The sequence below is a fragment of the Lactuca saligna genome, chromosome 8, assembly GCF_052625555.1.
Source record: "Lactuca saligna cultivar CGN05327 chromosome 8, ASM5262555v1, whole genome shotgun sequence".
In the NCBI taxonomy this organism is placed as follows: domain Eukaryota; kingdom Viridiplantae; phylum Streptophyta; class Magnoliopsida; order Asterales; family Asteraceae; genus Lactuca; species Lactuca saligna.
The window spans coordinates 27,637,599-27,698,546 of record NC_136424.1 but is presented as its reverse complement, the minus strand read 5'-3'; the positions used below and the strand labels follow the sequence as shown (position 1 = coordinate 27,698,546).

The following is a 60,948-nucleotide window of genomic DNA, read 5'->3' as shown; positions in this document are numbered from 1 at the left end:
TTGAAGGATCTGAGGAACAAGAGGGTGGAACTCGTAAAGGTGCAATGGCATCACCGGAAAGGATCGGAGTGGACTTGGGAGTCGGTGGAAGAAATGATGAAGCACTACACCGAGCTATTTCAGGATCGAGCAGCAGACTTCGAGGACGAAGTCTAAACTAAGTGGGGGAGATTTGTAGCACCTGGTTCCCGGTACGTATTTCTTGTAATTAATAATTCTAAATTCATGCATTTTTGCCTTGGACTCGGCGAGTTGAAGGACCGACTCGCCGAGTAGGAGCGGGATGAGACGCGAAGTCTGAGCCTTGGACTCGGCGAGTCAGTTCCCCGACTCAGCGAGTAAGCCCTATTCGGGCAAAAACCCTAACCCGAGTGTTGGCACCCTATTTCAGCACACTAACTCGGCCTCCCTTATCCCTAACACTTCCAGAGAGCTGTAGTGAGAGACCCTAGCCCCCATATTGTTCTTGTGAGTGATTTTTACTTGGTGAAGGAAGTTTGGATCTTAGAAGAAGAAGGAGGAGATTGAAGAGTGCAAGGAAGGGAGTAGATCCGAAATCTACACTGTGAGAAGCTTCCATTCAGGTAGAAAAGTTCATACCTTGATCACTAGTTCATTAGATACCATTTTTGTCCCAAATTGGTGGTTTTCAAGCCCTAAAACACCAAACTCCATGTGTTTGTGCTTAATGATCCGAAAGGACTTTAGATCTAGACCTTGTGGACGTATTAGAAGCATAAAGTTCCTATGGATGAAGTGATTAAGGTCCCCATTGAGTGTATGACCTCATAAAGAGCTTGGATTTGCCTTTTGAAGCTTGTAGGGCCATGCATTCACGTAAAGTTTGCAACTTTACGTGATAAGCATGCCCTAGGAACATAGATATATGGTTTTAAAGCGTTGCATGTCTCAAATTTGGTCTATATGGGAAATGGGTCAAGGGACTCGGTAAGTCCCAAAGTGGAACTCGGCAAGTTCTTTGAAGACGGCCTTAGACTCGGCGAGTTGGATGAATAACTCGGCGAGTCCTATGAAGATTGCCTGGTACTCGACGAGTTGTTCTTCAAACTCGGCGAGTCAGATGAACAGTTACTGAGTATGAGGGGTTTAGATGTTGAAGGCCTAACCCTTCGTAATTACACACAGAATTAGCAATCTAACGTGTTGCAATAGTCCCAGAAACCTAAATCCTCATAAGGGATGCTGTGGTGAGGATTTGGAAGCGAATGGGAGGTCTGCTCGTGTGGACTCGGCGAGTTGTTCTTGGACTCGGTGAGTCGGATCGCGAGCCGGTTCTATCGTCCCAAGTAGTGAGTTAAGGGTGATTCAGTGAGTGGGAAGAGGGGCTTGTAGAGTAGGACCGGGTTAGTGGGAGAAGGACTCGACGAGTCGGTGCCATGACTCGGCGAGTCCAGTCAACTGGAAGTTGACTTTGACCAAGTAGTTAACCTTGGACCAGGGTTGGGTCAGTCATCTGGCCTAAGGGTGTGAATGAGTGGCCAATCTATGTTTATGATTTATAGCCGAAGGATTACCGATTCAGTAGTCGGGCGCTTAGCAAGCAGGCTTTCAACAGCTACTTTTCGAGGTGAGTTACCTTCTAGTAGCGGTGGGTCTAAGGCCACAATGTCGGCCCACCAATAGGAGACGTATGATAGATGATTGTCTTTGTGATATCATCTAGGTTGATTACTACCTGATATGTTATATGCTAGCATGATTTGTTGTATGTGATAGTAGTAGAGTTCGGTTGTTAGGACCGAAGGGTAGTTCAGGCACCCCAGATATGTCTGATAATATGCTTATGTTATGTTATATGTGATAGTAGTAGTAGGGGTGAAATAGTCCCCGAGTTCGGTTGTTAGGACCGGAGGGTAGTCAGCACCCCAGAATGGCTTGACATGGGTAGGTCGGCACCCCAGAATGGCCGTACGGGTAGGTCGGCACCCTAGAATGGTTGTACCGGGAGATTGGGCACCCCAAAAATGCCTGGCAGTTTGTATGTGATATGATTGTATGGTATGTGGTACGATGGAGGGGGGGGGGGCTCACTAAGCTTCGTGCTTACAGTTTTCAGTTTTGGTTTCAGGTAGCTCTTCAACGAAGGGGAAGGAACGGGCGTGGTAGTGGCACATTATACACATACACTTTGGATTTTCGTATTATGAGATGTTCTGGGATTGTACTCTGACATTATTATTATTTTCTTGTTTTGGGTTTTCAGACACGTAATATCTTTTATGAAATGATATGATCGGATGATGTTTTGCTACAAATATTTTACATACCACTTATTTTAAATGAAATTTTTGGGCGTGAAAATTGGGTTGTTACAATATATATATATATATATATATATATATATATATATATATATATATATATATATATATATATATATATATATATATATATATATATATCAAGGTTCTAAAAAGTTCGCTATGGCTCCGCCATGGCGCTACGACTCCAAGGCTTACACTTGTCGCTAAGCTTTGCCATAACGTCGTCTTAACTTATATATGTGTATAAAAATGAATAATAGTTGAAAATACATATAAAAATATTAATTATATAGAAGATTGTCGCCTTAAGTCACGTCTTACAAACGTCATGACTCGCCAAGGTTCGAAAAGCTTGAGGTCTGACATTGCCGCCAAGTCACGTCTTACGATATTTAGAACCTTAATATATATATATATATATATATATATATATATATATATATATATATATACACACACACGCACACACACACACTACTACGACATAGAGCATACCGACGGCCAAAACCATCGGTAATTCGTCGCTAATAAGCTTACCGACGGAATTGCAGCAGACCAAAATCCGTCGGTATATTTTTGTCGTTAATTGTTTGTAACGGATTTCCAACGGCTACAACAAATTTTTAGCAATTGATTTTTCCGTCGGTAATTAGTAACCGATCACCGACGGAAATATTTTTGCAACGGATTTCCAATGGAATGCATTTGCAACAGACTACCGACGGAATAACTCATTAACAGATTACCGATGGAATCTCAAAATAACTCACTTACAGATTACCGACAGATTTTCTTTGATAGATTAACGACGGATTTTGGCATTATAAAAAAAATTATACATTCATTAAACAATTAAAAATAACTACATATTCAACACATAAATCTTAAAACAAACATCTAATCTATACTTTAAAACTTAACAAATATAAAAGTAAAATAATTACAATATTCAACATACATTAAACCCATAAATTTAAAATACATACAAAAAAGGACTAAATAATTAATTAACTAATTCGTATGTTTGTATTTTAATAATAGAAACTAAAAAATTTAAAATTATTATACATTGGTTTTAAAACTGCTAGTAGTTTGAGTGAGGGACTCAATAGAAGGCTTGATAAGAGATAAATCCTTCCATCGAGCCTTCTTAAAACAATAATGCCTCAAGAGGAGGCATGTTTTTGTTGATTGAAAGTGTGTCTCACATTGGATTAAAATGTGTTCAGCTATATAAAATAAAACATAAATTAACCGAGTGTTTAGAGTTTTGATGTACCAATAACATTTCTTCATTTGGGATAACATTTAAATCAAGTGTGCCATTATCAACATCTTCAAAAGTGGAACGACATGAGAATTTATTCTTTATATCTTGCTTCTTGTTTGATTCCCTAAATAGACAAAAAGATGTAGAACAAACTTTACACTAAATAAAACTAATAGATAAAATTAAAAAGGTATATGATATACCTGTAATATTTCTTTTTTGCTTAATAGAAGTTTCTCCAAGTTGTAAATTTGGTCAGTCAAGGATTTTCCTTCATTAATGTACTTGCCTCTCTGAAGAACAATAAAAGACATTTCTTAATGTAATTAAAAAAATAACTAGAATATGTAATATCCAAAATAAAAATGGCAACAAATAGAGAAGGTGTAGGACCTCAAGCAATGTAAGTCTTCATAAGTTGATATTTGATAGCTTGTTTTTTGGATATTTGAAATTCTGTAATATAGATCATAATAATAATTTCACATCATGAACTTAAAAGAGCAAGTAATACTTTGACCATGTCACTTCACTGTATAGACAATAAAACAATAATGAGGCTTACTTTTCCTAAGATGAGTTGATGCCATTGAGTTACTTGTAGTTTTTCACATCAATTACATCATCGAGCCCAATTAAGATATATACATATACTTACAAGTTACAATTACATACACTTCTTAGTGTATGTAACTCAGGACCAAAATCTTAAGGTAAACAAATGTTGGGTAGAGATTTTATGCATATATACATATACTTACAAGTTACAATTATATACATACCTCAACACTATGTATTGATTTCCGTCTCTAGCTATCTTGTGCAAAAGCTTAAACCTTGCACGTCTTTCAATCACCGAGCATCTAAAATCAAAGAAATCATGTAGGATAAAAGATTAAGTAAATATATTTAAAAGTTCGTGTTTTGTAGCCATTCAAAACCTAACATGTAGGTCTACATAAATAGAAAGAGTGACTATAGGTCATATATAAATATAGGAAGAGAGCATGTATGTTCATGAGTTGCCTTAAGCAATTCTATTAAGCCCATTTGTTTAGGTTGACCATAAACAATACTACCAGATGAGTAAAACATGATAAGTTCTAATTTAGTCAAACCATGTTTATTTTTGAAGTCATAATTAGGACAAAAGTGACCAACTAATAACCACTCACCTAATCATGTTGCAACTAAAACTTGAGTGTAGAGCAGTGGAGCGATATAGATTATTCATAATAATTGTTGGATCAAAACCCTCTTAAGCTGAAAAGTTTGAATGAAAAAAGTTTAAGTCTGTAAAATTCATAAAATACTTTACAAAAGAACTTCATATAACTACCTCAATAACTATTCATGTTCCTGATTGATCACTCTCATCACAGTATCACTTATGCCTTCTAAAGTCTTGGAAAAATGAAAAAATATTAGAAGGTTCAACAAAATCAACCTGTCAAAGTTTGGAACAAAATCAACCTGCCAAAAAAGTTGACCTTAGGGTAGAATAATAAATATTTAATAATATTGTAAAATTAGAAGGTTGAACAATACATATTGTACTCAAGAAGAAGTTCGGATTTTAGCATTTGTGGTGACTAATGATGTATAAATTATAAGATTGACATAAGAAGTTTCCAACAACTAAACCTGTAATAATTAAAATACAAATGCATTTCAATTAACATTCTTTCAAAAAGTATCTTGTGGGGTAAATGTAAAGTTGTTCATTTGACTGATCGATTCACATCCACTAGGCCTTCAACTCTCATCAGGGGTATTTTAGGTAAGACAAGTGACTCTTCTACAATTGCATACACTTCAGCATCAGAACAATCATTTCCTTCAAGGTAATAAAAGAAGGCATCCTAATATCAAGTATCAATAAGAAAACCGACATCAATGAACAATTCTTCAAACTTGTTTATGTTTTTGAGAGGATCAAGTATTGTACTACGTTTAGTAAAACTGAATTCAAGCTTTAACTCCCATGTAGGAAATAAACTTTCTCGAACAGAAGCAATCTCTTCCTTTTACAATTTGAGAAAATTGATAGTTTCTCACAGTAAGTAAAAAAAATAACATATTACATATACATTTCAATTTGCAAGGTATCATTACATCAGGTACCATGAATTAGAAATTAATTAACTTCTCTAGTTCTCCAATATATGCACCAAAACATGTTTGTATACACATAGAAGCTCACATTGACCCATTTTTATTCATTGGGGAATTTTATCGAGCATTTGATAGTCATGGAAATTGAGAGATGAGAACATGATTATATACATAAGGTAATACATACAGAAGCAAACATAGATGCACAAAAACTTAAATAGCCTTCAATTCACTGTGGTGCTCGAAATTTACACAAGAAATTAGACGGTGAAATGTAGAATCTTAGAAAAAAGAGGGGTGAAGGGTACAATACCAAAAACCTAGATGTTAGGGAAGATTGATTGATGTCGGAGGTGAATGTCGGTGAAACGGAAGCAATCGTCGGCGACAGACGGTGGCTTTGGTGTAGGGGAACTTCAAATAGGAGACAGACATGAATTGAAGCAAACAATCGATTGATGGCGGAGTATTGACGGACGCTAGTGAGCGGCGACGACGGGGGTCTTGGTTCCGACGAAGGTGAAACACAAACTGCGACAACAACTAAGGTTATATCGTTCTTCAATGGTGGTGCTGTGAGATCGTCGTTTAAAGAAAAAAGGGAGCCCTGCTTTGAACTAGCTTAAGTTAAGTAGATGTGCAACACACACCTTCTATTTATTAAAATGCCCTCACGGTTTAAAAAAAATTACAAAATAATATTAATTTTACCGACGGAATACTAAGAGAATCACAAAGTTGTTGATTTCCGTTGGTAAATCGACAGTATTTTGTAAGGGATTACAGACAAAGTTTATTTTGTCGCCAAGCCGTCACAGTATTGTCACTACTTTCCTAACTCTTCATCCGTCGAAAATCTGTTGGTATTCTGTTGCAGTTTCCGACGGATTTTTTCCGTCGCTAAAAATATGTCGGTAATACTCACGTTTCTAGTAGTTATGTGTGTATATATATATATATATATATATATATATATATATATATATATATATATATATATATAGAGAGAGAGAGAGAGAGAGAGAGAGAGAAACGACGAATATGTATACCCTCGACTAGCAAGAAACTAGCCAATGACAGAATCAGAGTTTACATTGCAGATTACAATAAAATAAATAAGAGCAACACCAATCAGACCATTTACAAAGATTGAGCTTTCCTCTATATTTATGCCTTAAAAATCCCAAAGAAATTACCTCATCAACCACCATGGTAGGAGATTATATCACTTTGTTATAGAGTTCATTGTTTCTCGCATTCCATATTTATCAAATTAGATGATAAAATATGGCAAGTAGAGTATTACGTTTTTTTGGACAATTCCCCCAACTGATGCTAAAGTTGAAAAGCTCAAATACACTAGCAAATTGTTTTCAGGGGATCCCACACCACACAAGTATATCACTCAATATGAGTTATCCCCCATCCACTTATCATTTAGTTCCAATAAGATATTATAATTGTAGTAAAATATAACATTCGTTGACAGGGTATTGCCCTTGACTCATATATGTTGACACCCTCTGAAGCTGGGGGTACAGAAGAAAACTTAGCTTGGAGACTGCTTGTTGATGTTGAGGACCATAGAGAGATTTAGTAAAAACAACAACCAATTGTTGCTTAGAATTGACATGAAATAAAGTAATAAGACCGGCCTATAACTTTTCTCTTACAAAATGGCAATCCAATTCGATATGTATCGTCCTCTCATGAAATATTGGATTGGTTGCAATGTCGATAACAACTTGATTATTACATTTCAAAGGAATTGGGTTTATGTATGTAACATTCAACTCTGTTAACAAGTGACTTATCCATGCTAATTCAGCACATAGAACAATATTCAGCCTCAGCTGAAGATGAAGAAACAGAAAAGGTTGAACTTGCTATCGGGGATAAATACTTCCTATACTTTGAACATATTATTATTAAAAATTTTAAATTTCCTAAAGATTGGAAAAATGATTTCTAAGCAAATGAATCAGATAAAAGATTGACAACACTTTGGATCCACTTTTTAACACTACTTCAGATGATGACAACAACGACACTAATGTTTTGATTGCATCTATGAGAACCATTCTTAAGCCTGAAAGTGAGTTTTGGAATAAACTAGAAGGCAAACACCTTTCTGTAGAAAAGTCCACCCAATTAAAGCACTTTTAATGAATGTCCATTCCTATTGCTCTATCTTGCATTTATCCTATGTATTAATTGATTGATATTTGAGTATTATGGCTGTCTAATTTTATTTCACAACATTTTATTAATTTCAATTTACTTTATCTTATTTAGGTATTGTACTTTGTAAGCAAATTGGGCAAATAGAGGTTGGATGTTGATTTTAGAAACAATGTGGTATGGGACATGTCATTATACATTATTAGCCGGAGAATGCAAAATCCTAAATGATATTACTTCTAATTAACTGTCTTTGCAAGTTAATTTATATTTGAAGTCTAATGTTTTTGCTTCTATAAATTTTGTTATGGGAACCTTTTTAAATCTTTAAAAAAACTACATAAATTGTTTGGTCAACATGATGATTATTATTTCTTTCCTTTTTTAATTTATAAAATTTATTGGTTTTTAATTAAACTTTAATGTTTATATCACAAAGAATAGTGTGTCATTCTGTCGTTCCAATTTTTTTTTTCATTCTATATCTTTCTATATTAGATTTTTTAATGAGAAATGGTAGGATATTTTCATCATTGTATACTATGATTTTGATGTTCAAATTTTATTTTTTAAGTTGAACCATAGAAGATAAATTAGTAAAGTGTGACGTGATGGTTGAATATATTTGTTTTGGTTTTACTTTTATTAATTATTTATTTTTATGGTTCACATTTTAAGAAAAAATATATTTAAATCCATGTATAAACTGATTAACAAAAACACTATGAAATAATAAGTGCAGCAAAATGAAACCACACAAAATGTTAGTAAAAAGAAATACCAATTCTAAAATATTAGATTTTCAAATCATATAGTAATATTTCATGTCCGTTTATTGATTATTGTTCAGATATAGTAAACTATTTGTATAAAATAATTAATCGTCTCTAGAAACTTATTTCTGAAAAAACTATTTGCACCATGCGTCGTGTATTTGTATAAAATAACTGAACGTGTCTAGAAACTTAATTCTGAAAAAACTATTCGCACCACCCGTTGTTTGACGCGGGTAAACAGCTAGTGTGTGTGTGTGTGCGTGTGTGTGTGTGTGTGTATATATATATAGTATATTCTCCAAACATGATGATAGATTTAATGTAATATAACAAGTTTTGTATATTATTCAAGTTATTGTATATTTTTTATTTAATGTTATAAAAATGGTTGTTTTATGTTATAAGTATGGTTCTTTTTTTTTTTTAATATATATCTTTAATTATATTTTAATACATTATTATTAAAGAATTATATGCTATTGTCTAATATATAACATGTATTCTTTAAGATTATTACGTAAAATATCATATTCTTTAAGAACGAAAGAATAAAAAAAATATTGAATGAAATCGTATTCTTTAAGAATATTAGAAGGAAAATATGTGTTAATATGTGTTTGAATGAAATTGTATTCTTTAAGAATAAACTTGTATTCTTTAAGAATGAACTCACATTCGTCTTCCTAATATTCATTCTTTTGGATTTCTCTATTTGTTGGATGAATTCTTCGATTTTTCAGTATGATTTGTATACTACCAATTCTTAGATATCCAGAGAGTTAGAGTGATTTTGATAACCAGATATTCTTTTTGAATTATGATAATTGTGTTCTCCTTAATTATCTCAACTTCTTTATCGAGAATTAATTAATATGTCAGTTATACATTTACAATTATTATTTGAGTTTTCTTTTATTAAAATGAAATGTTTATGTGTATTGTGTTCAATTGTAATTGTAACTATGGTGCACCATATAATCTTAACTATCTATAAATCTAATATGATGGTCCATGTCATACAGTCATACAATATATACAATTCACAATTATATATATATATATATATATATATATATATATATATATATATATATATATATATATATATATATATATGAAACTTGCAAAAACATAATAATATATATTTATGTGTTTAAAAACATATTTATACCTATTAAATACAAATAAATATTTTTTTACTTTACAAATATATATTTTCCATGTAAAAATATGGTTTTTTGAAGGTATACAAACACTTTTAAATGTATAATATTTTTTTAAATATGTAAATACTTTTTTAAATGTATAATTACTTTTTCAAAGGTAAAAATACATTTTTAAATATTTATAAAATACATTTAAAACATATTTATACCTTTAAAATCATATTTTTACATTTAAAAATATATGTATACATCTAAAAACATATTTAAAAGTATTTTTCTAAATTCTTAATAATAATAATAATAATAATAATAATAATAATAATAATAATAATAATAATAATCAACATTGTATTTAATGTTCCGAGGTTAACAAACATTCTATATTGAAGTTCTAACATAAAAAAATGCATAAAAGTACTTCCAGCTTACTGATAACCGATAAGGGGCCTCGTTTGTGTGTGAGAGGTATGGGGTTTGAATCCTAGCTATCCTGTTTTTCTTTTATCGAAGGCTTGATTTTTTAAGTAATTAGATGTGTGTTATGTTATATAAATTAGTTCACAGGTCTTGTACAAAGTTGTGATTGAGCCCAATGAAACGATGATTTCCTTTGATCCTTGAGGTTACAGGTTGAACCCAAATATCTTATTTCCTTTTCGATTTTCCAGCTAAAGTCAAAACATTACGTCAAATGTGACTTCAGAATAACTTCCATGTAAGCTTTTCATATGGAAACTAGAAAATATGTGTTTGACATGCTAAAAGCTAACAAAAGTTTGTAAAATATTAAGGATTAATGAACATAAATTTGGATTTTGAGTAAAACCGTTAAAATTGACAAACTTAGGGGATTTTGTAGCAATATCCCTTCTAAATAAGCAAGTAGTAGGACTTTAAGAAACACGTTTTCCAACATATGCATAATTTTTTATTTCTTTAACAATCTTCTTTATCAATAAAAAATGAGATTGTTATTTTTTCTTCTCTTCGATCAACTCACTCAAAAATCATTTTTAGGACTTAATCTAACATATTTATAAGGTCTAAACCGCAACATCAAAGAAAGTATTTGTGATTGCTTTTCAAAATAGTTTATTAACTTGTTGTTTTTTCAAAAAACCAATAAAAAAATGTTTAACTATTATATAAGTGCTTTTCAAAATGATTTTTTGACATGTTTTAAAATGAGGTTTCCAAAAATAAGGAAATCCTGACTTTTTAAACCGGAAATTATTATACTACCCTTAATGAACTCTCTCCTTCTCATTTCCGCTCCTCATTTCTTTGCATGTCATTTTCAGTCATTTTACAAGTGTACAATTTTTTTTCTACCATAAAAGCTAATACAAACACTTTTTTTTTTAAAACTCTTTTTACTATCATAATAAGTCAAACACTCTTGAAGTTAAACAAACAATCCCAACCACCTCTTAAATCCAACAAAGAATAAACGAGATTGGGTATTAGATTTCAAATCGTTTAAGGGTGTGTTCGGTAGCACGATTTTAAGAGCTTTTAAAAGATTTTAACTTTTACTTTATAAAAACTCAAATTAAAAAAAAAAATTAACAAAAAAACTAATATTCTAAAACTTATTTTAAGTAGTTTCGGAGCTTTTAACTTTAACTTTTTATGATTTTACAATTTTAAAAACTTCCAACTAAGTTGCCGACATAAAAACCTATGACTTGCAACTTCAGTTATCCGTTAGTTTTGCCAAACACACAATAAGAAAACGAGTTGCACTACACAACATAAAAAATAAAAGGATAATATTAATGATCAACTTATAACATGAAACTAATTCGATACGACACGACAAATAACTAAACCCTTAAAAAATATCTCTTCATTAAAAGTTAAAACTCAGTCAAGAAGATTCACCTATTACTTTTGCCTAACATTAAAAAGCAAGAATAATGAACAATCAAAACACAAATCATTCAAATATGCAACGAACAATTAAGTAATTAAAATCCCAACCAAACAAACCAAGATGTATTATGAGATTACTTTATTGTCCATACTAGTGTTGGTTGTTAACCTAAATAAAAAAGAACCTCAAAAGTGTTTCAATTTTATCATTGAGCCACTACTTTAGTCCATAACGTGTAACATCTAAGTTGCTAACGTCAAAATCATTCTCGTAAACGTGTCCATATGAGGGGTACTCCCTACCCCAAATCACTTTGAGCTTTTATGGGACTTTATACATCGTGTTTGAATTCTAAAAGAAGTTCTAAAGCCAATTTATAACAAGTAGAAAGAATTTACTAGACTTTCAACAAACCATTAACAACAATGTTAATGATTTCTTCTATTTTTATATTAATTTAAATAAAAACTAATGTTACTATCACATAATAATTTATTTATCCCGATACTATTAAGCTTTCGTGGCCATTGAGATTGGCCCGCAGTTTAGGGTATGAGACATAATTCCATATTTAGGATGAATATTAGTTGGTATGTGAAAAATGGCCCAATAAGGAGTTTATTTATTTATTTTTAAAATTTTTAAGTTTTAATTTTTTATTATTTTTTTACAAATAATAATAAAAAATGAAAAAAATACTTATATATATATATATATATATATATATATATATATATATATATATATATATATATATATATATATATATATATATATAAAAGAGAAACCTTATGACATCATCTAAAACAATCTGGATCGTTGATTGTGTTTTCTTTATAGGTTTTACACCCTTAGATCAATTTGCTTACGTCATCTTGATCAAACAAGAAGCCAATCCGTTATATTAGGAAATTAAATGTAGGAATTGAATTAAAATGATATTTGAATTCTTTCCAAACTTACAACTACAAAATTGGTTCCTTATTAATGTAAACCTTAAATTTAGGCTCTATTTTCATTCAAAATTACTTTCCAAATACATTATATGTTGAAATCTCGGAAACTATTAATTTCAAATTTCAAAAGTTTCGGATATTTTTATGAATCAATACAGTTTTCAAGCATGATATCTTCTTTTTTAAGTTTAAATGAGATTTCAATTGATTACCTGCTAATTTTCATCATATTGACTTGTATATATATTTCAAACCTTTTTAATAATCGATTTATACAAACATTATGTCAAAATTCCCACGTAGAAAACAAATGCAAAAAAACTTCAACCTTCCCATCAGTCTGATTAGTCGAATAAATGTATATATTTCTTCCTTAAATCCTTTTAATCTATAAGTTTGATATTGTTTTCGAAATTATATGTTCTTACTTATTCATATGGTTCTTTGTTGAATACTTATCATTTGGATGTATAATGTTGTTGTTGTTGTTGTTGTTGTTTTTTTTTTTTTTTTTTTTTTTTTTTTTTTGATGTTGTGTTCGGTTCTTGGTTCCATCTTTTTAATGGGTAACTATGATCCTATTTTCGAAAAAAGTAAACTCAATGTTAAAATTAGATGTTATATATAATGAAATTATGATGTTACATGTGTGTGTATACCTTTGTAAAAAATCAATAGACAAAAGAAGAGATGACATGACATAATATAACAGATGGGTTGTACAAAAGACATGAACGCCCTCATTAGAAAGTTTTTTTATGTCTTCGGTAGTAACAAAATAAGAATAAGAAATATACCTTCTCAACAATTGATGTGAGCTTTAAAGTTAAATATAAGCATGTTGTGAAAGATGAAAATAGGCTCCTGTATTATTTTTTCAAACAGAATCGGTACCATACATGGGTAGGTAAGAATGCACGGTATAATAGAAGTGTGCACTCAACTAGAGTCACCATTTGACCCTGAAATACCAAAAACCCCCCTCAGAACATTCTGAAAAAAAAATCAGGTATACTCAAGGACCAAAAATGTAATCTACTCTAAACTTAAGTAAAAAAAAAAAGAAAAAAAAATATATAAATTTTGTTGTTATGTTATATGTTTTTTAGTTTTGATTCAAAGGCAAAATGGTGATTAAAAAAAAAAACTAATAGCTAGGCTATTAACTTAGGCAATTATAAAAGTTTTATGAAACAGTGAAACAAGGTCCAAAAACTACAACCTGATTCTTTTAGGGACCAAAACCAAAAAAATCAACTAAACACATGGACCAAATATGTAAATCACTAAAAATAAATGAAAAAACTTTTGTTTATACTGATCACCCCCTGGTTTTGAGGTCATGGTAGTAGATTGAGCTTCATCACTTCTGCCCCTAATTTGCTTTTTCCTTTATAGTAAGGAATGTTCTTTACTACCACTGGATCATTTCTTGCACGTTCAGGATCCATTGATATAATCCCTGTTGTATTTCAAAATTAATAACAAAATTGTAATTAATTAATTTCTCATTGAAGTTAATAAATTATAAATTTATCTCACTTCCTGCTCATCCAAGTTTTCCCATTGCTATAGCATCACGAAGTTGATCATATCACATATTTTTCTAAATAAGAAACACTAATATCAACAAAAGAAGCTATTTAATTTCGTAATAAAGTTGAATTAAAAAATAAGTAAATAAATAAATAAGAAATAGAAGAACCTTGTATCACCACCATATTTTATGTTTGACCTCATCACCATATTTAAATCCTCCCATAATTTGAGGCATTGCGATTAACCAAAATGCAACAATGCTTGGATCTTTCATGATATCAATAATATGCTGAAACACAAAAGTAGATGTTTTGAAGTGAGATAATTGTTACAAGAGGAAAAGGGGTAGAATCGTAATTGACATTTACCTCATAAGGGTTTTTTGTTTTTTTCATTATGTTGTAAGCTTTGCATGGAGACTCGATAATTTTCAAAGTAAATAAAACTAAATGGGTGTTTCTTTTTTCCTTCATTAAACTCTATAGTGAATGACTATATGGATAAAGTGTTCTATACATACAGATTGTAGATAAAGATGGAAAATAAAACACAATGGATTATGAGAAGTCACAAAAAATAAGAACCAAACCTAGGAACCAACATCGAACAAAAACCCTACTTTCTTTACTTCAAAAAAAATCAACATACCTGCACATACTCAAAACCGTAGAAAGAATTTCACAAAAAAAATGTTATTTCATAAAAAAAAAATGAGCCTGAAAAAAAGATGGTTGTAAACCGAAGAAGGCATATCAAAATCAACAAAAAAAAAAAAACCCGAAGATATAAACATAAATGATGGACTTGATAAATGATTTCTGTCATATTATCCCTAAAGTAAAAAAGAAGCCATCAATGAATCTTAACATTGTTGATGATAGTGACAATAATTTAGATTAAGGAAAAAAAATATCTGATATTAGAGATGAAGTGGAGGGAGATGATTAGCTTCGTTGCAGATTTATTGGTTATAGTTTCATTATATTTAATATTGTGAGGGGGGGGGGGGGGGGTGTTACATGGTTTATTTTGAAGGAACATAAATAAGTTGTTATTTTTTGAAATAAAAAGTTATATTTCGCAATATAGCCATAAAATAACAATGTATTTTGAAAGTACATTGTTAAATGTTTGATTATACTTGTGTAGATCCATTTTCACTTATGGTTGATTATATATAGTTGTTTTCCGTGTCACAAGTAAAAAATGTTCGAATGTACTTATATCTGACAAACAAGGTCATTGAACTAATAAAACAAAAAATGTTGTCTATAAAGAGGTCCTTTAACACTATATATATTTACCTATTTTAGTGTAATTTCTACACATTTCAATAATAGCAATAACCCTATTTTTTTATAATTATTTTGTAATATCTATATAAATTTGCATTTTAGTTATGTGTTCCCGCGTTTAATGCGGATCATAATCTAATATATATATATATATATATATATATATATATATATATATATATATATATATATATATATATATATATATATATATATATATATATATATATTAACTACTACATCAATTGACACGACTTCCTATTTAAGACTTCACACATATCTTCTCTATTGACATCGGAACATGCACCTATAAAATGGTCCATTGCTATAAAAAAAACATAATTTAAAGCGTGGTTTGGGAATTTGACGCATTTACAATTGATCGGTACCAAACACTAAAAATTAATTACCACTATCGATTTGAAAGGTGTATTGCCACATAACTCCTTATTGAATTAACTTGTATTTGACGATTGCCTATTCTAATAAGCGCTAACAACTAAACATATTACGTTGCTAACAAATATTAATAACTTCATAATATCATTTTAGCATAGTTTTGGTCTATAAGTTCCTTCATATGCAATAAAAGTATGATTCTACCCTATTTTCCCATAATCATTTACTTGTCACATTATGCTTAATATATATATATATATATATATATATATATATATATATATATATATATATATATATATATATATATATATACAGTTAAGTTTAAATGAGAACACAATTTAATGTGAGAACGTGAGAACAGTACTTTATGTTACTATTCTACTATGAATTTTATATATACAACGATATAACATTATTCATCAACAACTATACAAACAATCACAGAGAGATATGTAAATGTTGTCTTTTAAATCACATTGAATGTTGAATTAATGGTTCCAACCTCTTAATGGTTAAGATACTATATAATGTTTCTTAATTGCTTGCAACCTTCACCCTACTCTAGAGTTGTATCAAAGAAGAGAAAAGAAAGGAAAAAAAATATGTCTTTTGTGTTCTCAAGTTTGAGAGAAATGGAAGGAAAGTTTAACATTTTATTATTTTTTTTTTCAAATCCTTCCAAATCAGAAGCAAAGTTAGGAGGGAAAGTGATCATTTTATTTTATTCCAGTTCATCATTTAATGAAATTCGAGAACACCAATTTCTCTTACTTTCCTCTCACTTTCACGCATTTCCTTTATTTTCTCTTCTTAAGTTGAACTCGGGAGCAGGGTGTTAAATATTGTAATGTTTCTGATTCGTTCAGAGATCATTCACAAATTGTACCAAACGTCCTGAAACACTGACTAATTTCATTAATCGCATGTTATAAAGAGTAAGGGGCTGTTTGATATATCTCTTATTTGATTTGGTAATATGTTGAGTTCGACTCAATTAATTCAGACCGAGTAATACCATGATTAGAATAATTTGATTCCGTTCTACAACATTTGATACACATTTTACTAGGTATGGCAAGAAGCTGAGTAAGGCTTTGAATCAATCATATATATGATCAATAACTATCAAACAAAATAATCTGTTACTTATTATTATTATTATTATTATTATTATTATTATTATTATTATTATTATTTTGTCAATAGTGCCACATAAACTATTTGTGGATGTTAACGAATTATCCATAACTATAGGGGTCTAACTGTAATTAATATTGTCATAAATATGTACACTCCTCTTCCCTTTCCTTTTTGATTTCTGTTTCTGGACAGTGCTTTCTAGGGTTTCTTAAATTGGGTGACAATAGAGATAAATAGGCGAACAAAAGCATCACACCTGCTTCTCATCTGCGAGCAATTCTGTTTATATCCGCCATGCTGTCTAATTATAGTGAAATATTCGATCGTGATTTCTGAAATTCATACTTTGAGTAGGATCCGAGGTTCTTTTTCCATAGATTCCATTGTTCGTACACGATTTGTTTTTTTTGCTTCGCTATTTAGCTTCAATCGACCGAGATTTTGTTGAAAATTGCGATTTTTGTTGCTGGCACTGAGTTATATCTAGTTCGTTGTTTCGTTGATTAAGAAGTGATCATCAGTGTATCAAAAAATCCGATCGTCGAAGTTACATGATCAGAGGCTTTATGTAGATTACTTGACTTGCGATGAAGTTTTATTTCCCAAAATAGAGTATGGCTGCCGGCACCGGTTACTCGCCGTCATATGTAATGGTAGAAGATGGTTTCACTAACGATATTATCTCCGGCGAAGAGAAATCACAGAATTCAGAGCAATTAAATGAACTGGATATCGGAAAACCTCCAAGGCATCTTTCATTAGTCCGTCATAGCATGAGCACGGCGACACTCCTGACACCTACAGATCCGGTATTTAAATCATTTCTTCCCTTCAATACTTACTAGCTCATATTTCACATCTTAAATTCGTCATTCAGTTGCTTGATTAAACCCAATTTTAAACAAATTACAAGTGTTAGAATGACTAATATTGCCCAAATCGTACTTCCCTAGGACTTTAACTTTGGGATTGTTGATGGGAAATCGGAATATATGCCTATGATTCGATCAGGAAGCTGTGCAGAGAAGGGGCCAAAGGAATACATGGAAGATGAACATATATGTATAGACAACCTTCTTCAACATTTAGACAGAACAGAAGGTTTTCCTTCCCTCGGAGCTTTCTACGGGGTATCCATCTTTCCAAAATCCATCTCTCTTCTTTTTTCTTCATCTAAATCTTCACCAATTCCTCCAATCAACAGGTTTTCGATGGACATGGTGGCACAGATGCTGCATCTTATGTTAGAAAAAACATATTAAAATTCATAGTCGAAGATCCCCAGTTCCCAAGTTGTTTAAAAAAAGCAATAAGAAACGCATACATGAAAGCCGATCAAGCATTTGCAGCAAACAGCAGTGTCGACATTTCTTCCGGAACCACTGCATTAACCACCTTCATATTCGGAAGGTAAGCTGGTTGGTTCTGAATTCTGATTCCCTTCTCCTTTTCATTCTCTTCTTCATCTGGTAAAAAGAGTAATCCGAATTCTCAAACATGATGATGATTATAGGAAGATGGTGGTTGCAAACGCGGGCGATTGTCGGGCAGTTTTAGGAAAAAGGGGCAGGGCAATTGAGCTCTCAAACGACCACAAACCAAACAGTGTGACCGAAAGACACAGAATTGAAAAACTGGGTGGTGTAATATACGACGGGTATCTAAACGGGCAGCTATCGGTTGCCCGGGCACTTGGGGATTGGCATATGAAGTTCCCGAAAGGGTCAGGGTCAGGCTGCCCGTTGAGTTCAGAACCAGAGTTACAAGAAGTTTTGTTAATGGAAGAAGATGAGTTTGTGATCATGGGGTGTGATGGTTTATGGGATGTGATGAGTAGTCAATGCGCTGTAACAATTGCTAGAAAAGAATTGATGATTCATAATGATCCTGAGAGGTGTTCTAAAGAGCTTGTGAGGGAAGCGCTTAAGAGAAACACGTGTGATAATTTAACGGTTATTGTGGTCTGTTTCTCACCGGATCCGCCCCCCTGGATTGAGGTGCAACCGCAAGTGGGGCATAGGAGGAGTATATCTTCTGAAGGGATTAATTTTCTTAAGGGCGTTTTGGATGGTAATTCGTGAGAGAGAGGATGTGTAATTTGTGTTTATAACCCTTTTTTTTTTTTTTTTTTAAATGTTAATTTGTGTACTAGTTTTGGGAAATAAGACTTGAGATTATTGGTGTTTTTTTATTTTTATTTTTTTTTGTTTTGAGATTTTGTACATTTTGGTAAGTCGAGTACTCTTGATGGTTAATTAGTTTCCCCATTGTACACTATTTCTTTGAGTAAATTACAGTCTCTGCAGAAGTTTTATGAATGTACAATAAGTAAGGGTGTACTCCTAGTTTGTAGATATGAATATTTTAAAAATAAAAATAATTTTTTTCATATTTTTAGAACCTTATATTCATGAAAATAAATACGTATGTAAAAAGCTGAAAGAAAACTAATTTTGAAAAGGAAAAAATCTTTATAAAACATGTAACAAAATGAATTTATAAATAAATTGAATAATTTTTTTTTTTGTAAAAAGTATTTCGTAAGTCTGTACCATGCCGATGCTTAGGAATTTTTTTTGATATACAGTGGGTTAACTTAAGACATTTTTAATCGATTAAGTTTAGCAATACATAAAAGTGCCCTTATTGTTTGTAAAAAATATATGTAAAGAAAACGAACTTTTAAATGTTTTTTCACTCCAAAAAATTAATAAACTAGTTTATATATATGAAAAAAAATCTTGAACATACTAGAAAACAAATATGTAAAAAAAAGGTAAAAAGGAATTCATAAAAAACTAAATTGTAAAATAAGATATAAATTTTTCATAATAAAATAATTACCAAAAATAATAAAAATGAAAGATTTCTTAAGCATGAACATTAGAACCATGTTATTATGATTTCAAAGTAGCAATGATTATATCTTTCATGATTATTATGAATTCGAAGTAGCAATGATTATAACTTTCATACTTAATAAATCTTAAGATTAATACAAGACGGAATTCGATTTTGATTTTGAATTATTTTTTATAATTAAACTTTGATTTTGAACATACATTTTTAAATTTTATATTCGACTTAACAGATCCAATGCAATGAAGAATACATTAAGGATCACTTGTCCAACATGTTTCTTTGTCCTCTTTTACAGGCCAAATTGAAGATAAGCATTAATTCCAACAAAAATTTTAAGATACAAAAATAAAACAAAGTTCATCTCAACTAATATCCGTATTAGTATGCTTCCATCCCCCATCCTTGTTTGGGTTTATTCAATCAAAGTTCTTCATTAGCTTCATCATCTTCATCATCATGGGTTGACTCATGTTGACCACTACACAAAAATATCAACATCAAACACAACACAATACAACATATTCTGTTATATCATGTCATGCGTAACAGATGAGAAATGGGATGAAATATTCAAAATTACCTTGTTTTCTTGCAATGTTTGCTAAGATCTTGACACAAAACTTTGCTCACTTCTCCTACTTTGACTGATCCTTTCTTTATCAATTCCGCTAGCTGTATTTTTTTATTTATTAGTTTTAACACTATTCTATATATTACTTAAGATAATCCTATAATTTATTATTTAAAAAACTGAAAAAGATTATATAGAAGTGTAGCTCATTAAACCGAGTTCAAGAAAGCTTTGGCTAACCTCATCTTCGGTTTCCTCAAGTAACCTGGAAAATAAGTATACACAAATAAATAAAAATACCAATAGAAAATATTAAATATTTTTATGGTGTAAATTAGTTTTCTCATCTCACCTTCCACAATAAGATGATATCTCTTTCGAATGAGCACGTGATTCTTGCTTATCTGTAAAATATAAATAACAAGATTTGTCACATAAAACCTCAAACTTACTTGAAATCAGTCAACATTTTTTTACTTAACTCTTTTTAATTTTAATTAACAAATAAACCATATAAAACAAGCTTACTGAAGGAAGTTATTCACCAATACATACTACTAGTCATGTCATCCCAATCATCCACTTTAATCCATGTTTTTTTGTTTGAATCTATCTGCATAATTTCCAAAAAAATAATGAACAAAATGAAAGAATAAAGTTTTTACTTCATTATTCAGATATAAGAATAATAATACCTTCTGAAGAGTATAGTCTTGCATTTTATCACAAAGTCCATCTAAGAGGTCAACAACTCTCAGCTCACTGACTCTGTATAACAGAAATTGATTATTGTATTATGTTGTCATATAAAAAATTTTGTGTGGGAAAAGTTTATTTTAATAAATAATAAAGAAAGGTGAAAAGTTATTTAAAATTTTACCTGTAATCTATTACCTTTCCTCTGCGTTGACCTGTGGAATCCAAACGATGCCTCATATCTAGATGATTTTTTGGTTTTTCCTGGAATAATATAAAAGTAAAACATGATTGTAAAAATAATTTACAGAATAGATAATTGAATAAGTTTTAAGTCATGATACAGGAATGAAATAATGCATTGGAGAAAAAGGAGAAAAAAAAAGTGTACCTTCATCATTTCAAGTTCCAGTTCCTCCTGCAAAATGTGAAAGCACTAATCAGTTTCAAATCCATGGTAGTGATCAATTTATGTTTAGTTAGTTTATAGTTTATTGTTATTCTAAAAGAGTTCTATAAACAGTTAGCTTCCTAAATAAGAAAATTTAGTAAATGGGTTGTGTAAATGTTCATTTCATATATGATGTTTTTATAAATCAAGAAAGAAATTACAAATTACTAACATAATTTGCATTGCAATTCCTTTCAGGCTTTCACCTATTTACATATAATACTGAAAAAACTTGAATTCCTTTTGATCTCCTACAAACAGAAATCTCTTCCTTCCAAAAAGATTCTACCAACATAAAACAAAATGTTAGAAATCTAAGGGAAGATAATAAGGCGTTTGCGATAATCATATTCCTAGATATCTTTAAGATCATGTTTCTTCACATTCCTTAAAACTGTATTTCCACCCTTTCCAGGGGTTTCACGAAATCAGGTGCTTGATAATCCAAAGATTAGCACTTCCAGTCTTAGGCACAAAACTTGAAGTAAAGTACTAGAAACCGGAATCATAGTACTTGTTTACTAGAACAAATCACAAAGGCTAATTAACATAAATCTTCATAACTCTAAATTTAACAGAAAATAGCTAAACACATTTAGGTTTTCAAGCTAGGATAGAATTTCCAATTACCCCAAAACCAGCACAGATTTCAATACATCACATATAAAATCACAAATTGGATGCACCATAGCAAACTACAGATCGAACAATTTCAAGATCAAATGATGGAAAGGTTGATTACTCACAGCTACGGCATTGCAAGCTGCGCATTTGTCATGAATGGAATGAGCTATAGATAAAGTGATAAATATAGCCGCAACGAAGATCAACCGTCGCAACGCCGCCCTCATCGTCATCTTCTGTTCTTCTCTACGGCGTACACCTACTCTACACTCATTTGATAAGCAGCGATCTAAACTAAAATATTAACCGCTGACCGGAGAGTTTGGTTACGTGGAAGAAGAGTGTTGTGACCAATCGGGAAGAGCCGCCTGGCGCAGGCTGGAAGGGATCCGCCACATCAGATTGATTGTATTATCCATTTGCCCCCTTTGAGATTTAGAAATTGCATATGTGCCCTTTTAAGTGTTGACTTTTGTAGAGCTTTATAATTTTTGTCTTCATAGATTGTTTACCAAATCACATGTTTAAATGTCATTCAATAGCAACCAAAGCAATCTATTTCCCAATATTTCTCCATTCAACCAAAGAGTAGCTATTGATTCATAATTCTAACTAAGGATAATTCGTTATAAATATATATATACCTTTAAGTAGTGATCACTATACAATTATTGATCACAATAACAACCGAGTTCTATAAATATTTTAGTTTGAACGGTGAACCACAAACTTCATAGTACTAGCAACACAGTATGCAATTTTTTGCTCAACATAAACAATTTTTTGAAAAACAATAAAACATCCTTTAGATAGAACATATCTAAATGTTAAACTAATCATACTTAATATAAATACCATATCTAAATGTTAAACTAATCATACTTAATATAAATACCATTAAGTATTAACTTATATAACTAAACAATTTTTACCAACATATCTAAATGTTAAACTAATCATACTTAATATAAATTCCATTAAGTATTAACTTATATATTTTCATCATAGATAAGAATAAACATCTAGATAAAAATATGTATAAATGTATGCAAAAAGTGAAAAATTAATAAATAAATAAATAACATATAAACCATGCTAAGAGCATCCATAATGTATAGTTCAATGAAAAAATTGAATGAGATAACATATCTAATTGATATTCAATGGATTAAACTCTATCATTGTGGGATGTCATGTTGACATTCAATGGAGACGGAGTTCAATAACCACTGGACTCTTCAATGGGAAAAAAAATCTTTTAACTATTAAATATATATTTTATTGAACTTTATTGGGCTCAATACATTGTAGGAAAATTAATATAGAGTTGTATAGTAAGTAAATGATGTTGTGTTACTCCAATAAACTCAAATAAGTTTAATGCATTATGGATGCCTAAAGGTCATGTCAAATGTAGTTTAAATAAGAGAAATCTTCATAAAAATCTATATTTTAAACTAATTAGTGATAAAACAAAATTTTCATTTCCATAATTGTTAATGGAAAAGGATAAGAAATCGAACAATCCTTTATATGTTTGAGATTTTAGTCGGTAACCTTTAGAAAATAATTATATTCAGGGTTTTCTAATGATAAAGTAATAGTTTTTTTTAACATAACAAAGTATTATAGACTATATTCTTATTGTATTTTCTTCTAATAGAGAATATTATATTACAGTTGTTGGTATCTTGTAACTTTTAATAAACAATTGTTGATTTTTTTCATTTTCTTTTACATAAAAAAAGTCATGACTTTATAACCTGAATATAATAATACATAAACTTTTATAAATACTTCATTTTTAATAATGTACTAAATAAACTAGTTTTTTAGGAATAGTTTTATATTTATAACACATTTATAACTAAAATCAACTAGTCGTTTTCTTTGCAAGTCAACCTAACCTAATTGAATCAAATTAAAAAGTTTTAAGGCAACCATGTTTGACTTGTTACATAAAATAAAGTTGAAGATTTTGAAAATACATAAGTAAGTTTGAATGATATATTTCCCTATATAATTATTTTAAAAACTATCATACACTTGCAATCAAGTCGGATATCATATACTTTTGGGCAAATTTTTAGAAAAAAACATATTTTCATTCAATTTTCATACATATGTAAAATACATAATCTCAAAAACTTTTTTTTTTATTTTTAGAAAACATATTCTCAAACTCAACTTTTAGATAATGTTTTTTTATGCAAGATAACACATGACTAAGTTTGTTGGAAAAAAGTTACAACTTTTAGTACCACAAAAAATATAGAAGATAAAAATTTATTCTCTGGTTCTTGCTATGCAAAAGGCATAATTAATGTTTGTTTTTTGTCTTTTGTTTCTGCAAAGACGCATAAACAAAAGAAACAAATACCCCCTCGTTTCATCATCGAATAGAGCACAAAAAAGCTTGTCCAATCCCTCCATTCTAAAACCAAACACAACCTTATGAACCACTATAATCAAATAATAGACAAGGTAACTACAATAGAAGTAACCTTTTGGTAACCAAATCCCATATATTATATCATAATTCGTTCATTGTTGTCTTGTTGAGTTTGGAAACACATTCACTAAAATAAAATCAACTTAAATTACATTTTTTTTATGTTACAATTCAACAACTCAAACGACATACACCCTTCAACTTCCTCAACAAATTCTTTTAAGTAAAGACAACAAAACAACTGCACAATTTTACACCCAACATATCCTCGATTCAACAACAAAGCAAAAAATCAATTATACACATCTAATGAAAAAAAAACATCATATCTGTTTTCTATATACACTATCCAACGTAAAAGAAATCACAAAAACGGCTAAAAGCCATTAATGTCAAAATCCCTTCACACCAACAGTGTATAACGAAAACAATATGAAGAAACAAAAAAATAAAATAAAACATAACACAAAACCACATATCATACAACAACATCGACAATTGTTTCTAGAATCTTCCATTATGTGTTGGGAAAGATCCCCGAGAAGTTTGGAATCTTGTCAACATGTTTCAACGCCCGCTCAGCAATCTGACGTGTCCGATAATCGCCATGCTGGAACGCCTGGACAAGAGCTGTACTAACATTCGGATCACCCGAAACTTCATACGCGATATCTTCAGTCCTTAAAAGCCTTTCAACAACCCAAACAGCTCGCCTCCATAAATTATCAGTCTTTTTTTCAACTAAAACATCCAAAATCGGCTTAATCCCTTCACACTCACATAAAGCAGCAACCCCTTGTTCTATATTCACTCCATCATCCAACAAAGTTGATAAAGCAGCCAATGCAGCTTCAATCACTAACTCATTCGTATGATCCAAAAGCGCCACAAGTCTAGCTAATCCGGGACCTTCTAGAAGACAAAAAGTATCCCTTCTAGAACACGCCCCACGGTGGACCCTACATAGCCCCGTCATCACCGGTTGTTTGCTAAAACAAGGAAACATCACCCCACAATAGCCAGGTGGCGGAATCTCAGGGAGTTGAGTCAAATTCTTCGATTCTTGAGATAAATTCTCTAAAGAAAAAGCTGAAACCATTTGCACGTTATCAAGCCCGTTGACTTGAAGTAAGTCAACAAACAACCCCGCGAGATCATGTTCACGACATAACGAAACAGCCTTCGGTTCCTCGGTCAACACAAAAGTCAACCTCGAAAGGACCCTCACAAGTCCTTCTAAATACGGTGTTACAAAACGGGATCTTCTGGGTTCCCCTTGTCTTATCATTTTGATTCTAGAAACTACCATTTCAAACGCGCCTTCATCCAACATTTGTCTTGTAAGTCCCATATCACGTTCCGGAAGGTCCGCCAACAACCCGACAGCCGCCGCTTGTTCCTCGGTGCTCGCAATGTTTTCTGAAATCACTTTGATTAACCCACCGAGTTGACCGGCAGCCCCACGTAACGAACTCGCCAACTCTTGTCCCATGTTCGGGGACAAATTATGTAAAAGTTTAATCGAAGCTAAACGAAGATCTTGTTGTGGGGCCTCAATGAATTGCACTAAACTATTAATAGCACCCGAGCTTTTGATTGCTGACACAACACTTATCAAAGTAACGGGTGAGTTTGTGAGGCCCACGAGGACGTGTAAAAGTTTGCATTCGATAGCGGGGCCCGTGTTGCTGATGAGGTGGAGGAGGTTATGGATTATGTCTTCGGAGACTAAAGTTTGGTGGTTGGGGCCCACGGGAATGGAATCGAAGTCGGAATCGGAGGCTACGATGTTGGCAAGAATTGTGGCGGAGATTTCTTTGAGGCGCATCGGGAGTTGACTTTGACTTGTGAAAAGGTGTTGGACTAATGGCGAAAGGATGCCTTGGTCAACTAAGATTTTGGCACTTGGTTCGCATGAGGAGACTTGGTTTAAGGCTTTTAAGGCGGCTTCTCGTGATTGGATGTTGGTGGTTTTCATTAGGTTGATTAATGCGGGCCCCACGGATGTTGCCACGTAGACTTTTACATCGTTGCTTAATGCCAGCTCACCGAGGTATGACGCCATGGAGAGTTTGAGTTCTGGTGAACCTTCTAGAAGAAGTGTCAAAAGAGGTTGCAATCTACCATTTTCCGCCATTTGTCTCACATTATTCTCGTTATTCTCCAAATTTTCAAGAATTTTATCCGCTTTCTCAACTGTTGACACATTTTCAGAGTTACTACTTGTCATTCCAACTAATATCAAGATTGCTCCATTAACAGATCCGATCTTTTCAACCATAGCTTCAGATTTTGAAAGCTCAAAGAGCAAAGATACAGCTTCTTCTCTCTCTTTAGATTGTTCATGAGACAAAAACTTCACTATTGTCCTCACGTTGTCTCCTTCCGCCATTATTTCCTGCAAATTAACAAAAAGAATCACATACATGATACAACTTTCGTTCAAATTAACGAATTAAAAATCAAAGATTAATTAAATTAGTCACCTTATTATCATCATCATCCTCCACCACAACATGAAGAGTCTTCAAAGTTGTACACCTCACTCTTCGACTACTACTCTTCAACATATCAACAATCATTGGAATCAAATCAGCATTACGAATTATATGCTTATTTGAAAGATTCCTTTTGCAAAGATCTTGAACAAATCTCAAAGCACGCAAAATATCAGTCTCGGGACAACCGATGTTTAAAGATTTGCGGGCCATGTCCAGCTGGACAGCTTCGTTTCTAGCATTCCATTCTTCAATTGTGTTCCTCAAAGCAATACTTGGATTCATATCGGTTGTTTTTAGTTCTTTTAATGTTAAGGGGCAGATGAGTTTTCTGTTGTTTTCTTTACATTCGTTGAACCAATTTTCAATGGCTTCACGTTCGAATGTTTGTCCATTTTCTAGGGTTACAGGGTCTCTCATAATTTGTTTTGTAAGAGGGCATATGAATGCATCATAAATTGGCTCTATGTGTTGTCTTTCGTATTGGAAGCTATCATCTGATTGGCTACCAAGTTCATGACTTTCATCCCAGCTCCCTGCCATTTGACTGAATGCAGCCTGTGAAAGTTTTAAAAAATCAACAATCATATTCGATAAATTGCAAACCAAAATTATAGATATAGATAATTAGCTACAAACATGTTATATTTAGAAAGGATGTTCACCTTCAAATGTTGCTAGCTTTTTGGAAATTCTGGAAGTGTGACACTTCTAGCCTTGGTATTGAGACATTGATGCAAGGAGGTCTTCTACAGTAATAAGAGAATAAAGATCAACTATTAGTCAATTACATAAATGACCCTCCTCAAGAACCATAAAAGAGATAATCTTTTGGATTAAAATCAATGTCATTGATACTTTGTAAGGGCAAGGAGACAACTCTTATAGAAATGTTGTCAATAATGGAACTTGTTACATTCATATCAGAACATCCGAATAGGAGTATAGGACATAGTCCATGTTACTAATAAAGGGTAATTTAGTCCATAGATTAATAATCAAACCTTCGTGTTGCAACTTTCATTACAAGCAGAAGTAATTTGTGTGAATTTCAGCAAAATTTCAAAGACCACCAATTCACTTCATAATTTGACACATCTTAGAGATTTCATCTTATAACATCAAGATTTCTACTACAATTTCCATTGGCAAAAATCAATGCAAAACCCCAAAATATGAAAAGCATAAAAGCAATCTCAAAGTCAAATTGAAAATGAAGAATCGCATATTTGGTTCAGTAGTATCCACTCTGGATCAGAAGCTCACAGCAAAACTCAATAACTAATTGCAAATCATAATCACAATAACACCTACGCATAATTTTTAGAAAAACAAGCAAAATTACCTTGTATTCTGCAACTCAATTGAACTTCTGCAAAGGTGAATTCATCCTTCGACCTGTTGTACCAATTATTGACGCAAAAAGGGTGTTTTTATCAATAATACAAATAACATATGAGAATGAAGAGAGGATTTCTTAATTTGCTAGTATCGGATGAAATTTGGGGGGTTTTTTTCTGACAATTTCTCCGTCGAATCGAAAGAAAAGAGAAGGAAGGTGCCCAGGTGATCAAATTGAAAGATGACAGAAATTCAAAAGTCAAAAACGAAACTTCTGTAAAAATTTTAATACTCATACAAAGGTTTTAGAGAGAGAAAGATGAGGGAGGTTTTGAAGTCAATGATAATAGTCGTCGTATTAGACCGTAGAACATAGTGACACAATTGTGGAGTGTATGGCATACCGTTTGACTCGATAACATGGAAGGATTTTCAATATCCAAATTAAAGCGTGTCTTTTTGATGATTGATCAACCTTTTCAACTATTGTTTTTAATTTTTTTTTTTATGTTCATAAAGATTCTTTTTATAATATGATTAAATAATATTTGACAAATATTAAATATACGATGCTTTATCATATATTTTTGAATGCATGTTATATGAAATAATATATCTATAAATATGTTACAATGTTGTTTTTAAGGATATTAGCTTTGAGTTTTGATTTGTATGTTGACTCTCTAAGGTTTATTCGGACACAATTTTACAGTACCTGTAGCATTGATTGTGTAACATCATCAATTCTATACTAAATGAGTATATTGTATTCTGTAACCGAGTGCGTTATAAACATTATTTAATTGTAATAAAAATTCGATTGTACAAGTATGATGATATTGGTGTATTAATTTTCATCTAATTTTACTCGTAAAATTGTGAAGAGTATAAATGATAATGCATGAGTTAACAATGAAAACGTTACAAGTGCACCTCAGTGTTTTTGTGCGTATTAGCTAAGAACAATCGACACAACAAAGGGCATGATGTCTAAGTCACATAGGTGAAGCAAACATACTGACACGACATTCAAGTCATGTGGCAAGTCGTGTGACGCCTATGATCACTTGTTGAGATGCATCGACTTTCATTGACCACTAGGTTTAAATTTCACATACTTTGTTCAGTCTCATTTCTTCTCTTGAAAAGCTGAGGCGCAAACTTGGGGGCGTGTAAGACGATCTATTGAAGCTTGAAGTTTAAAATCTTTTCATCCTAATTAAAGGTATAAAAATGTAAGAATGTTGCTAAATAGACACACTATGGACATCCTTTATCAAAAGATTGACTACTTGTAACTAGTTTTTTTTTCCCGAAAAATAATGCAATTTCAATAAATAAAAATAATTTAATAAATTAGCAGTGTCTATATGGTAAAATAGAGTGTTTTTTTAGCGAACCCCATATGTAATCCCCATGATTAATTCACTTTATGATCCAAGTCATTAAAATAGGGTGTATATGATAAAACTGGGAAGATGATTATATGAGATTGATGAACTTCATGTTTGTACTTGGTTAAGATATTATACATATTGATTGCATATTAGTGGTTACTTAAGTTATAATACGTATTAAAGTAATTATCATATACTATGCAAGAATTGGAGATTATACTCACCCTTTTATACCAAAATGTCAAAGGATTAGAGTTAATATCCGGTGTTATTAGCTCCCTCATGTTAGTTTTTTTAGAATGATGGAATTTTATTAATCAGAAAACCTAGTAAGAAACAAACAAACACATAAGGTAACAACTAGTTTAGGTTTTGAAGCCACCCAACCCAATTAAAATTAAAAAAAAAAAAAAAAAAGTCTATTTTAGTATTTTGACACTAGATAAGCTAATAAACTTTTTATTAAAATCATAAGTTGTTTTAAATAAGCAATCCCAAATATCCTCTAAAAACATGACACTGAAGTGGAGATGGATACCGAAAAGAGAAATAAAGAGCATCATCGAGTTAGAGAGCTCGAGAGGCATCAAGGGTACAATTAACGGTACAACTGGGAAGAGGGAGTCTATGTTTCTCTGGCTGTAATTTCATTCTCAAGTTGTTCTATAACATACAAATCCTTCTGTATGAATTTTATTTAATTATAAGAAAATCTAGGTTGCCAGATATAGTGATGGCATCACCACGACGTGACAATTTAATTTGTAGCCGTGTGTTTTAAGGTTGTGAGATCATCTTGGCAAGCTTGGAACTTCTGTTTGAGTATTTTCTGGATTCTTGTGCGTAATGTTCAAATCTTCATGCATTAGGGCCTTGGATCTATGCTTCTTATCCATTTTCTCATATTTTGGGAATGTTTTGATAGTAGGATGTCATAAAGTTGGCAACTTTATGAATCCTTGTGGTGCATTAAAGGTTTTATTCAATGGATTTGAAGAGTTAGTGAGTTTTGGGCATCATACATGGGATTTGATCTCATTTTCCCTTCATTTTGACATAGCTTATGTTAAGACATGCATTGGACATACATGTCTAAAAAGCAATGATTTTTATGGTATTCTGAGATAAGGAATACCTCCTAGAAAGTTTGGTTGTTTGGCTTGAAGGATTAAGAGATTAATGCATTAAGTTGCCTTTTTTTGGACTCTAGAACCTAAATCTAGACTTATACGAATGTCTTAAGGGATAAAGTTAGAAACTTTATCAATTAAGACCTTGGAAAGGACCAAATCTGAGCTTTGGAGCTCTTGAAATCAGAAGAAAATGAATTAAGCTTGTTTGAGTTGTTTAGACCAGTCCCCACGACGTGGCCTTAGGCTGTCACGATGTGGAGACTGGGGGATCATCAACTGTTTTGGCATTTAGTGCCCATGACATGCAGGGCTGCTGATTGGCAATTTTGACTTTGATTTGACTGTTGACTTTGAGGATTGACTTTTGACTCGTTGACTTTTAGTCAAAGTTCTAGTTTAGAAAGATGGCCTAAAACTTTATCTTGTGTGGTAATCTAGGTGGCGTTTAGTACCTATTTCCTGATTGTGTGGGTTGTTGACATTTGATTGCATTAGCGAGGTGAGTCTCTTCACTATAGTCGTGGGTCAAAAGCACCAATGCCGGCCCACTGAATTGTGTTATGTAGGATGCTAGTTGTCTTTGTGACTCTTGCATGTATGTTTGGGTTGAAATATACCCCAGGGTTGGGCCCACTATTGTATGTTTGGATTGAAATATACCCCAGGGCGATGACCACTATTGTATGTTTGGGTTGAAATATACCCCAATACTAGACCCACTATTGTATGTTTGGGTTGAAATATACGATCGGGCTGGGCCCACTGATTTGTATGGTATGTGGTATTTTGGGGAACTCATTAAGCTTTGTGCTTATGGTTTCGTGGTTTAATATTTTCAGGTACTTCCAGTTCGAAAAGGAAGGATCTAACATGATTGCACAACATCCCTTTATGATTTTTGTATTGATGATTATTCTACTATGATGTTTTTGATACATTGTTTTATGACTATTTAAGACACATGATGTATGTCTTGATTTTTTAAAAATGAAAATTTTTTGTGACAATTTTTGGGTCGTCACATGTCCTCTATTCTTTATTTTGTACAACGTTTTGTTTACATATTTTAACTTTTGTTGCTTTCATTTTAGTTTATATAGCTTAATTTTTCCTTTGTAATCCAGTTGAGAAGCTAAACTGTTTTCGATCATTTAAGCAAATCTGTTGTTCAAATTTTTTTGTTAAAATTTCGAAAGGCATATACCCTTGCATAGATCCAAAGTTTCATACTTTCATCAAGTTTGTTACATTCAATTTCATCCCGTGTTGTTGGGTTAGATGTGTCATCAATGTGATCAAACACTCCAAACATGTAGAATGTGATTTCGAAAGTTGGCGTCAAACATTATTGTTCAACTCATCAAGTTTAAGGATAACATGAATGATAGCTTTGATGTTTGTAATGTGGTAGTATTTTTCAGCAGATGATTGGGGGTTAAGGACAACACTTGCCTTTTTTTTTTTTTTTTTTTTTTTTGTAGGAAATAGAAGGGTAAATATGTCCTAAGATTTAGGCCGTTGAGACAACACAATAAAAGAAGGGAAGGGGTGATATTGTAGGGAGATGAGAGATTTGCTTGGAGGACTTTAGGCTCATGATTGACAAGTTCTTACCGGAAAACAAATATATAAAATACAAAAGGATATGAGCCTACACTACACATAAGATGACCTAGGCCTGTCAAATCGGGCCGTCGTGTCGTGTTTTTGTCTGACACGACAATTTTTTTTGTAACACGAACACGACACGACACGATGTCGTGTTTTTTCTCACTAACACGAAAACGAACCAATTAAAAAAACGACAACACGACACGACACGACAAAGATAATATTACATAACTATTATTTTATTTAATTCATATTTAATCATATATAACACGATAAAAACGACAAACACGAAAACACGACAAATACATGCTCAATCGTGTCAATTTCGTGTGGATTTGTAAACACGAACACGACACGACACGACATCGTGTTTTTTAAACTTGACACGAACACGACACGAAAACGAATTCGAATTTTGATTTCGTCCCGATTTCGTTTCGTGTCGTGTATTTTTGTCGTGCCGTGTCATAAATTGACACCCCTAAGATGACCTAACTATGATGTTACAAATGCAATAAAAATACATCTAGAATGTGCATGCATCTACAAGATACACACTAATAAACATAAATTGTAAAACCTTGATGATAATGCCATCGATATTATTCAGATGGGTAATTGATCGATCCACTCCATGATTACCAAACCTTTTGTTCATGGTTGGGATCATCGAATACTGTGTGTTAGCTTCTTGACTTCCTTGGTTATAATTTGATTGTGTTGATCTCTTGTAAACGTGCCACCACTTTCTCCATTGAAGGCCGGCGAATTGGATCTGGCTCAAGACAGTTTAGGATGAGTTTTGCTACTTTCATTGCACCTTTTGATGAATAAACTTGTTCCAACCGTGGATCCATGATTTTTCCTAGTTTTTGTATATTTCTTAAAAAAAATCTAGCCCACTCCACCAAATTCTGTTGTGAGGAGGGCCGACTACGATCAAGTACACGTAATCCTGTAATCATCTCTAGCATCACCACCCCAAAACCATAAACATCACTCTTCACATATAGATGTCCTGTAGTTGAATCACATCCTTTGTTATTGATGTCTTAAAAAACCCTTGTTAGCCTAAGCAAAAATCACCATCATTGATCAATTTAGATAAGCCATTTTACTTTCAAGTCCACTAACAATTTAACTAATATCATTTAAAATTAGTTTTCCAATGCATGTTTAGTAATAAGACTAAATAGGACTATTATTTCTGTTTACTTTCTGTGGGGGATAATAAGGCATGATTTGATTTTCAACCACTATACTAGAGCAATACTATCCTAGTGGAGCTAAGCAACTAAGCAAGCATTGTTCCACCAAACAAAAACGCTAGATAAGAAATCCCAATAAAAAGTGAAGAAACCATAGCCAATGTGACCCCCAAGACTGAGAAACCTTGTGATTTAATTAATCCGTAAAACCAGCAAGCTGATTGTGCCAGCTTGAACAAGGAGATTAGAGAACTAACCAGTGGTTATGTACTCAGGAGCTGCATAACCGTAGGTGCCCATAACGCGTGTTGACACATGATATTCTCCATTGACTGGACCTAACTTTGCCAGTCCAAAATCCGAGAGCTTCACATTAAACTCCTGTAATAACATATATAACTCACTATAACAAATTGCTATGATACATACATACATATATATATATATATATATATATATATATATATATATATATATATATATATATATATATATATATATATATATTCTCTTTATTATATAATATGTAATAGAACCCCCCAAAACATTGCTTAAAGGTTGCAATTATAATCATGGGTCGTATGTTCAGAGTAAAACCTATCAGTTTTTAACTTGCCTCATCTAACAAAATGTTTGCCATTTTCACGTCTCTGAAGATGATGCTCTTTTCTCTAGTGTGCAAGAAAGCAAGGCCTTGTGCTACTCCTATTGCTATTTTAATCCTCATGTCCCACGGAAGTGGTTTGAAAGTTTCTAAAATCCAATTTAAAACGGAAACACATCATTTACAAATTTCACAGATACCATTCAACTTTCCATATTTGTTGATATATATTTACACACTTACTTCTAAAGAGATGGCGATCTAAGCTTCCTCTTTGCATATATTCATAAACAAGAAGAAACTCCTTATTTTCCCAGCAATAGCCAAGGAGTTTAACAATGTTTGGGTGGCTAAATGTTCCCAAGAAGTTCACTTCTGCCTGTCATGAAAACACACAAAATTAACAATTTGATTTTTACTTCCTTTTTACCGTCCGTCAGCTAGCTACTAGATAATCTTGCCACTTTATAATATACTTCTAAAAATCTATTTATTTAGCAAGAATGGTTACACTCCAATAGTAGTCTAATGGGGAGTTTAATCCCATTAAATTCAAAATCCCCATTGTTGGTTAATGATATGACACTCAATAGAATAGGTCCTTATTGAACTCCACACTCTCTCTCCTCACACACATATAATGATGTGTCAATCCATTAAATTGTATTGGGTTTAATGGAATGTAGAGTTTAATAGATAAAGTTATATTGTAAGTGGAATGTACATGTGACAATCCATTGAACTCATTTGAGTTCAATGCATTGTAGATGGCCTAAGAGGAAAAATAGGACACAAAAGGTTACAATATTCCGATCTCTTTACCATAGTTTCACTTTTACCATATTTCGATCTTTTAGTGCTGTTTTACATCAGACAACACTTTTCAGTCAATTATTGAGCGGTTCTGTTAGATATAGGGTATTCACATCACTCTATCTACTTGTTATTTTGGTTAGATTCAAATGATGGCAGTCTACTTTAGTTCGATTCCCCACTTCAGTCAATGTGCTATTTTCCCATCCATTAATTTTAGGCAATGTAATTTTTTCATCCAAAAAAAAAAAATTCTCAAGTTCTCACGAATCATTGAGTTCTCAAAAGAACTTGAACGTACGTGTATACATTGCCAGGATCAACATAGATTAAGAAGATCAAGGGACGAGATTGATTCTAAGAAGATTAGGTATGTACGTTCCATAATTAAAGGAATAATTTAAGTGCGAAAATAAATAAATAAATAAATACATTGCTTAAAATGGGATAGGGACCTACAATAGGTTGCTAATCCATATTGAGGGTCACAAATTGTGCATATATGTAATGTAAAGAAGGTACGAGAATAATAAGCCAAGTACGTACGCAACTCATGCACACCAAAATAAATATTTCAGTGCAAGAGAATGGAGGTAACAAAAAAACAAACAAACCTGCCACTCGGAGAAACCATGAATACTTTCGGGGTTGAGTCTCTTGATGGCCACAGCTAACCCAACACCAGCCTTCCGTGGGACAAAAGTCACACTGTCCAACCACCCTTTATACACCCTCCCAAAACCACCCTCCCCAATCACCATGTCAGGCCGAAAATTCCTAGTGGCACTCCGAAGCTCAGAAAACGTGAACATCTTCAAGACTGGTATCTTTGTCTCTTTACCGGGTAGCACCACCTGCTGAGAAGCAGTTGCAACGCCACCCTCAACAAACGTGGTGGCATGCTTTTCCGTCATCATGCCTTTCTTATTGTTGTTGATGCTTTGCCCAAGTTTCTTTCTAGCACTCACACCACCTTCTGAAACAATAATTAATTAACATTTAGAAAGAGAATTAACATGAGATTATTTATGGGCTTTTTAAATAGAAGACAACGACATGTACATGTACGTGTACATGATCATAGCCATCTTCCTATAGGTCATTGTATCAGTGATATATAATGATCAAATTTTTTGGTGAGTACTGGCCTTCAAGATGGAATATATATCAACCTAAACATAATTAAGCTTATAAAAATCCTAAACAGTAAATAAAAGAGTTTTAACTTACTTATTGGAGCTTTAATCAAGAACAATGACCATGCCTTCTCAATAAATACAGATTTTCCAATGTCTTTTTGATCACGAGAACTCATCTCACTTTGCAATGTCCACGATAACACAAGCTCAAGCTTAGCTAACACCTTAGTCATTGTGGGTCGATCCTTTGAACATGCAAGGAGACATTCATATGCAATTCTTCCAAATTCCTTCAAACATTTAGCCCTCGTTTTCCCCCTCAAATAGGGATCAATGATTCGATCAATCTTACCTTTTCTGATGCACTTTTTGGCCCATACAGATAGGCTGTGTTGCTCCTCATCCAATGTAAAATCCAGAGCAGGTCTACCACACAACACTTCCAATAACACCACACCAAATGCATACACGTCAGACTTTCGTGTCAGTCTCTGAGTTGTGAAATACTCGGCATCCATGTACCCAAATGTGCCTTTGATCTGATCGGTATAAACATTAGTGGTCCCCACCAGCTTAGCTGGACCAATCCTGGACAACCCGAAGTCAGAAATTTTCGCTACCAAATTCTCATCCAGCAAGATGTTTGAGCTCTTGATGTCACGGTGTATGACTCTAGATTCAACACCTGTACCTGTATGGAGGTAGTCCAAACCACGAGCAGCATCTATGCAAATATTGAGTCTCTGGATCCATGTCAGCTGAGATGAATTACTTACATTACCTTTTCTTTTGTGCAAATGATCCCCAAGACTCCCATTCCGCATGTATTCGTAAACAAGGATCATCTCTTTTTCAGTAGATCCTTCATAATATCCTAGTAGAGACACGATGTGACTATGGCGAAACTTGGAAAGCATCTCAATCTCTGCCCGAAACTCGGTTGCCCCTTGACTTGAATATTCAAGATTCAACCTCTTAATGGCAACATCAATTCTTTTCCCAAAGTCAACTCTACCTTTGTATACATTCCCAAACCCGCCCTTTCCGATTACAAATGCATCATCAAAATCATTGGTGGCCAACCTAATTTCAGCAAGTGAAAAACGTCGACACTGTTTATCCAGCAAGGGTGATGAGAATGAATCGTTCCTCTGAACACGTTCTTCTTTGTGTAGGGATTGCTGACCCGATGGTGCTGACATGGATAAATTCTTCTGCTCACCATCATCTCCATCCTGTTGTTTCTTTAGAAAGTAAAACACAATACCCAATACAGTAAGGAGAAATATAAGGACCGAGAAAAAGTGCATCTTTTTCGGAGTTATGGATTACAGTTTGGAATGGAAGAAGCGATCCTTTAATCAGAAAGCTGGAGATGGGTTGCCTTGAATGCTTGAGTTCACTTTGATCGTCTAAATTGACCATCCAAATAGATACACATGTTGGCTAATAATTGTTTAACCCTTATCAGTAAAGTATCCGAATAGAAACAATTGTTGGCTAATAATTGTTTACCCCTTATAATTGAAGTATGTAGGACCGGACAAAAAAAAGTTATTTAAAGGGTGCAACTAAAATTCAAAGAGATATTAAATAGGGTGACCATGAGTCCGTTTGTGTTGGTTTAAAATTCAAAGAGATATTAAATAGGGTGACCATGAGTCCGTTTGTGTTGGTTTTAACGAGGCGGTAAAAATTGACACCACATGAAATACGATATGAACCTGACACAAAATAAATGAGTTTGGGTAAGATATTTCAATCCGTTTAAATAAACGGGTTGACACGACACAATATGAAAATTAAACGGATAATATCAGGGTTGAGAAATTCAACTCAAATATGACTAAAAAATGACCCGTTTATTGATATGCAAATATTTTGAATTCTTTAAATAAACTAGAAAGATACCAACCCAAAACCATAAGTAAAAGAAAACCTTTTGATTGAGTTGTTTTATAATGTTTAAATGACTTAACCGTCTAGATCAAGACTTCATTTTTAGTTTTTCCGTTCTCTTCCAGACTACAGAGCCCCTTTGACCACTCTCTCATCCTCATGATATTGTCTTCCACCTCCCCATCTCATACACTTTTAATTTTGTTATCTGAACTTGGCATGACTTCATATATTCCACCTCCAAACTATTAGTTTTTCAATTCCGCCTACCAAACTCCTACTCTTTCAACATGCTTAATCTTTTAGCCTCACATGACACGATATATTTCAAGGTATACCCCTAACACGAAACCCGACACGAACTGGACATAAAAATAACAAAGTGTACAGAATCAAATAATACAACAATACAATAAACAAGATAAAGAAATAACAAAATTTCCAAAACTATAGGCTTTACATAATCGAAACAAATAAATTTATGCTATTAACCCCCCCCCCCCCCCCCCCCCGCGCGTACCGATACGAAGCTTGGTGCGAAAATCCTCAAACAAAGGTCTTGGAGGGATTTTTGTGAAGATATCGACTAACTGTAGATGTGAAGGGACAAACTTGGTAGAAAGTTTGCCAGATAAAACAAGCTCGCGAACAAAGTGATAACCAATGTCAATATGCTTAGCACGTTTGTGAGCAATAGGGTTTTGACTTAAAAACAAAGCACTTTTATTATCACACAAAATGGTCGGTCGTGAGGGAGGTAAGATGTGAAGTTATTTGAGAAGATGTGTGATCCAGATAATCTTAGCAGCAATGTTGGTCAAAGCTCTATATTCTGATTCATAACTAGAACAAGAGACCGTTGGTTGTTTCTTAGCACTCCAAGATACTAAATTTCCACCTAGAAAAACCGAATAACAATAAGTAGAATGTCGTGTCTTCATACAGCGTGCCCAATCAGTACTCAAGAATGGTGGGTGAAGATGCATGAAGAAATGAAAGACCAAAAGACATAGTGCCTTTAACATAGGGTAAGATACGCTTGACTGCTTGTAAATGGTCTTGTGTTGGTGCATGAAGAAACTAACTGACTTGATTATGAAACATACATAAAACACGGTCTAAAATTTTCATTTTTATTTATTAAATAAACCATCGATATCAAATCATTTAATCCAAAAACATAAGTCATGGTCTCAAAGTATCACAATCAATGTATCATATCTAAAATATCAGAGTAAAAACATCCCAAACTTGTCACACCCCAAAACCGGAACGGCGGAAACGTTCTGGGGTGGATGACGTCGTGTCAGGTATCACAACACATGCATATAGTAATCAAAGTACAACAAAACATTGCATTAATAGTAATAATTTTTACATGGTTACGTTACAAGGTATCAAAGTATACAAACAAAATAATAAGTACAGCAAGGTACTAAGCCATCTTCATCAACAGCTCCGGGGGTGTACATGTCTAATTGCTAACTTGAGAATACAAGTTATTTGAAAAGCGAGTATCAGCATTTTTACAAATGCTGGTGAGTTCATAAGTATTTAGTGACATTTCATTCAAATAACTTTATAAGTAGTAGTTTAAGTGTTTACTGTGTATTAGAGTTCTTTCCAGAAAATCCTATATTTTCTTTAATAAAAGCAGCCTTCTACCAAGGCTGGTCAGTGTTAAGTGGTAAAAAAAGTAGTTTTTCCCTTAATTGCCATCATTATCAAAATACTGAATTTGATTATTTAAGGAAGCAAGAGACATCAGGGAAATACATATGCCTCAACAGTGAGGACTGCTGACTAAGGCAAGGAATTATAGACTCCAGGAAAGTATCGAATGAACGACACACCTGGTTCAGTCTAACAAATAGAAACACGGACCCCAGAAGGTACCAAATGAAAGGTACAGCTGGTAAGGTCTAAAAACAGTGAATACAGACCCCAGACAGTATCAAATGAAAGATACGTCTTGTAAGGTCAAAACAGAGAAAACAGACCCCAGACAGTATCAAATGAAAGATACGTCTTGTAAGGTCAAAACTATGAAAACAGACCCCAGACAGTATCAAGTGAAAGATACGTCTTGTAAGGTCAAAACAATGTGACTCTGAAAATAAATTACCAGCATACAGTGTAAATTGCCGGTGTGATACCGTTACCTTAAGGCCAATGAATTATAAGGTAACCCGGGATACTCGTAACCATACTGACTAGAGTACCTGACGCCCTACAAGCGTCTATGACATTTGTCACCCCTTGGCTTGGTGGGCCATGGACTGTAGCTAGCAGTCAGGGTGCGGGGGTGTCAATCCCGTATAGATCTATACACACAATGTCCGCTCTCCCTACAGGAGACTCTGGTTACCAACTAGACGACCGAGAAGGCCGCATCCCGAAGATGCATCCCAAATAGAGGATAATGTGTTTCTAGAGGGGAGTGGGTTTCTAATGTAAGTGTTGTACTAGAGGTAGAGACTTCCAAACAGTGGGTAGTGTGTTTCTAATGTAAGTGTAGACTAGAGGTAGAGACTCTTAACTGAACTGACTAAAGAATTCCTGTATGTCCATACTCATATACATAGTATATAACTAATGAACCAAACGACCTTCGGACGGCCATCCGATCCCACCAGACCACATCTCAACGAAGAAAAGGAAATAGGGCGGACGAGCCTTCCTAAGTCTTTCAATCGTTACTTATATGTATCTATATAAGCACATACATACATCTAACTACGACTGAGTGTGTAATAAGTGGAGACGTATCATCATGGTGTGCATTCGTATAGTGTGGAACAACCGAGTCGTGAAGTATAAGCGTACCAAGTATAAGTGTATCACAAAGTGGAAACGACAACTGGTGAAGTAAAAGCGTCTAACAAGTATAAGTGACTACAAGCATAAGCGAGATAGAGGCAACAACAGGTATAAGCGTATCACGAAGAGAAAGAGTTATCAAGTAGGAGTTTAAAATAAGTGAAAGCGAAGCAGCGGTAACTAACAAGTAAGAATATACGTCGTAAAAGGGAACTTTGAGGAAAAGCCTTTATACTCGGGGAAAAATCATAATTTGTATTCTTTTGTAAAATATGTTTGAAAACCTTTGGAAATCTTTCATAAACCAGTTTAAAATGAATTTAGATAAAACATTATAAGTGAGAGTTTTAAAACAATTGAAAACTATTATAGTGTCCTACTCGGTAAAACAGTGTACAGTGTGGTAAAATCTTGCACATGCGGGTTATCAATCACATGTGATTGATATGATAATTGACATGTTTAACTTGTATCCCCCCCCTATAAAACATGTAAAAACATTTAAAAGGTTTATTTAGGGGTATGAACTCACCTGGTGTAAGTAGGTCCGACGAAGGTGCCGTTTGGGCGTTCGGTGTCACGTAAGGACTCGAACACACTCAATGACCTATTTTACATATGATAACATATGTTCACATACAATTAGTATATTTAATACTAATTAAACAAATATACACACTCAAAGGAGCGGAAAACACTTTGGATAAGTGTTTGGGTGTCCCGGGTAGCGTTTAAAGGTGTGTATGGCTTAGGAATGGAGTTTACTCTCCGAGAGTAAACCCTTAATATGTAGTTTACGGCCCATGGACTACTCACCATGATTTTACGGTCGTAAACTCATGGTGAGGGTATCTAGTGTGTTTTAAGGCTTCAATCTTGATAGTGGGATTTTTCTAAGTCCAATTCCAAAAGGCATGAGTGGGTTTGAGGTCTTTAAGGGCACCTAATTGGAGTTTACGGCCCAGGGACAACTCCTAGGGGAGTTTACGGCCGTAAACTCCCATTCCTTGAGTTTATGAAGTTTCAAGCCCTTATATCACTTCTAGCATTTTATAAAAATAGTCTAAGGCCATTTGGGGGACAAAAACCACATTTTTGGCTTGGTTTTGGGGAGTTTACGGCCTTGACACATGTCTGGGCCGTAAACTCCTTTTAATCCTCCAATTCCTTATGTTTAAATGATCTAAATCCAATAGGATAAGCCCCTAATTTATGTATGAAGTCCAAGGGTGGTTTGGGAGTGTTTTTGGGGCTTTTTGACATGTTTAAGAGGTGTTTACGGCCTTGGCATATTCCTGGGCCGTAAACTCTCTTTTACCCCCTAAAATCATGTGATTTAATGTTTAAACACTCCTAGGCAAATCCCTTAATTTATTTCCAAGCCTTTAGGGACATTTTGGGGTCATTTAGGCCTCATTTAAGGTGTTTACGGCCTAAGGAGGAGCTTAGGCCGTAAACTCCTTTTCAATAGATTCTAAGTCCGAATTTTAAGCTATAAACACAAATCAATATGTTTAGAATAAGCTAGGGTAAGTGGACTTACGATTTGGAAGCGTTTGGTTGCGGATTTGGGGTGAAAACGGGTCTAGAGAGAGTGTGTAGAGAGAGAGGGTGGAAAAGATCCAAATGGAGTTTACTCCCCTATATATATGGGTGGGAGTTGGAGCTCAGTGGAATTCTACCCAATACTGTCGTCAGACGGGGCTTTTGGTCGCACTCGATTTAGTGGTAATAATAATAAAAACTAACTATTTCCAACTAAATGGAAATATGTGTTATGTGTTTTTATTCCCTTTAATCACGACTTAACGGCATATTAAATATAAAGAAATGAAATGTTTATTTAATTGACGACCTCCAATTAACGGAACTTTTATAAACTAGAATATTCCGTTAGCCGTAACGGGGAAATGTAACGGACCAACTTGGGTTGTCACAAGACTGCTATCATGGTGTGGGTGCAATGCAGTCATCCCGAGCCCTTCCCTTTGCTACTGGAAGTACCTGAAACCAAAACTGAAAACTGTAAGCATGAAGCTTAGCGAGTCTCCCCAAACTACCACATACCACACATATCATGCAGCTAGTAGATACGGTCCCCGCCCACACTCAAGTAGATACGGGCCTCGTCCATACTCAAGGAGATACGGGCCCCGCCCACACTCGGGTGACTAAGAGATATGAGCCTCGCCTACACTCCGCTAACTATGAGATACGAGCCTCACCCACACTCAACTAACTATGAGATACATGCCTCGCCCACACTCAGCTATCTATGAGATACGGTGTAACAACCAGTTATTTCAAGTCAATGAAAATCAAAGAAAGTCAAACAAGACAACTATGTCAAACAAAATTCAAAATATTCATAAGTTAATAATAAAAATAAAATAATAGATAGACCCAATATCTATGAAGAAAATTGTAGTGGTCGGGACAAAGATTCCGAAGATATAAAGAACACCAAAATTCAAGTTATAACGAAGAAGTTATGACATATCGAAGTTCGCGATAAAACTGGCACGACACCGGGAATCATAAATGGTGAGTTTACGATAGATTACTTTTTAGCATTAGTGATCTAAATGAAAGTTGTAGAGTACATCTCCACCTACGCGTGATATGATGAACGTGAAAAACAGAGCTCATATGGAAAAGTTATGACCTTCCAAAGATATAGCCGTCTTAGAGCATGACATGTATCAAAAACCCTAATCTGATTGGACTCACGATGTGAGCATGAATTCTCATGACGTGAGGAGTCAAATGCCACTTTTCAAGGCTAGAATGCAGATGACATGTCTACATTTAAGGCTCACGGCGTGAGCATGATTTCTCATGACGAGAGAAGTCAAACGGACACTAATCGAGGCTAAAAAACACCTGGGAAGGCTACAGGATGACTCAGGGAAGCTCACGACGTGAGCATGTGAGGCTCACAATGTGAGAGACCAAAAATCAGCCTATAAATAGCAAGCTCGACCATTTCACATCTTACACTAAATTCTTTTCTCTCTCTCTCTCTCTCTCTCTCTATATATATATATATATATATATATATATATATATATATATATATATATATATATATATATATATCGTTTGCTGAAGGCGTTCCGCATCCCGAGCTCGACGATCACGAACCGCTGACCATTTATAGTTAGATTTTAACCTCAATCACACTCAAGGTGAGTTCATACCCCTACACTTTGCAATGAATTTTCTATGTTTTAGGAGGGGAATACAAGTAAAACACAAGGAAACCTATGTTAAAATACAAACCATTATTTATGTTTTCTTACATTTTATGTATCATTTACATGAAAATATCAAATATCCAAAACGACATTACTACCAAATTTACAAACATTTACATGCAAAAACATGTTAAAACACAACAATTTTCGTTTCAACAGAACATACATTATAAACTATAATATGTATAGTTTATGGTTCATTGTACAATAATTATACACTTAGAGATCTCTATGGAAAAGTTAGATTTTCATTCACTAAAGGGTATTACATTTTCATTTACTAAAAGAGTTTTCAGTTCATTACTCATAAATTCGTTGAAGCAATAAATTTGTGAGACGTCTTACCTAAGTACCAGCGGAAATCCTGACTTATAACCAGAGTCTCTGGTAGGGGGAGCAGGATATTTGTGTATAGATCTATATGGGACTGACAATCCGACACCCTAACTAGTAGCTATAGTTGGACCGGTAGGTTTGGGGTAACAAATGTCGTTAACGTTTCCGACGCCTGAAGAACGTCGTGTTCATGCCATCTTAGGTCACAATATGGTTATAAGAACTCACATAGAGAAAACAAAGATAAATTTACATAGTAATATATTTTCAAACAGTCTTAACGGGTATAAACTCTATGATTACTTAGTGTATATGTTAGGGTTATATACAATTAGATCTGATAGGCAGTCGAATGTGTGATTTCCGCCTTACTTCCTGTTCCTTGTTTGGTTGTGGGCTTAGGTAGATCCACCCATTCGACTGTCCGTTCGATCTTGATTATATATAACTTGTATACACTAAGTGATCATAGGAAGGTATTAACTTTACATTTAGTTTACGGGGAAAACACATCTTCAGCTGGTTTTACTTAATAATAAAACTACATTACATGATTCTCCAGTACAATACAGGTTACAACTTCTAGAAAAATACATTTAGAAAAGGATTACATACAAATACAATTACAATATACTATTTTCTAATACAGTACAACTTACATTTCTGAAAGGACCATTATTGTTAACTCTATGATTACTTAGGGTATATGTTATGTTTATATACAATGAAGATCCGATAGGCAGTCGAATATGTGATTTCCACTTTACTTCCTGTTCCTTATTTGGTTGTGGGCTTAGGGCAGATCCACCTATTTGATTGTTCGTTCGAGCTTGATTATATTTAACTTGTATACACTAAGTAATCATTGGAGGGACCATTATAGGTCATACCCCTTACACAAATTTAAAACTTTGTATTATAAATTCTAAGCATAAGAAACTTATACAATTTGGTCTTAAGGTACTAAGACTACAACACTTTTACAAAGAAAATATTGGATTTTCTGGAAGAACACACTAACGTTTTCAAAGGAACAAATAACATACCTTTTCATACAAAATGCTTATGAACTCACCAACTTAAATGTTGACACTCTTTTCAAAACCACTTGTATTCTCAGGAAATCAGTAGACAGGTATACACATAGGTTTCGAGAAGACGGAACATAGTAGCTTTACGTCTTAGTTTTTTGTTATATACTTTTGGAATCAAACATACAAAGATTCGAACACAATGTAAATTATATATTTTCAATATGATGGTCGTTGCTTTGATTACTATTATTCATTGTTATGATACTGTACATGACGTCATCCACCCCCGAACGTTTCCGCCATTCCGGTTTGGGGTGTGATAGATTGGTATCAGAGCATTGTTTATAATGAACTAGTATATCAAACCATATAAGATATACAACTATAAATACAATGGGACTAAAACACTCTGACTAAGAGTTATACTATTTAAATATAATACGAGTAATATTTTTATAAAAGTATACATGCATACATATATATACTAGAACAGTGTCATAATAAGAACAAAACATAGGTATTAAGATTGTTGAATATCACGAGTAGACCTTGGTGTATATAATCAAATCTGGGATAAATATAGCCTGGTGAACTATATTTATCCGAGAAGTGACTAGCATATGCCTAGGAATAGTCGTGGTGTTGCAACAAGTCTAAAACTTACCAACTCTATATACCAAGAAACTCTAGGACCAAAAATAAAGTTTAAAATAATATAAGATCATTTTATGATACTATAATTAACTTATGTGGAAACCATAGACCCTTACTGGTAGATATATAATTGCTTAGTGTATACCCTTACTGGAAATCATAGATTCTTTATATACCTCTATTCTTGCACAAATAACATACTTAGACATCATAAATCCACTGCAACAGCCAACTGAGGAGTCAAGGAAGAACCAGAAGGGGTTCATGAGGAGGATTCCGAGAAGGGATCAAATGAAGAGAAAGGCGTTGTAAAGTTTGTTAGTGAACCTTACCCTATCAAGAGCAGAAATGAGAAGTCGCTCGGACATTCGGGTTCAAACTCTCCATCATGACGTAATGGAGATCATTGTCAAAAACCCGAAGCGTTATGGAACGAATATTCAACACATCTATGAGGAACAAGAACACCATATGGATGCCATGAGACAACAAATCTTTACAACTAAAACTAGGACAATCATAGAAATGACAGAGAGCAGAGGAGGCCACTCACGAGACGTGCGAGGTGGTAGAGCACCTTATGTGTCACTTTAGTAAAGTAATATAACCTAGTGAGTTAGTGATTACACTACTCACACTATGTGTTAGACTTATCACATCTTTCGTCGCAACTAATAACAGTAAATCAAATCACAAAATTTCATTGAGGGTATTACTATCAGAATTCATAAGTTTACTTTTACATAAACTTCTATTATGAATTGGTTACAAAATGCTTTACAAGTTGAAACATGATGCATATAGTAACTAATATAGTTAGTTCATTTACACCCGATTTTATTGATGGGTTTGAGCCATAAGACCTTTCCTATGTGCACATTCAAACCCTAAAGCTTGGATCTAGGTTTCTCTAATTGAACATGCAATATATCCAAGACTTTCATGGCAAGATCTAATGTAAGCAAACAATCAAAACATATAAATCCTACCACGAACTTCAGAACAAAGTTGCCCAGGACTACGAGTGGACACACAACCACCTGAGTGATGAACCAAACCCACACACTTCCTACCGATCAAAACAACTATTAAAATAGAGAAGCTGATAGGAACATATCACAAGGAGATTGTGAAACTGCACAATATACCACCACCTATCATCTCAGATAAAGGACGGTCTATTACACCTCTTGTAGTTGTCAAATGTTACAAAAACCTTTGAAAACCCTAACTCATCTTGAGTACATATTACCATCCCTAGGCAAACAGTAAGATTAATAAAAAAAAACCGCAAACCAAAAGTGAAGGTCCGCTGGAATGCCAAGCGAGGACCCGAATTCACTTAGGAAACAAGAAGACCATATGCAACGAAAATACCCGCATCTTTTCCCTAGTTCATGAACACTCACTATAAAAATAATTTTGGGACGAAATTGTCTCTAACAGGGGGATAATGTAACAACCAGTTACTTCAAGTCAATGAAAATAAAAGAAAGTCAAACAAGACCACTATGTCAAACAAAAGTCAAAATATTCAAAAGTTAAGAATAAAAATAAAATAATAGATAGACCCAATATATATGAAGAAAATTTTAGTGGTCGGGACAAGGATTCCAGAGAATAAAGAACGCCGAAATCGGAGTTATAAAGAACAAATTATGGTATGTCGAAGTTCGCAGCAAAACTATCACGACACCGGGATTCGTAAAAAGTGAGTTTATGATAGATTACTTTTTAGCCTTAGTGATCTAAATGAAAGTTGTAGAGTACGTCTCCACCTACGCATGAATATAAATAACGTCAAAAACAGAGCTCGTATGCAAAGGTTGTGACCTTCCGAAGATACAACTATCTGAGAGTATGACATGTGTCAGAAACCCTAATCTGATTTGACTCACAACGTGAGCATGAATTCTCACGATGTGAGGAGTCAAAACACCACTTTTCAAGGCTAGGAAGTAGATGGAAGGTCTACGTTTAAGGCTCACTACGTGAGCATGATTTGTCACGACGTGAGGAATCAAACGGACACTAATCGAGGCTAGAAAACACCTTGGAAGGCTACGAGAAGACTCATGGAAGCTCACGACGTAAGCATGTGAGGCTCACGACATGAGAGACCAAAAATTAGCCTATAAAATGCAAGTTCGATCATTTCACTTCTTACACCAAATTATTTTTCTCTCTCTCTCTGACTCTCTCTCTCTCTCTCTCTCTCTCTCTATCTCTCTTGTTTTTTTGAAGGCGTTCCACTTCCCAAGCTCGATGATCACGAACCGCTGACCGTTTCTAGTAAGATTCTAAATGCAATCACATTCACGATGACTTCATACCCTACACTTTTCAATGATTTTTCTATGTTTTTTTTTTTTTTTTTTTTTTTTTTGGGGGGGGGGGGGGGGGGGGGGGCGGGAATGCAAGTAAAACACAAGGAAATTGGTGTTAAAATACAAACCATTATTTATTTTTTCTTACATTTTATGTATCATTTACATGAAAATATCAAATATGCAAAACGACATTACTACCAAATTTACAAACATTTATATGCAATAACATGTTAAAACGCAACTGTTTTCATTTCAGTAGAACATACATTATAAACTATAATATGTATAGTTTATGGTTCATTTTACAATAATTATACACTTAGAAATATCTATGGAAAAGTAACATTTTCACTCACTAAAGGGTATTACATTTTCATTTACTAAAAGGGTTTTCAGTTCATTACTCGTAAACTCGTTGAAGCAATAAATTTGTGAGACGTCTTCAAGTACTTAACTAAGTACCAACAAAAGTCCTGACTTAAAACCAGAGTCTCTTGTAGGGAGAGCGAGATATTTGTGTATAGATCTATATGAGACTGACAATTTCGCACCCTGATTGTTAGCTATAGTTGGACCGGCAGGTCTGGGGTGACAAATGTCGTTAATGTTTCGGATGCCTAAAGAACATCGTGTTCATGCCATCTTAGGTCACAATATGGTTATAAGAGCTCACATAGAGAAAACAAAGATAAATTTACATAGTAATATATTTTCAAACAGTTTTAACGGGTATTAACTCTATGATTACTTAGTGTATATGTTAGGTTATATACAATTAGATCTGATAGGCAGTCGAATGTGTGATTTCCGCCTTACTTCCTGTTCCTTGTTTGGTTGTGGGCTTAGGTAGATCCACCCATTCGACTGTCCGTTCGATCTTGATTATATATAACTTGTGTACACTAAGTGATCATAGGAAGGTATTAACTTTACATTTAGTTTACGGGGAAAACACATCTTCAGCTGGTTTTACTTAATAATAAAACTACATTACATGATTTTCCAGTACAACACAGGTTACAACTTCTTGAAACATACATTTAGAAAAGGATTACATACAGATACAATTACAATATACTATTTTCTAGTACAATACAACTTACATTTCTTAAAGAACCATTATTATTAACTCTATGATTACTTAGGTTATACGTTAGGGTTATATACAATGAAGATTCGATAGGCAGTCGAATGTGTGATTTCCGCTTTACTTCCTGTTCCTTGTTTGGTTGTGGGCTTAGGGCAGATCCACCTATTCGACTGTCCGTTCGATCTTGATTATATATAACTTGTGTACACTAAGTAATCGTAGGAGGGGCCATTATGGGTCACACCACTTACACAAATTTAGAACTTCGTATTATAAATTATAAGGATAAGAAACTTATACAATTTGGTGTTAAGGTACTAAGACTACAACACTTTTACAAAGAAAATATTGTATTTTCTGGAAGAACACACTAACGTTTTCAAAGGAACAAATGACATACCTTTTCATAAGAAATGCTTATGAACTCACCAACTTAAATGTTGAAACTCTTTTCAAAACCACTTGTATTCTCAAGAAATCTGTAATTAGGTACACACACAGGTTTCGAGAAGACGGAGCATAGTAGCTTCACATCTTAGCTTTTTGTTATATACTTTTGGAATGAAACATACAATAATTCAAACACAATGTAAATTATATATTTTCAATATGATGGTTGTTGCTTTGATTACTATTCTTCATTGTTATGATATTGTACATGACGTCATCCACCCCCGAACGTTTCCACCGTTCCGGTTTGGGGGTGTGATATACGGGCCTCGCCCACACTCAGCTACTAGGAAACACATACAAGTATCACACATGCAACAAGTATAATCAAATCTATCAATCCATATCCATAATCAAATAATGCCATGATAAGGGCCCATCCCACACTTAGCTGCTAGTCAACATTCATAACATCTATGGGCCGGCCTTGGTGCCTTAGACTCGTTTAAACCAGGAGGAAACTCACCTCACTGTCGGATGATAGCTGAAATGTCTATGCTCTGCAGCTAGCTCTACTCAAATCCTTAAACAGAACCTCCATTATGTACTCAATCCCTTATAAAAGTCAACTTAGTCAAAGTCATGGTCAAAGTCAAGGTTAAATTCAACGCTTTGAGTTGACTCAACTCATCGAGTTCCCATGAATCACAGAATCACGAAACCGCGATGCAAATCGTCAAGTTTTCCTCCGACTCGCAAAGTTCTTCACTTTAACAGAATCGGGACTATTCAAACCAACTCATTGAGTCCTTCCTTGATCTCGTCGAGTTCTTCCTTATCACAAAGTCGTGAGTTTTCGCCTCAACTCGTCGAGTTCCGCTATGAACTCGTCGAGTTCCTCATAGTTCTTAATCTATTAAGCCTTTTCTTTTGATCTAAGATTCCAGAAGGTAGACCCATAATGTTTCCATGGTATATATCTATAAAGTCGACAACTTGATGGCTTTGCATGCCTCAAATGGACCCAATCATGAAATATAGCAACCTATTTCTAAGGTTTTGTTCTTTTCTTGGACATGAGTGGGTTTAGGACCCTTTTTATGAATATAAGGGCCAAATAATACTAATAATGGGAGTTTTTAGCATCAGGACAATGGAAGTTATCATTCCTCCAATAATGGGGATCAAAAGTTCCATAAAACAATCATTATAAGAGATATAAGTTGTAAAGCATAAAGCTTGAGACTTTTTACCTTAAGAGATTGTGAATGATGAGCAGAATCCCAGATCTAGTGCTTCTCCTCAAGCTAATGACCTTCTAGCTCTTCACGAAGCACAAGAACACACAAAATCCACTCAAAAACCTCTAGTTTCTCAATAAGGAACTCACAACACGATTTAGGGTTTAGGAAGGATAATAAGGGTTTTATGAGGGAAGATTAAGTCCTTTAAATAGGGTGCAAAACCCTTGAAATTAGGGTTTCATCCCAGCCAGTCTACTCGACGATTTGAGGCCTCCAACTCGTCGAGTAAGTCATTTAATTACGTGACCCTTATAATATCTACTCGACAAGTCTGGGGCTACCAATTCGCCGAGTTGCCCTATGAAAAAGAATAATTTAGGGTTTTAAATACATACCAGGGTCAGAAAATGGAACACCTTGAGTAGTAAAATAATAAGATGTGGAAAGAGGAGTGGCTACTGGTTTAGCATCAAGAAGCTTGACACGAGTGAGAATGTTATAGGCATATTTAGACTGACTTAGGAATAAACCAGAGTCAGAATAGGAGACCTCCAAACCAAGAAAATAGCTTAAGAGACCAAGATTGGTAATTGAAAATTCCTTGTTGAGACGAGAGATAAAATTACGAATTTTTGTGGTGTTATTCAAGAAAATTCCATTCAGGAAAGCGTTCTTGAGATCAAGTTGATAAAGTGACCATTTGTTAAGAACTGCTAGGGATAAAACAGTACGTACAGTTGATGTTTTAACAATGAGACCGAAGGTAGCAAAACAATCGAAAGCCGGTACTTGAGTGAAACCTTGAGCAACTAAACGGGCTTTGTACTTGTCAAGTGTATCATCATCATGAAATTTGGTGCGAAAAACCCATTTAGAACGACCACAGTAGAAGTGGGAGGAAAAGGAACAAGATCCTAGGTGTCATTTTTTAGGAAATCATACATTTCATCACACATGGCTGAGTACCAAGCTGGATGATTGGCTACTGATTTGAAATCTTTAGATTCTTTTGAGGAAAACAATGCGCGATGAAGAGGAGAGTGCATCAATTAAGAAACATTAGCAATGTGTTTAGGTTTGAAAATACACGATTTAGCCTAGGTTTACATTGTATGAGTGTTAGACAATGGAGGTTGAACCGGTAGTGGCAATGGTTGTTGTGGTGATGGTGACTGTTAGACAACAGGGGGTAAGTGGCGTTTGGTGGTCGATAGGAAGAGAAGGAGGTGGCACTTGCTGTTCAACAGCTAGAGAAGGCTATGTCTGTTGTGGCCCATCAGATGGAGGAACTGAGTGCACAAATAACTTACATGGAGATGGGGAGTGTGTTGGAGGTGAGGAGTCATATGCATCATCATAAGGAGGCGATGAGGGCATAGTCATTGAAGTTCCATCACAATGTGTAGAAAGAATGAGTAGGGAACTGAGTTCAGTAATACAGAGTTTGAGAAGGAAAATTTTGATTAATCAAATTCAACATGGCATGTAATGTGAATTTGACCTGTTGATGATTCTAGACAACAATATTCTTTGTATTGGGAGTTATATGTAACTCCCGTAGATCCAGGCTAGTCAATTTAGAGATAATAGGGGTTGAAAATGACTTTTCGACAAAAGATTATTTAGAATAAATAATCTTAAACAAGTTGTAGAATATATATCAAGGGTTCCATACATATAAAGAACGCCGAAATCCGAGTTATAACGAAGAAGTTATGGCTTGTCGAAGTTTTTCGCCAAAACCGGCACGGCACCGACGGACGTAAATAGTGAATTTACGATAGAGAACTTTTTAGCCATAGTGATCTAAAAAAATTTTGTAGTATATGTTAAACCGAGAAGATACAAAAAAAAACGCCCAAGTCTGACTTCGTATGTGGAAGTTATGATTTTTCTAAGATTTGGCATAACAGTGCACGACCCGAAACTCGAATTTTAGTTCGAGGGGTTTTTGGCTTACGCAACCTAAATGAGAGATGAAGATCTCATTAATAGGAACTCAACATTAAAAATACAGACCCACACGGAGTCCGTTTGAAAGAGTTACGAATTCTTCACGTTCATTTAACAGTCTAAACGTCTCCTACTGTTAAATTTAAGATCGATCCAGAATTAGGCAACAGAGTTTAAATGAAAGTTGTAGATCTTATTTTTACCTACGTGTGGATATAAAGACGTTGAAAACGGAGCTTGTATGCGAAAGTTATGAATTTTTGAAAATCGGTTGATTTCCACCCTGTATGTGATGGCACATGTCAGCACCAGGCTCTGGCTGGCTGTAGCCAGCCTGGTTCACGACGTGAATATCAAAAATTCATGATGTGAGTGACCCTCCAACCTCCTATAAATAAGAAGTGAAGCCCACTTCATTCCTCACACCTCCCCTCACTTCCCTCTCTCTCTCTCTCTCTCTCTCTCTCTCTCTCTCTAGAACTTCTATCTAGCCCTGAAACCCCCCGAAAAGCCAAGGGAACCTCCCTAGCACGAGGCGGAAGCCCCGGAGTGCCCGACAGCTACGAGAAGAAGAGCCTTTCGGCTCGTGAAATCTGCTCCATCGGCGCCCAGTTTGAGAAAAACCCGATGTAAGTGAGCTATGCCTACACTATTTTTAATATAGCTTTTATTTAATTATAGCAACGTTATTAGGAACTTATAATAAATACTTGGGCTATTATTATGGGTTATATAAGTATTGTTTAACGCATATATAATAGTAATAATATCTAGACTATTAATTAGTCTCGGTGAATATTAAACTAAACTCTAGTGGTAATAATACTAGGTTTCGTCGAAAGAAGTTATTTTAAAGTAAACGAAGCGCTGTCCGAGTACCGAGTCACCACCTTATCAAGTGAGTGCATAGTTACTTTCATCTTACATAGATATGAAGTATTTTATATGAATTATGTGTTATGTGTGCATATTATCTGAATACTTGCTATCTATGCTGGATGAATGATTTTATACATGTTTTAAATGATTTAAACTGTATATATTTATTTTATATCTACAAATATTTTGGGATAAAATATGGCTAGATGAAATAGTTGGTGTGTGATGAAATAAAATGATGAGAGATAGGTGATGATAGGAAGGTGATGATAATTAGGTGAGGATAGATAGGTGATGTAGGATGAAGGATACTATAACATTGTCCGACAATTTGGAGATGTAGTCATCTACCAGAGTATAAATGGCGACCACGGACTATTATAGACAACCCTGTGGAAACACCAGCATGCTCATAACCTGTAGGTGATGAATTACGAGTTCAAGCGATGTTGTAACTACGTATTCATGCGATGATACTCTAACCCCTTACTATGATTACAAGTTCAGGCGATGTTGTAACTACGTATTCATGCGATGATACCCTAACCCTTGTTGGGCACGTATTGAAGGAGTAATCCCTGAATCCATACTATCTATGTGATGTAGGCAATGATCCTTAGGGAGAGTCCTTAGGAACAAACATATAAGGAAATGCGATGTAAGGAGATGAGAGGTAAATTTGATGTAGGAGACGACCCTTAGGATAAATCCTTAGGGAAGGTACTTAAGAGTAAAGAAGATAATGGGGATGGGTAATTGTGTGACAATCGTCAATCTTGAGTCAAGTCAAGTCATCAAGTCAAACCGGTCAACTCTATTAAACCTTGTGTATTAGGGTTTGTGTTGCGTTCGTACTGTATAACTTGCTATATGAATGGGAAAACATCACTGGAGAAAAGTTTTGTGTTAAAAACTTCCTAAGCCTTAGTACTAATCAATGAATTAAACTGATGAAAACCACGTAGCATACTCATTAGGAGTGTGTGGGATCCTTAATCATGACTTAACGGGCTCAAGAGACTCGCATTTCGGAACCAAACACTCACAAATGCCACACTTGAAATCTCTCTCAAATATCTCTATGTATGAGAAATCTCTCCAAGAATGTCAAATCTCTCCTAAATCTCTCCAAGTATGTGAAATCTCTCTCAAATATCTCTCTGTATGAGAAATCTCTCCAAGAATGTCAAATCTCTCCTAAATCTCTCCAAGTATGTGAAATATCTCTCTGTATGAGAAATCTCTCCAAGAATGTCAAATCTCTCCTAAATCTCTCCAAGTATGTGAAATCTCTCCCAAATCTCTCTCAAAAGTTTCCCGTAACTTTTTGGAATCATTCGGGTCATTCCGGCCCTTAACCGGGTCAAAAACGGCTTAAAACGGGGCGAAAACAAAAAAATTAGACATTAGGAACCGAAGGCCCTCTTAGGGACCAAGAGCAAGGAGGAGCCGAACCCTCCTGATGCTGAACCGAAACCGAGAGCAAGAAGCAAGAACCGAACCCTCCTGATGCTGAACCGAAAGTACTGTTCACAACCGAGCGGTCGGTCCCTCTCGGTGCCTCTCGGTCCGCCCCCACTCTCTGTCCGCTATTCTGTCTCTCGGTTCGCTTTTCCGCCGCTCTGTTCGCTGTCTCGCTTCTCGGTTCGCTACTTCGCCTCTCTGTTCTCCTTCTCACTCTCTGTCTCGCGCGCCTCTCTGTCCCCTCCCACCTCTCGGTTCCTACCCTCTCCCTTCTCCCCTCTCGGCTCCTTCCTTCTCTCTTCTTCTTCTCTCGGTTTCTGCCTCCCTCTCTCTCGGTTTAGCACCAGAAGGCCGAGCCTCGGCCAGATTTCGCATATTTGCCACTTTTAGCCCATTTTTGATATTTTTGACATTTTAAGCCCGTTTTTCATGATTTTAAAGCGGGATTTTCTCCAGAAATTTTATTTTAACATAATAAACCCTAAATATTCATAATTTAAACATATTTTTATAAAAATCATAAATTAAATAATAAAGATCTAATGGGGGATTTATTTAAGGTAGAGTGTTGACTTTGCCTTAACTTATGACACAAGCAACCACCCCACACCCACTCTATGACCAGCCATACCTCCCCACCTTACCTATGTCACTTCAATGTTCCCTTACACTCAAATTTCACTCACTCCCACGTTTTTGAGCTGGAACAAACAACCACACACCTCATTTTCTCTCATTTCTCTCATTCCACTAAGTAACAAACACCACTTTTTCTCTCAAACTCTTCTACACAAATTTTCGAGATCCAAGGCTGATTTAAAGTGTTCTTCCACACTTAGTAAGTAAAAATTCATCCTCCCTATTACTATTTCACTTCATTCTACTCAAATCTTTGGTTGCTTACACAAACTCCCTAACTATGATGTTAGATTCTCGAAAATCTTCAAGGCATCTCCAAGTGTTCTTGAATTAAACACTTCCATTCTTCAACAATCATCTACTGAAATCACTCAAGGTGAGTTCATACCCCTACATTTTCATGTTTTCTCAAGTTTTCAGGGGGGGAATACAAGTTAAAACACTAAGAACATATCTAAATTTTTCTAACAGCCTTCATCAGAAAAGTTCAACTCCATTCACGGACTGTTTTGGGCATCTTAAATATTTTTGTTTTCAAAACTGTACAAGGTGAAAATAGTTCAAGTTTTTAGCTTTAAAATGGCTACTTGCACATCTCCATACGATTTTTCTACGATTTATGGTGATTTTTACAAAACTGCCTATCATTTCAAACAACAATCCGGACCAGTCTGTGATTTTGGACTTTTTCACCCAAGTTAGAGGTCGTATTAATTTGTGATAAAAATTATGAGCAAACTAGACACATTTTGTGAACTCTCAGAATTTACGGATCTAGTTTTCGACTTCGTATGATTTTTCTATGATTTTTCCAAAACAGGGCAGAATTACTAAATTTTGCCAACAGCATGTAAATATCATAACACTTTGTATTATGTTGAGCAAAGTGTATAATCATAAGCTTTAGTATTTGTATGTGTTTCCTTGTTAGATTATCATTATGAACTGAAACTAAGACATTCATATTAAATATCAAATATTATTCATTCATTTTGGAACACGTACTATTAGACTATAAAAAGTATAGTTTGATAAATTCACAATACTAATACATTTCCATAAAAGAATTCATACATATTACATACATTTTAGATAAACTATAATAGGTATAGTTTATGATACATCACTCAACGCTCTCGTACAAAAAGGGTACATCCATACAAGAAAGATTTATATTCACACACATTTCACGTAAACTTGTTAACCTATGTTGTGAGACTCTCTCTCTCTCTCTCTCCCCGTACGTCCGAGTGCGGGATATAATTCCTGGTAGTTATAATCAGAATCTCCTTGAAGGAGAACGTGATACTTGTATATAGATCTATATTGGGTTTGACACCCCACACCTTGCTGCTAGCTACAGTGGGACCTGCAGGTCTACGGGTGAAAAATGTCATTTCATTTTCGCGACGCTTGAGAAACGTTGTGGCAGGTTCACATAGTCACAGTATGATTATAGCGACTCACTTAGGGGGATAACAATTCATGAAGTTTACGGGGTTTCATAAAACCGAAGTAGGTTTTAGGTTGATAAAAGAAATTTACTTTCCATAACATATTAAACTCACAACATTATTACTAAGAAACGATGATTTCTCATACACTCTAGTCTTGGTTATAAGGCTACATTTCTCGGATTTCAAGGGAAATATCGGATTTTTCTGAAACAAACGCGACATTTACATGTGAAATACTTCTACTAAGTTTATTAATAAAAGCTTATGAACTCACCAACCTTTGTGTTGACACTTTTCAAACAACTTGTATTCACAGGAAAACACTAATCAGGTTATCAAGTGCTTTTGAGGTTGGGACGTTAAGGCGTCAAACTTTTCACATTTTGACAACATATTGTAATTGATTTGGAAACATGTAATTCATACAAGTGATGTAACTTTTTCAATTATATATATGTTGGTTGTGTTTGCTTAAATTACTATTAAAATTGTGGTTATGATGCTATACATGAAGTCCTCCACCCCCGGACGTTTCCGCCATCCTTGGTTTGGGGGTGTGACAGATTGGTATTAGAGCACGGTTTATAGTGAATTAAGTATGTCAACCACATAAGATATACAAACTATAAACACATTTGGGACTAAAAGTCTCTGATTCTTAAAGTGATTTAAAGAGTTGTACTTTTAGAAAACAAATAATTTCTTGTTTTAAAGTATACTTGCATGCATTCTATACTAGCATGGTGTCATAACTTAGGAGAACATAAATTGAAAGAGGAGGAGTCGAACATTATTAATACGCCTTAGCATGTGTAATCAGTTCTGGGAAGGATATAGCCTGATCAACTATATCCGTCCAAGAAGTGACTTACGCACACTAAGGAATAGTCGTAATGAGCGACAAATCTGAAAACCTAATAACACTCCATAAAGAACACGCTAAGAACCAAATATAAACATTTAAAAATACTATAGGAGTATTTGTACGTTTCTATAGCGCCAAATTATTATTTTCCGATACATACTTCTTAACCCCGTTTCTCGTGCAGACGACATGGCAGGATTTCACATACCCGGGGACCCCTACTTTCCCAATCAGGGAAACGCGGGATGGATTGAAGACGAGCCCGAGGAGAATCCCGAAGAGGAACCCGAGGAAGATCCCGAAGAGGATCCCGAGGAGGAGCCCGAGGAGGAAGACGAACAAGAAGAAGAAGAGGAAGAAGAGGAAGACGACCAAGAAGAAGAGGAAGAAGAGGAAGAAGAGGAAGAAGAGGAAGGTGATGAGGTAGTCATGGTTGGGAACGAAGCGGAGGAACCACCAGAAGTATTCAACCCTCCCTACATCGCGAGGGTACCCGCGCACCGTTTTGGTTACAACGGACCTGAACCCCCTTGGGTAACAACGATCGAAAGATGGAGCCGACAACAACGCCAACGGTCACCATATGGCTACCAACGAGGTTACTATGATCTCACTCATGGTGGACCGGCTGATAGGGCTCTCCCCGTCACGATACAACGAATGGCAAGAATGGATGATCGTGGTAGGACAACGGCAGATCAGGTCCGGGAGTTAAGCGCCATTGTACAGTCTACTACGGATCGCACCAGAAACCTGGAACGAGACTCCCATCACCGAGACCAACTCATTCGAGACCTTCTCGCGGCTCAAGCAGAAACAAGAGAGTATCGGGAAAGATACATGGCACTCGAAGAGAGAATGGTTGTAGCCGAACGCAAATTGGTGGAACTACAGGGTGCATCGACATCATCGCAGCCTCCGTCAAAGAAGGGTCACAGTGATTAGAACTCGTTGCTATTCTCCCGTCTTGGTAGTAGAATTTTATGAGTACGCGTTGGTGCTACTCCTTGTATGTAGGTCGACCCTGCGACTATGTGATTACACTATTCAAAGGGCTTTTGTAATGCCAAAAACTACCTTTTGTAACGATGTAATGTAGACCCTTATGAGGTCAAACTTTTCTCTCTAAACGTTATGTACTAAAAGTTATCAATGAAATTTGGCATGTGTTTTATTTATTGAATGTTTGGCACTATACATCATAACCTGATCACACAAACAGTTTACGAATAATAAAGTTATGGTAAAATACAAGAGGGATGAAACCAGTAACACTCGACTCGTTATCACTATTGAAGTCTCATCAACTAGTCATTTTTTTTTTTACAGAACCATGCCACCAAGGAAAAGACCAAGGCCTTCCAGCAACCCAGTGCTGCCTCCACCAACACCTCCGCAGTTTGATCCTGCAATGTTCCAGGCTGCAGTAACGGCAGCCGTGGCGGCAGCAATGTCGCAAATGGGAACCCATGGTTCCGGCGGTTCTGGATCCGGAGCTACAAATTCCATTCATGGGGACAGTACGGGGCGTACAAGGGAGTGCTCTTACAAAGACTTCACTAATGGAAAACCCGATCCTTTCAATGGAAGCGGGGGCGTTATCACACTGGTTCAATGGTTCGAAAGGACCGAGGCAGTTTTTGAAATCTGCGCTTGTCCCGAAGCGAGCAAGGTCAAGTTTGCGGCATTCACTTTCACTGGAAAAGCACTTACTTGGTGGAATGGCCGAGTTAAGTCACTTACTCCTGCAGTAGCTAACGCGATCAGCTGGGAGGATTTGAAAGCTCTAATGTTAAAGGAATACTGCCCGAGGGGCGAAATACAAAAACTTGAAGAAGAACTTTGGAACCTCAGGATGACAGGCACTGATCTTGAAACTTATACTGCCCGTTTCAACGACCTAGCACTCCTTTGTCCAACAATGGTCACGCCAGAAGAGAAGAAGGTGGAACGATACCTCTGGGGGCTGTCATCCCAGATTCAAGATAGTGTATTGGCTTCGAAACCCACTACCTTTGAGAGTGCCAAGGAATTGGCACAACAACTCATAGATCACAGGGCTAGCCGTGGTACCGTGATAACCACCACCGACCGAACAAAAGGAGGGAACAACAAGAGGAAGTTCTGGGGCAATAAAAGGAAACAACCAATTCAGGACCCCGCCAAAAAGCAACCGATTGTTGCTGTTCGCGCCGCCACTACTGCTGTCGCACCAACGCCACCGAAACAGTATACA

At 34.6% G+C, this 60,948-nt stretch overlaps 4 protein-coding genes and 1 long non-coding RNA gene across 7 annotated transcripts; 1 reads left to right on the top strand and 4 right to left on the bottom strand.

The window, feature by feature from the left end:
• Positions 1–3,255: 3,255 nt before the first annotated feature.
• Positions 3,256–6,283, bottom strand: LOC145008497 (uncharacterized). Of its 2 annotated transcripts, XR_013663500.1 has the most exons (7): positions 5,984–6,283; positions 4,895–5,028; positions 4,731–4,818; positions 4,338–4,418; positions 3,949–4,011; positions 3,759–3,848; positions 3,256–3,679 (listed from the first exon to the last, which is right to left on the bottom strand). It is a non-coding gene; the product is annotated as an uncharacterized LOC145008497 (long non-coding RNA). The 2 variants fall into 2 exon arrangements; XR_013663499.1 differs by having other exon boundaries at positions 4,895–6,283.
• A 10,892-nt stretch (positions 6,284–17,175) lies between these two features.
• Positions 17,176–19,319, top strand: LOC145011527 (putative protein phosphatase 2C 27). Its single transcript, XM_078970258.1, has 4 exons — positions 17,176–17,810; positions 17,955–18,131; positions 18,206–18,411; positions 18,515–19,319. Exons 1-4 carry the CDS (start codon positions 17,616–17,618, stop codon positions 19,080–19,082), a joined length of 1,146 nt encoding a protein of 381 aa, XP_078826384.1. The 5' UTR covers positions 17,176–17,615; the 3' UTR covers positions 19,083–19,319.
• Positions 19,320–20,064: 745 nt separating this feature from the next.
• On the bottom strand, positions 20,065–22,515 carry LOC145008022 (TLR4 regulator/MIR-interacting MSAP protein). The gene is made up of 9 exons (XM_078966635.1): positions 22,328–22,515; positions 21,522–21,548; positions 21,315–21,394; positions 21,130–21,202; positions 20,990–21,047; positions 20,787–20,838; positions 20,675–20,699; positions 20,444–20,535; positions 20,065–20,341 (listed from the first exon to the last, which is right to left on the bottom strand). Exons 1-9 carry the CDS (start codon positions 22,436–22,438, stop codon positions 20,284–20,286), a joined length of 576 nt encoding a protein of 191 aa, XP_078822761.1. The 5' UTR covers positions 22,439–22,515; the 3' UTR covers positions 20,065–20,283.
• A 2,270-nt stretch (positions 22,516–24,785) lies between these two features.
• On the bottom strand, positions 24,786–28,884 carry LOC145009145 (U-box domain-containing protein 44-like). 2 transcript variants are annotated; one of them, XM_078967814.1, is made up of 4 exons: positions 28,501–28,884; positions 27,821–27,904; positions 27,144–27,713; positions 24,786–27,055 (listed from the first exon to the last, which is right to left on the bottom strand). In XM_078967814.1, the coding sequence occupies exons 3-4, from the start codon at positions 27,696–27,698 to the stop codon at positions 25,175–25,177; spliced, it is 2,436 nt and encodes an 811-aa protein (XP_078823940.1). In that variant the 5' UTR covers positions 27,699–27,713; positions 27,821–27,904; positions 28,501–28,884; the 3' UTR covers positions 24,786–25,174. The 2 variants fall into 2 exon arrangements, with proteins under 2 accessions (XP_078823940.1, XP_078823941.1); XM_078967815.1 differs by having other exon boundaries at positions 27,821–27,901.
• Positions 28,885–32,853: 3,969 nt separating this feature from the next.
• LOC145011003 (uncharacterized) lies at positions 32,854–37,847 on the bottom strand. The gene is made up of 6 exons (XM_078969609.1): positions 36,493–37,847; positions 35,877–36,238; positions 34,693–34,828; positions 34,462–34,598; positions 34,103–34,226; positions 32,854–33,655 (listed from the first exon to the last, which is right to left on the bottom strand). Exons 1-6 carry the CDS (start codon positions 37,709–37,711, stop codon positions 33,342–33,344), a joined length of 2,292 nt encoding a protein of 763 aa, XP_078825735.1. The 5' UTR covers positions 37,712–37,847; the 3' UTR covers positions 32,854–33,341.
• Positions 37,848–60,948: the final 23,101 nt, after the last annotated feature.

What these genes read in the sequence shown, in the direction of transcription:
- LOC145011527 (XM_078970258.1), top strand. Translation starts at nt 17,616, where the DNA reads ATGGCTGCCGGCACCGGTTACTCGCCGTCATATGTAATGGTAGAAGAT. An exon ending in TCCTGACACCTACAGATCCG is followed by an intron (nt 17,811 to 17,954) that starts GTATTTAAATCA and finishes GTACTTCCCTAG; the next exon opens with GACTTTAACTTTGGGATTGT. An exon ending in CCCTCGGAGCTTTCTACGGG is followed by an intron (nt 18,132 to 18,205) that starts GTATCCATCTTT and finishes TCCAATCAACAG; the next exon opens with GTTTTCGATGGACATGGTGG.
- LOC145008022 (XM_078966635.1), bottom strand. Translation starts at nt 22,438, where the DNA reads ATGACGATGAGGGCGGCGTTGCGACGGTTGATCTTCGTTGCGGCTATA. An exon ending in TGGAACTTGAAATGATGAAG is followed by an intron (nt 21,395 to 21,521) that starts GTACACTTTTTT and finishes ATATTATTCCAG; the next exon opens with GAAAAACCAAAAAATCATCT. An exon ending in GGAAAGGTAATAGATTACAG is followed by an intron (nt 21,203 to 21,314) that starts GTAAAATTTTAA and finishes TCTGTTATACAG; the next exon opens with AGTCAGTGAGCTGAGAGTTG.
- LOC145009145 (XM_078967814.1), bottom strand. Translation starts at nt 27,698, where the DNA reads ATGGCAGGGAGCTGGGATGAAAGTCATGAACTTGGTAGCCAATCAGAT. An exon ending in AGGATGATGATGATAATAAG is followed by an intron (nt 27,056 to 27,143) that starts GTGACTAATTTA and finishes GTTAATTTGCAG; the next exon opens with GAAATAATGGCGGAAGGAGA.
- LOC145011003 (XM_078969609.1), bottom strand. Translation starts at nt 37,711, where the DNA reads ATGCACTTTTTCTCGGTCCTTATATTTCTCCTTACTGTATTGGGTATT. An exon ending in AGATCGCCATCTCTTTAGAA is followed by an intron (nt 34,599 to 34,692) that starts GTAAGTGTGTAA and finishes ATTGGATTTTAG; the next exon opens with AAACTTTCAAACCACTTCCG. An exon ending in TCCTGAGTACATAACCACTG is followed by an intron (nt 33,656 to 34,102) that starts GTTAGTTCTCTA and finishes ATTCAACTACAG; the next exon opens with GACATCTATATGTGAAGAGT.